We start from the raw sequence: 70,598 nt of genomic DNA on the forward strand, positions 1-70,598 counted from the left end.
TACACAAGCCCTCAAACCTAGAGCCTGTGCTCCGCTACAAGAGAAGTGAAGTGCAAGTCACTTAGTCATGTCCAAGTCTTTGTGACCCCAAGGACTGTAGCCTGCAGGCTCCTCTGTCCGTGGGTTCACCAGGCCAGAATACTGGAGTGGGTAACCATTCCCTTCTCCAGGGGATCTTCCCAATCCAGGGATCAAACCCAGGTCTCCCACACTGCAGGCGGATTCTTTATCATCTGGCTGCCAGGGAAGCCCACACAAGAGAAGCCACCCCAATGAGAAGCATGAGCAGTGCAATGAAGAGTAGCCCCCATTTGCTCCAACTAGAGAAAGCCCACACAAAGCAATGAAGACGCAGCGTAGCCAGAAATAATAAATAAATAAATAAATAATTTTAAAAAATTTCTAAAAAAAAAAAACTTGAGGATGTAAAGAAATTGGAACCCTTTTACATTGCTGGGGGATGTACCATGGTGCAGCCACTTTTGGAAGTAGCTTTGCAATCTGGTACTTCCACAAATGGAGAAGGCAGTGGCACCCCACTCCAGTACTCTTGCCTGGAAGATCACATGGACGGAGGAGCCTGGTAGGCTGCAGTCCATGGGGTCGTGAAGAGTCAGACACGACTGAGCGACTTCACTTTCACTTTTCACTTTCACGCATTGGAGAAGGAAATGGCAACCCACTCCAGTGTTCTTGCCTGGAGAATCCCAGGGATGGGGGAGCCTGGTGGGCTGCCGTCTATGGGGTCGCACAGAGTCGGACACGACTGAAGCGACTTAGCAGCAGCAGCAGCAGTTCCACAAATGGTTACACAGAGTCACTATCTGATACCCACTTATAAAAACATATGTCCACACAAAAACTTGTACATGATTGTTCAGAGCAACATCATTTATGATAGTGAAAAAGTGGAAGCAACCATATGTCCATATACGGATAAATAGATAAAAGGTATATCCATACTGTGGAATATTACTTAGCAATAAAAAGGAATGAAGTACTGACACATACTACTACATGAACCTTGAAAATATTATGCTAAGAGAAATCAGCCAGACACAAAAGACCACATATCGTATGATTCCATTTATATGAGTTGACCGGCATAGGCAAAGCTACAGAAATAGAAAGATTAATGATTACCTTGGACTGGGGAAGGGGTAGAAGAGGGGTTTGAGGAGTGATAACTCAGGTTACAGGGTTTCTACTTGAGGTGATGAAGGTGTTCTAAAATTGGTTGTCGTGATGATTACTCAGCTCTCTGAATACACTAAAAGTTGCTGAATTGTACAATTATAAATAGGTAAATTGTATGGTATGTGAATCATATCTCAATAAAGCTATTAGTAAGTAAAAACAACCCTGTGCCCTGTGGACACCCAAAAGCTTTCCCTAAAATGGCTATAAATTGTCCTGGGGATGGCAATTTTATTCTCAGGGCCTCCTTTGGTGTCAGCTCTTTTTTTTTGATGTGGATCATTTTTAAAGTCTTTTTTGAATTTGTTATGATATTGCTTCTGTTTTTTTTTTTTTTTTTTTTTTGGTGGAAAGGCATGCAGGATCTCAGCTTCATCCCCTGCATTGGAAGCCGAAGTCCTAAGCACTGGACTGCCAGGGAAGTCCCTGGTGTCAGCTCTTGATCCATGAATTCCGGCCTGGTTCCATAACACACTGACCCAGAAATGGGACACAGTCTTTTGCTGAAGATCTACCTTCCCAGCCTTCCCTGCCTTTTAGGAAGCATTCATGACTTCACCGTAGATGGGACAGAGGAGGCAGGAAGGGAGGGCATTACAGAAGAGTGGGCAGTTTTCAAAGGAACATCAGTATCCTGGTTTTTAGGATGCTCTTCACCCATTTCTTAACCGGGGGCACTTTTCTTCAGGCTATCTCCCCAGCAACTCCCCTAGAGTAAACCAAATTCCTTTCTGGCATATCTTAGGCAGCCATCTTTTGTGGCCTTGAGACTGTGCTTTCTATGGCCCTTGACCTCACATTCCTAAGATACCTATTAAGATACTTTTTAAGGAAGATAACTATTTCCCTAAGAAGAATTATGCTGTTATTGGTTAAGACACTAATGTGTTTTTTCTTTTTAAGGTAGAGAGAATAGTTTAATGAACCTCACGAATCCATCACCCTCAGCTCCAACAATCATCAATGTTTTACCAATCTTATTTTTACATGAGATGAATTCTTATGGGATGGGGGCTACTTTTAATATACAAATGCTCCTATCAGAACAAGACAGAGAATACAGGCTTAACCACCTTCTGGTTCTCAATTCGGGGAATCCAGGGAAAGGACTGGAATGTAGAAGTGGCCTCCTCTCTCCTCATAGCCCGTGGCGGGCTGAGGGTGGGCACGGAGTTGGTTAAAGTGTGTGGACCGTGAGGATGGGACGGACGAAGGCGGTCCCTGGACCCTGCTCCTGGGGCGGGCGGGGCTACAGCGCAGTGTCGGCTTCAGTGTCCTGTGGCGCCCCCTCGCGGGAAAAGAATTCATCGATGATGTTCTGCGGGATGCGCTTCAGCATTTCCTTGGGGAAGGTGCGCAGCAGCTTCCAGCCCAGGTCCAAAGACTCGAACACCGAGCGTTTCTCGTAGGGACCTACGGACAGAGCAGGAGTGTCAAGGGTGTGTGTGTGTGTGTGTGTGTCGGAGTAAGGCGGTTGCTGCCTGAATGCCCCCAACGCGCCTCACCCTGGTTGATGAACTTCTTCTCAAACTTCTGCAGGAATTCCAGGTAGAGCAGATCCTCGGAAGTGAGCGCCTCCTCTCCCACCACTGCCTTCATGGCCTGCACATCCTTCCCGATGGCGTAGCAGGCATACTGGGTGAAGGGGGCGGGGCGGGGGTGAGGGGATCAGCAGTCACGGCAGGCTTACCGCAGGAGTCCCGTGTTCCCCCATCTGACTGTGCGTCCGGGGACCCCAAAAGGGGAGGGATTGTTTGCCAGAAGAAAAGCTCGTGATCCAACTAAGGCTCCAGCCTCCAGCTTCTGAAACTAGCTTCCCTCCAGCCCTTGGGCTCACTCCTTACCAGCTGGTTGGAGACATCTCCATGGTCCTTTCTGGTCATCCCCTCCCCAATGGCGGACTTCATCAGCCGCGACAGGGAAGGGAGGACGTTGATGGGCGGGTAGATCTGGGGGGAGCCGAAACAGGGAGTGGCAGAAGGCAGGGTCCGAACTTTCCCCTCCTTCTCACCTCTATTTGTCTTCCCTCCCTCTGTGGTTCTCCTGAGACTGGTCCTTATTCATCCCACAGAAAGATGGGCTGGTCACACCCCTCCCCCTTTATCTCCCACAAATCCTGGGGCTTGGGTATACAGGCGTCTAGATGTGTGTGCCTAGATAGAATGGAAGGGGGAGTTCATGAAAGTCTAACTATTTCAAAACTTTTGATTATTATTGAGATGAAAACGAGTTGAAACTTAATAGCTCTTAGCTGCAAGGGAAGAAGCTGCCAAAGAGGAAACAGTCCTCTTTGGGACAGGCATATTGTTCACCACCTACTTGTCTCAGTTACCTATCGTTTTTGTTCAGTAAAGCAAACTACTGGAAAGAAAAGAGAATTGGCATTTATTTTGTATCTATGATCTGCTAGATGCTTTCTATATCTATGTATACTTTTATACTGTATACTTTTTTGTTTTGGATTTTTGGTTGGGGGGCTGTATTAGGTGACATGTAACCAGGTATTGAAGCTGTGCCCCCTAGCAATGGAAGCATGCAGTCCTAACCACTGGACCACCAGGAAATTCCCACCAATTTATTTTGTTCTCCACAATGCAACTGTGTGATATGTATTATCATTCCCATTTTACAGATGTGGAAACTGAGGATTAGAGAGATGAAATGATTTTCTAAAGATCCCACAGCCAAGGAGGCTGGACTCCACCCAGACTTGTCTTCTTTCTGGGGACCAAACTGTCTTCGTGGGGATTAGCTCCTGTTTGGGGTTAGCCTTGCCTGGCCCCTCCTCATTCACTAGAGGTAAAGTGCAGTGGGAAGCGGTATACTGGTTACTAGTCATTGTCTTTGGAGATGGTAGAGAGACTTGGAAGTGGGTAGAGAGGGGATGCTACCTGTCTGTTATGAAGCTGTCTGTCCACATAGATCTGTCCCTCTGTGATGAAGCCCGTCAGGTCTGGGATTGGGTGGGTGATATCTGCAAGGAGAAGCACTGGTGTCAGTAAAGATGGTGTTCAGGTCTCCACCCACGCAGGGCCATGTAGGTTCTATTCCCTCACAGGAGTGGGTGACAGGTGGAGGCAAGGAAGGGACAGTGCCTACCCTGCTGGAGGAGTGGAGCTACTGTGCATCCATGGAAAGAAGCATGGGTCCTGTCAGAGTCTGGGTGGGACGGGAGGGCATGGGACTGCAGGGGGCAGTGGGCAGGGAGGTGGCTCACCGTCATTGGGCATGGTGAGGATGGGGATCTGAGTGATGGATCCGCCCCGGCCCTCCACGCGGCCCGCCCGCTCGTAGATGGTGGCCAAGTCAGTGTACATGTACCCAGGGAAGCCTCGGCGCCCAGGCACTTCCTCTCTGGCAGCTGAGACCTGAAATACCCGTGGGCCTTGGGGTAAGGGGATGATACAAAGAAGGGGCATGGGGGGTTCAGTGACCACGAGGAATGGGATGGGGGTGGGCCTGCGTGGGCCAGCTCTGGGCTCATGACTAGGGGGCGCTGAGCCTGACTCTCCTCGCCAGCCAACTCACTTCCCGCAAGGCCTCCGCATAGGAACTCATGTCCGTCAGTATGACCAGCACGTGCTTCTCACACTGGTAGGCGAGGAACTCTGCCGTGGTCAGTGCCAGGCGCGGGGTGATGATCCGCTCGATCCTGCAGGTATGGCCAATGGTTAGAGCACCTGGAGGCCAGGCCTGTGCTCCCTTTAGCCCCCGTGCTGCATGGAGAGTGAACTTGGAAGCTGGTACAGTGCACAGCAGCAGAGGACTGGGGAAGATGAGCCCTAGCCCCGGCCCCCAGGTCCAGGCCATGGTTCCTGGGAGACTGGGCCCTCAACCACATCCTGCTGTTCAAGGTGGGAACAGGGACAGAGGCTGGGACAGGCAGGCAGGGAGCTGGGTGAGAGGGCCAGGGAGGGCCCGGAGGGCAGATGGCATGTCAGAGCTCAGCAGCTGGCGCTCTGCATATCCCTCCCCAAGGGCACCTGGGCTTGGGTCAGCCAGAAGGCTCCCACTCTCTGTGTCCTCAGAGTTCCCTCCTTCCTGTTCCCCTCTCCTTTCCTGAGCACACGTGCGGGCCATATACTTGCCTGCCTTGCAGCGCCTTCCACAGTGAGTGCTCCGGGGCCCTTCCTCCCGCTCCAGTCACTCAGACCCCAGGCCCTGTGCCCATGGCACTTTTCTTTAGGATACCATCTGGGCCTCCTGAGCTCTGCTCCCTAGTTTCTGGAGTACCTTCAGCTCCCAGGACAGTTTTTGGTTATTGGTTAGGTTATTAGTATTAGGTTATTATTAGTATTAGGTTTTTGGTTTTTGGTTTTCATCACCTGACCTACAGATTTAAATTCACATTTTCTCAACTTTTAAAATGGCAGTTTTTCTAAGCAAATGGTTTAGGGAAATACCTCTTTAGTGGTGACCTTGCGGAAGCAAGTCTAAGATGAGGAGCCCTGACTTAGGGCAGTGGCTGGATGCAGGTTGTAGGGAGGGTGGATGGGCTTCAGACGGCCAGCAGGCGGTGGTCTGGCTCTCGCTATCTCCTCCTGCACTGTCCCCACCTCTTCCCCAGCCTCAGTTTCCCCATCTGCACAATGAGGGGTTGCTCTCCCAGCTCTGGCGAAGCCCGAGACCTGGGCTCCGGGTCTTGGAAGGGGGCAGGGCCTGCTGCCTACAGGTAGCGTGGGTGCTCACGTGGGGTCGTTGGCCAAGTTCAGGAAGAGGCAGACGTTGCCCATGGTGCCATTCTGCTCGAAGTCAGACTTGAAGAACCTGGCTGTCTCCATGTTCACCTGGACACACGGCAGGGAGGGCTGGAGGTGGGGCCAGGCCCCTCCCATCTCTTCCAGCAAAGCCTATTACTATAGTATAGTATAGCTATTACCAGCTATCAGTCAGTGGGGTCTCATCAGAACCCCAGAGAGAGGTTCAGACGTCAGGCTGAGCTGCTCAGTGTCACCCTGCTCCTCACCTGACCTGCTAAACCTCTTGTTCCTCTGAGCGCCCCTGGGCTCTCTGTCCTGAAGCCATCTTTTCTCCCCTAATTTCCTCCTTTCCCAGCTGCCCCAGAATCCTCTTGGGGCTGCTGTGGGGGACACACTGCCCAGCCCTCATTCACACTCTTGCCTATCCCAACAGACAGGCCAGGTTCTTGGCTAGAAGGATTACGTCTCCCCCCTTAGATGGGGTATGCCTGGGGCCAAGGGGCCAAGGGCCCGCCCGCCACCTACAGAACTTGTCATCTGCCCAACCTCTCTTACCCCCATGGCTGCAAAGACGATGGCAAAGTTGTCATCATGATAGTCCAGCACGGCCTTGGACTTCTTCACCAGCCCAGCCTGGCGGCAGATCTGGGCGGCAATCTGGGGACAGATGGAAGGACATCAGAACTGGAGCCTGAGCCGGCGCCTCTGGGCACCACTGAGAAGTGTGGGCAGGGCGATGCTCTGTCCATCCTCCCGCTGAGGCCTTAGGTGGGAGGGACCCAAGGTCACACATGGAAGGGCTCCCCTGGGTCCTATCGCCGCTCCCAGGGGAAGGGCCGCCCCAGCCCAGGGTGCCTGTCGTGAAGAGCAGGGTGGAAAACCAGTTCCAAAGAACAACTACCCACCTCGAGTCTGGGGCAACTAGGTCCTTCAGAACCCCGTCCCCCGCCCCATGCTGGGGTGTCTCTGGGGCCGGTGGTGTGTGGGATTACCAGATCCAGGATGAGATGTGTGTAGGCAGGAGTCAGGGACACTTAGACCATCCAATCACTCCGGGCATTTTGAAGGTGAGCTGGGGTGCATCCAGGAGTCGTGGGGGTGGGTGGTCAGTGGGGACCATCTAGAAACCTTGTCACCCCAGCTGCTCTGGGAAGAACTGGGCTGTTTGCTCTTGGTGGTGGGGGTAGGGTAGGAAACTTTCCCAGAGAAGTTCCACACAGTTGTGGGGCTGGCATGAGGTGGGGTTTGCTCAGTGCAGGCAAGTAAAGAGCACCATGAGGACCAGCGGGTAGAGCTGTCTTCTCAGCTGAGCAGGACTTTCAACACTGAGGTTATGTGTGGGCTCTCTCGTGAGCCAGTGGGGGCCCCACTCACTCAGGAAGGAGGCTTGCAGATCTGTCTGGGGACACCACCGGGGGCCTGTGCAGCCCTGAGGCCCGGAGCTGCCACAAGACAGCTGCCGGTGGCCCTAGCTCCGCTGGCCCCTGCCCACTCGGCACAGGAGGCACCCTTGCTGGCCCACAGCTCTGGCCCCTGCTCCTTCCCTTCCCCTTGGTCGTGCCTGCAGGCCCCACACAGTCCTCACCTCATTGTGGGGGAGCCCAGCTGCTGAGAAGATGGGGATCTTCTGACCACGGGCAATGCTGTTCATGACGTCGATGGGCGAGATGCCTGTCTCGATCATCTCCTCGGGGTAGATGCGGTCGTGGGGGTTGATGGGCTGGCCTGGGAGATGGCAGTCACAGGCCCTGCAGGAGGGTTCAGGCCCTTCCCCGTGTACCGCCCCCAGCCCTGCCCCAGGAGCACTACAGGACAGAATTTTCTTCGATGATGGAGACGTGCTCTAACTGCGCTGCTCAGGATGCAGGCCTGGCCACCTGTAGCTACTGAGCACGTGCAGTGGGGTTGTGACATGAAATTTTATTTCATTTGAATTAGTTTGTATTTAAATAAAAACCATAGCCCACTGCTCTGTTCGATGGTACCATCTAGGCACATTAGAAGTCTTGGGCATGTGGGGAATTTGCATAATGATGATGGCATTTTATAGGAATGGGACGTGAAGTGCTGCTGGCCCCGGACAGGGAGGCCTTTGCTGCTGTGGTATCTCACCTGATCCACCTGTTGGTCTGACCAGTCCTGGGGGTGAACCCTGGGCAATGTCTGAGGCAGAACTTCCGAGTGTGAGGTGACACAGGCTGTGACTGGGGTGGGGAAAGGTGGTTGGAAGCTGGGTCCTGGGAGCTGTCCAAAGCCTCACTTACCGTTGATATCCAGGAAGTCCTCTGCCATGACCACTGGCCCCTTGTCAATGGGTTTGCCTGAGCCGTTGAAAACCCGACCTGGGGGTGGGTGAGGGGGCTTGGAGAATGCTCAGGACCAGCCCCGGGTCTCTCACTGCTGCTCACCCTCCACACCACCACCAGCTCCCACCTGTCCCTCCTGTCCCAAACGCCCCATGTCCCCCTGCCCTCAGCCCTCAGTGATCCCCAGGGGGCTGGCTACAGTGACTTTCCCCTTGGGGGCCTTCCCTCCTCTCCTGGAAACCTTTATAGGCAAGACCTTGGCCAGGACAATGACTCAAATAAGGGCTTTTTAGAGCTGGAGAGAGGAGAGAGCCAGGGATGGCAGATCTTGGGAGAGAACTAGGGGATGTGCAGTTCACTCCAGCTTGACCCCAAACGTCCTCGTCCTCTAGTTTACTGAAGTTGCCTTCTTCATGTACTGAACACCTGCTGTATGTCAGGCCCTGAGCGCAGGTTGGGGGTCAAAAGAAGGCACAACCTCTGACCTCAGAGGGCTCCCAAGGGAGGCAGACAGCTGGGGAGGCAACAACAGCATGGTCTGTTAAGCACTTGGTCAGGGATGCTGGACTGGACGGAGAGAGGGGCGCTCCACCCCCCAACCCTACCCCTCACCCAGCATGTCCTCTGACACTGGGGTCCGTAGGATGTCCCCCGTGAATTCGCAGGTGGTCTTCTGGGCATCAATCCCAGAGGTCCCTTCAAACACCTACAGGATAAGAGGTTAGTTACTTTAACAGGGGGTTTGCTGGGGAGAATGGGGCCTCCCATTCTAGGCTCCCTTTGTGTCCAGCTCTGGGCAAGGTGCTTTCAGGGAAAACAGGCCATTTTCTGCCTTTGGAGTTTATGAGAGTGTGGACACTTTGTGGGTTCATTCATTTATTCAACCAGAAACATCTTAGTGACACCACTTACCTGCACAATTGCCTTGGTCCCAGACACCTCGAGCACTTGCCCACTCCGCTGAGTCCCGTTGGGGAGGGTAAAGTTGACAATCTCAGCATACTGGGCAAACTGGTAGGAGGGGAGAGCAGCCCAGAGTGACAGTGAGGACAGACAGTGAGACAGAGAGACAGAGAGACACTCCTCCCTGTCTCCTCCCCAGCCTTCCCCGGTCTCAAGCTCCTTTCTCCCATCCTGTGCCCAGACACTCTTGGAAATGAACTTGAGAGACTGGTTAAGTGGAAAGTTTGAATTCTGTTTGCAAGGCAGTATACTTGGGTGGGTAGGATCACTGACTTTAGAGTTGGAAGACCAGGGTTAGAACTGAAACTCTGACACTTAGAAGCTGTGTGACCTTGTGGAAGTTACATGATGTCTCTGAGCCGTACTTTCCTCATCTTTAAAGTGGGTATAATACTAACCCCTATTTCATAGGGCTGCTGTGAGAAGGAATATATACTATATGGCAAGTCATTATCTGGGGCTGGGACCTTGTAACAGCTCAATAAAATGTAGTCGTTATTATGGCTGTGTAGGTCTCCTGACCATTGTTTCTGCCCCTGTGGATTAATGATGAACACACTGGCAAAGTGCTGTCCTTGGCTCCCACGTGTCCCCATCTACCAGTGGCAACCTTTCCCTGGTCACGGGGCTGGGATCAATTCATGTGTAGTCCTCACAGTCTTCAGGAATAAAAAGAATCAGGCAATCACTTCTCTTTTGGTTAAGATCAAGGGAGGTATTCATTCTTAGTGTTAGAATCAGGCCGATATCTGGAATATATAAAGAAATCTTACAACTCAACAGTAAAAAGACAAATACTGGACTTCCCTGGTGGTCCAGTGGTTAAGAATCCGCCTGCCAATGCAGGGGACACAGCTTTGATCCTTGGCCCAGGAGGATCTGCAAGCCATGGGGCAACTAAGCCCGTGAGCCACAACTCCTGAAGCCCGCGCACTACAGCCCGTGTTCTGCAACAAAGAAGCCAGCGCAACGGGAAGCCAGAGTACCGCAACCAGAAACCAGCCCCTGTTCACCACAACTGGAGACAGCCCGTGTGCAGCAAGACCCAGGGTGGCCAAAAGCTAATTTGTTAATTAAAAAAGATGAACGTGCTATTTTAAACTGGCAAAGGATCTAAATAAACATTTCTCCAAAGAAGATATACACATGCCCAACTAATTAGTTATTGAGCTCCCCTGGTATCTCAGCTGGTAAAGAATCTGCCTGCAATGCAGGAGACCTGGGTTCGATCCCTGGGGTGGGAAGATCCCCTGGAGGAGGGAATGGCAACCCACTCCAGTGTTCTTGCCTGGACACTCGCCATGGACAGACAAGCCTGGCTGGCTACAGTCCCTGGGGTCACAAAGAGTTGGACATGACTGAGCCACTAAGTAAATAGCACAAACTAATTAGTCATTAAAGAAATGGAAACACACAGTGAAATAGCACTTCACACTCATGACTCTAATAAAGACAGATAATAACACGTGTTAAGGTTGTGGAGGAACTGGAACGCTCAGACACTGATGGCGGGAAGGTAAAATTGTGTGGCCACTTTGGAAAATAGTCTAGCAGTTTCTGAAAAGGTTAAACATAGAGTTACAATGTGACCCAACAATTCCATTCCCAGGTGTATACCCAAGAGAAATGGGAACACATAGCCACATAAAAACTTGCATGTGAAGGTTCACAGCAGCATTATTTATAATAGGCAAAAAGTGAAACTAACCCCAAAGTCCACAAACTGATAACTGGATAAACAAAGGTGGGATATCCATGTAGTAGAATACAAGTCAGCTTTAAAAAGGCATGAAGTGCTGATACAGGCTACAACACGGATGAACCTTGAAAACATCATGCTATGTGAAAGAATCCAGACACAGCAAGCCACAGAGGACGTGGTCCCATTGATACGGAATGTCCAGACGGTCCAATCCACAAAGCAAAAAGATCAGTGATTGCTGGGGACTGGCGGAGAAACTAACAGGTGCAGGGCTTCTCGCAGGTGATGAGAATGTTCTGGAATCAAGTACTGCTGACAGTTGCACAAGTCTGTGTATAGACTAAAACTCACTGAACTATACACTTGAAAAGAGCAATGTTTATAGTGTATAAATTATAACTCAATTTAAAAAAACGATCAGTCTTTCCCTCCAGGATCACAGATGCGCAGGTGGAGGGCCGCCCAGTGGGAATCCCCAAGCTCTGCTGTCTGTGTGTGCTTCAGGAGCCGAGTTCTAGAGCAGGCTACGAGCTGAGCCACAGAAGCTGGGCTGAGGGGCAGCCCCTCCCGTCTAACCCTGGTCCTCAGCTCTGGTCAGCACCAGGAGAGCTAAGTCCTCCGCCTGCGCCTTCTTCCAGGGGAGGTACTGAAGAGAGTACAGAGCATTGCCCGGCATCCCTCAGCTTGCTGCCCATCTGTCTCGCTTCCTTGATTCACTTCAGGGAATAAGTCATAATCATAATCCAATAAAAATAAATGATGAAAAGATGGCGTCGCTTCATGCAGTGTTTCTAATATTCTGGGAAATTAAAGCACTCCTTTAAATTACTCCTTGGATATTAGAGGACATCAAAAGTAAAATGACAGGAGAAACAAAAAATAATAAAAAGGACAGCACTTCATGCCACAGCTGATAGCCAGCTGTACAATGTTTTCTGACCATAAGCAAAGTAAGGTAGAAGCCAGTAACAAAAAGACAGTGAGAAAAAACTTCTTATGTTTGGAAACTTTGAAACATTCTACATATCAGGTTAGAAAACATTTAGCACTAAACAAAAATGAAAAACTGTTTTTCAACGTATATGTGACACATTTAAAGTTTTAACAGCTTATATTAGAAAAGAGAAAAGGCGGAGGTAGTTTTGAACATATGCAACATTAAAAGTCAGAAAAAAGAACACCATTAACATTCCAAACAAAGTTGAAGAAATAATAAAAGGGCAGAGATCACTGAACAAGACACAGATACATAATAGTGAAGATCATCAAAGCCAAACTGGTTCTTTGAAAGCTTAATAAAACAGACAAATCTCTGGCACTGCTAAGAAAAAAGACATGAGTAAATAATTGTTGCAATAAAAAGTCAAAATTAGCTGTACTAATACTATTAAAAATAATTTTAAACTTAGGACTAACTTCATGCAGCATTTCAGATCTTAAATTAAATGAATACATTTCTTGAAGAATACAAATCAAATCCAATTAAAAACAAAATAGAAAGCCAGGATACACCTATAATCTTCAAGATAGCAGATAAATAACTTAAAATATTTCCATGAAGAAAACACTAGTCCCAGATAATTAGTGAGTTCTAACAATCAAGAAACAAATAATTTGAAACTTACTTAAGCTCTTCAAAACACTGAAAGAAAAACTCAAGTCTTAATTCATTTTATGAGTCAAGGATAATCTTGATACAAAATAAGATATTAATGGGAAAATTATAGGCAATCTCAACCATGAACATAGATGCAAAACTACTCAGCAGATATTAGCGAATGAAATCCAGCAACGTACCAAAAATACCATGTTACAAACAAACCAAGGAAACAAAGAAAAAATTTAAAAACAAAAAATGAAGATAAATGCACACTCACACAAAGAAAAATAAAAAAGAAAGCTAGGATTAATCCAGGAACTCAAAGTTAGTCTAATATTAGAAAATCTACTAATATGTTTACCTTATTAATGAATTACAAGATCAAAAAACACAGTATTTCAACGAGTTTTAGAAAAAGTTAAAACTACCCACGATTTCAAACAAAAACAAAAAGAACAGAATAAAAGGGGAATTCCTTAACCTTAAAAAGTAGCCTCAGAAAACCTGTAGAAAATAGTATAATGTTCAAAACATTCTCTTTAAAAATAGAAGCAGAACAACACTGCCTGCTATCATCGTTCCATTCAGCTTTATTGGAAGAACTAACCAAAGTAATAAGATGGAGAGAAGATAGAGATTAGAAGAAAGCAAAACTGTAAAATGAAAAACTCCCAAACCCCAAATCTAATGGATAGTATCCCCGAAGAAACTATAGACTAATTTCTCTTATAAACATAGAGGCAGAAATTATAAATAAACTATTGGTCAGTCAAATCAAATAGTATACTAAATAAATAAGCAAGTATGACCAAGTAGGGTTTATTCCAGCCACGCCAGCTTAGATCACCAACCTTTGGGAATCAGTCAACACCTCACAACATGGTTCATAATAATACGGAGTTTGTGAACCTAAAGGAAAAATCGCACGGGGTTATGTAAATAGAAGCCAAAAGGCTTTCGATATAATCCAGCAGTCATTTTCTAATATAGTTCTATGTAAAACAGGAATGGACGGGAACTCCTTGCATACTAGACTATTTACCAAAGCCAGCATCAATATCCTTATAAATGGTAAAATGCTAAACCCATTTCATTTCCAGTAAAATCAGTAATGCACAGAGAGAGATGCTTATATCACCACTGTTACATAATATTGCTTTGGAAATTTTAGTTTAATAGTAAGACAAAAAAAAAGTTGAAAAGTATACTAAACATAAATAATGTTCTGTTTTGTTTTTTTTTTAATTTCTTTTTTTAAAAAAATATTTATTTTTTAATTGAAGGATAATTGCTTTACATTTTTACTGTTTTCTGCCAAATAGCAACATGAATCAGCCAAAGACTGTTTTTTGAAAGGTTCAGAAATATTGAAGGCGGGCTGTGGAAACATTCCAGATTATAGAAGGCTAAACAGACATGATGATTAAATGTGATAGTCAGCCCTAGACTGAATCCTATTCCAGAGGGAGAAAAATGCTATAAAAGACTTAGTAGGTCATCTTATAAACTGGAATATGGATTGTAGATTAGATAAAAGTATCAGTGTCAATTTCATGTTGAAAGATACTGTGGTTATGTAAGAGTACATCCTTATTCTTCAGAAGTACACACTAGAGTTTTGGACATAAATTACCCTCAAAAGCTCTAAAGAAAATAAAAAGAAGAATACACACACACACACATTCACTCAGAGCAAATGCTAGAACAAATAGGTATATGGATGTTCCTTGTACTATTTTTATTTTTGCAACTTTTTATAAATTTGAAATTGTTTTAATGAGAACTAAAATTAAAGTATGCCAATGGAAAAAGAGACAGGATTCCCTTTGTTTGCAGGTGGTATTGTATACCTAAAAAAACCTTCAGAGGAGCTAGTTAAAAATGAAACCAAATAAAAACAACCCCACCCAGAATTAATAAGAAAACTTGGCTATATATAAGATAAATATATAACAATCAATCTCAAATTATTTTCCATTATATGTTATTATAAGATTTGAATATAGTTCCCTGTTATACAGTAATCTTTGTTGCTTAGCTATTTTAATTAGCTTGTACCTGTTAATCCCATTCTCATAATTTATCTCATAATCTGAAAAATAAAATAAAATGGAGTCACTCTTGGTTTGTGTTCTCTTCATTAAGTTTTATAGTCATGACTTTTCTTCTGTGTGTGTTTGCTATACCTCAATTAAACTTAAAACAAAACAAAACTGAATCACTTTGCTGTACATCCGAAACTAACACAATATTGTAAATCAACTATTCTTCAATTTAAAAAGAGTGTGTTTCTCCCCAAAAGAATCACAGAATGTTAAAAGGGATCATTCAACAAAATTTATGCAAAAAGCGAAAAAATCAATCTCTCTCTTTTCTATTCCAGCAATAAACAGAAGAGGAAATGGAGAGAAATATTTCATTCACAATAGGGTCAAAACCCATAAGATATCTGGAAATAAATTAAACAAGAAAAGTACAAGAAAATAATAAAATCTTACTAAAGGACAGAAAACAAGCCCTGAACAAATGGACAGCAATAGTGTTTTCCAAAACAGTATGACTTACTATCATAAAAATTCAAATCCTTTTCAAATGGATAGAAATTCAATGCTTCCCCAATGGATTGTTTCTCCTGGAACTTAAAAATGATCTTAAAATCATTTAAATGTCTGAGAATATCCAAAAGCAGTTATGGAAAAGATTAGGAGTGGAGGACTTGCCTTGTCAGATATTAAAACATGCTCTAAAGCTACTGAGGTCAAGTGGTCAGTGTTGGTGTGAGGAAAACAGAGATGGGGAAGGCTACAGTTCAGAAACAAAGCCCAGATTTTAGGAGATTATTAGAGAGCAAACGTGGCAGATGAGTTCACAGGAGAAAAGAATCTGTTGTACGAATGGTTCTAAGATAGCTGGGTATCTACTCCCATCATAAACACAAAACAGACTCCAGGCATATAAAATTTTAAATATAAAACTAAAACAAAACACCAGAAGAACTTTTCTTCTTTCTCTTCTTATGGAATAATCTAGCTAAAAGCTGGATAAGAGAGACATCTTTAAGCAAGATAAGAAATCCAGAAGCCACCAACAAAAAATAGAAATCTTTGATAACACAAACATGTGAAATTTCTGGATGACAAAGATACCATCAACAAAGGTGAACAATAAACAAAGCAAAATGTACAACTCAATACATTGGAAGAGTTCACAGAGAAGGAAGTGAGACGTCAACAGAGAAAGATACTCAACTCCCCCTAGTCATCAGCGAAACCCAACTAGAAGCAAGACAGAACTAGTCTTAGCTATTAGGCAAAATTACAGGTGACCACATATTCAGGGATGAAAAGATGCTAGGAAGTGGGTCCTCTCATGTATCACTGCCTTGCTGGACAAGCAATTTTGCTCCAAGTTGTCAATATCTATATAAAAAGAAATATACACTTTGAACCAGCAGTTCTATTTTGGGACAGTCTATCCTGCAGCAATAAAGGCATCCTACTATTTGTAACAGCAAAACCTGGAAACAGGCTGAATGTCTGTCAAAAAGGAAGTACATCACAGTACATTCACATTTACACAGTAAATCCAAACCACAGTCACTATCAAAAGGATAACTAAAATCTACCACATGGAGGAAATACTCCACACATTTTAAGAGACTAACAAACACCAACATTAATATCTGGCATGCTCATATTTGCCCACATATAGCAGGATCTTTACTTGGTTATCAAGAGGTTGGGAATAAAGAGGTCAGGAGCAAATGGTTAACTTTGTGTTTTTAATTTCACTAGTTGCAAAAAGCATGTTTTGTGTGTGCACGTAATTAAAATGTAAAAAAAAAAAAGTTGGGGGGACTTCCCTTCATTGCAGGAGGTGGGGGTTCCATCTCTAGCCGGGGAACTAAGATGTGGGAGGTGCCCCGTGAGGACAAAAAAAAGGAAACATATTCAAGCACAGTGATGTGGCTGTCACCATCATTACCATCGTTATACTCCCTGCTGTCCACAATCCAGTGACCTTAAGGGCCAGGGAAGAGGGGTGGACGGCTCAGTTCCCCAAAGGGGTGTGAGCAAGACGGGGTCCTCTTTCCCAGGGCACCCCTGCTGGGGTGGAACCTGAGACCGGAGGCTTCCCAGCTCTGACAATAGCTCTGGCTCGGGCCCCTCTTTGTCCTGTAAAGAGTATGCCAGGAAGGCGATTTTGTTCTCCCCTCAAGCACCCTCAGATCCCGCGGAGTGGGGACCCTGAGAGAGGGAGCTCGCTGCAAGAGGAGTGCTCTGAGGTCCGCTGAAGGGACCGGTTTTGGCTTCGCAACCACAAGAGGGAGCCCGAGAGCAAGGACTAGCCGGGTTGGGGCCGGGAAACCGGTGAAGTGCGAGTCCTGGCTCCTTCCCCTCTTCCTGCTCTCCGAGGGCCTGCGTGTCTCTCTCGGAAACGGCCACTGGCCTCGTTGTCTGTGGCGCAGATGGGGGGCTGCTGACCTCAGGAGGAAGATACTGGACAGAGCCCCGGCCCGAGTGGGCCCAAGAGAAGACAGGCAGCTGAGTGACAAAACCGATCTTTGTGTGTGTGTTGGGGGCGGGGGCGGGGGTTGGGGGTGAGGGAGAGGGGAGAGGAGCTGGCGCGCGGAGTGTCCCTGAAGGATTTGAAACGTCAGAGACAATGCACTTTAAACAACAGGAAGGTTACAGCCAGACAGAAGGAAGAACTGTCAGAAGCATGGGGCAGGCATGGAGAGTACTGTCCAGAATCCTTTAGGAAGAGAATGCGTTATTTATTTGCGGGGAGGGGTGGGCTTAGCCACTTCGAGCAGGGTGTGCAGCGAGAGAATTCCAGTGTGCAGCGATGAGCTTGGATTTCTACCCTGTTCCCCAGCCACAGGCCTGATTCTCTCAGTTCGTTACTAAGAGGATTGCAGGGAGTGTGGACAGTTCAGTGCAACCCTCCTCCTTCGCTGCAGATTCAACCCCGATCCCAGCCAGCCAGGGGGCCGACACAGGGGCCTGGAAAGTTCTTAGCAAGTCCAGCAGGATGTGTACAGGGTGTGCTGCCTCCCAGACCTCTGCCCCTGACAACACCCAGAGCAGTCTGGGGACTCCTCCTTGGAGACTGTTGTCTGAGTTGATACACACAAGCTTTTCCCCTGAAGTTTGGGAGCTACCACAGACATCTGGAAACAAGTCTGGTAGATAAGGTGAGTCTCAAATAAGGCAGTTGGAAACACAGAATATAGGCGCCAAAGATCCTCCAGAGCAGCGGTTCTGTGTGGTCTGGCCCTCCAGGCAGCAGTAGCCACTGGGAGCGTCTCAGGAATGCACATTCTTGGGTCTCAACCCAGGCTGCTGACTCAGAAACCACTGCTCTAGTGAAATCTCTCTAAAGTATTCCAGGCAGGTGGACGTGAGATATCCAGACTCCTGTTTAATGCTTGCAGAACCTGTGCACTTGTGTGTGAGGGTACGTGTGTGAGTGTATGAGTGTGCTTTTGTGAGATCAGGTCTTGGAGTGTGGCTATTCAAGAATCTAGAAGAATCCATTTTATACTTGACAAAGCAGAGATGTAGCATTTTCTGGGTCACAGACCCTAGAAAATCAGATTAAACTGTGGAAATTATGCCCCTCCCCTTCAGTGCACAGGCATATGACTACTTCCTTAAAAGGTTTGCATACAATCTCCAAGCCCTTAGTATCTGGCTAAGAACTTCACATTTATTTTTTGCCAAGTGGATTCTTAGTTCCCTGACCAAGGATCGAACCTGGATCCCTGCTGTGAAAGCACTGTATCCTAACCGCTGGACCACCAGGGAATTCCTAAGAACTTCTGACCTACACAATTCTTCTCACCAGCTATTTTTCCTTTTGAGGCAGATGGAAGCAGAAAGCGTTATTGCCTGTGTGATTCAATTTGGGCAGAAGGTGGCGCTATAGAGACAGAATTATGGCATTTTTGCCCAAGCGACTCTAGAACAAGGGATGTGAGACAGTGGAGAGAGATGCATAAAGGTGCCTTCTCCAACTCCTGCACTTATGAGGCTATCAACTGCTGGTTCCTTTCCTTCCCTCTGCAAGCCCGGGGTTCTCTGAGTCTCTCCATCACGCAGTTACTATGCAAGAGTTACAGATGCGCCCCGGAATCTCAGGAGCATAGCCTGGGATCTATCTCCAGTTTCACAGTCCAGCACCAATTTACAGTTGACAACTGGATGTCTGTATGGACACTGACTCTCCTTACCACGCAGCGTCATGTAGAGACTGACAGGTAGGGAGTGTGATGGAGGTGGGCAAGGGAGCAGGAGATTCACTGACTATTTAATCAGGCATATCAGCATATCCTAGCTCTTCTTGAGGAGGACTAATAACAATACATTCATCTGATTTGATCCCCACAACAGCCCTATTGTCAGTTAATAGATGAGGAAACGGGTTTACAATCCTAGACAGATGGTTCTCAAACTTCGGGGAACATCAGATCACCTGGATGGCAATGAAAAAAAGCTTCTGGGCCCCACCCTGAGTTTCTGTCAGTCTGGGGTAGGGCCCTAGAATCCGTATTTCTAACAAGGTCCCAGGTGGTGCTTATGCTGCTGATCTAGAATTGACAGGTAGTTAATAGAAAGGGTGGAATGATCTGGGATTAAAATTGAAGAAGTCTGAGTCACACTGTCTGACTCCATCACACTTCTTTCCAGGACATCCCCGACACTAATGGGCCCAACTGTGATGTCCATATGAGCTCGGAATCTGTTTTCCCGAAATGAGTGGGTCTGATCTTTTTAAGAGGGCCAGATTTTGACAGGCCCATAATCAGTCACACTCTTAAATTCATTCATTCATTCACTCACCCTTCCTTTGAACAAACTGAGCAAGCATGATGGGCTGGGTGTTCAGTAAAAGGGCAGTGTGCGGCTCTGGGAGCCTGGGGTTCATAAACATCATCCAGGTCCAATTGTGGGGGTTAGGGAGAAGATTTGGTCACTACATGTGACCAGTTGCTGACCAAATGCCTTGATGGACGCTGCTGGCAAGACAGCACACAAAGTCAAGAGCAGGGACAAGCTCACTGTCCAGAAGGCTAAGAGAGGCTTCCAGGAGAAGGTGAGTCAGAAGAAGCGATGAGGAAAAGGTCATTGGGAAGGCAGAGTATGTGCAAAGGCCTGGAGACATCAATGGGAGCTCCACACAGAGACAGTGTGGGTTTCTAGGTGGGGAAGGGAGAGTGATGGGACGTGGAGAGGTGTGCAGGACCCCACCAGATGGAGGGTCTGTGTGGGGAAGGCATGGGGAGCCCTGGTGAATTAGGAGGAGGGGAGGGAAGGGGTTGGGACTGCATGGCAGAGGATGAGAGGGCGCCAGGCTGGGGACCCAGAAGCCATGGCCCTGAGAAGGGAGCAGTGGGTGGGAGAATGCTGACAGAGCATGAGTGCTGACAGACGGGGGCCCAGGAAGGGAGGAATCAAGGATGGCACCCAGGTCCAGTTAGGGTGTGGGTGGTGTGGGGCGGGAGACAGGAGTGGAACCAACAGTGGCGGGACGCAGAGTGACCTGGGAGCTTTGCAGGGCTCTTTGTGTCTCGAGAATCCCCAGCCTCGAACTCAGAATACTCCCAGTGTCTGCCATGGTCCTGCAGTTCCCAGGGACACCAAGTCGCCCACACCCTCCGCTATGAGGCATTCTTCACTTCCCACTCCAGCTGCTGGCTCCCAGGCTGAGGTATTCCGAAGACCTTTGAAAACCTCCAGGTCTGGAGAAAAGTTAGCTGCTATCCCTCTGCCTGCCACCTCCTCCTCTTCCCTTTAAAAAACATCCCTGAGCGACTGGTGGGAGATTCCTGCCCTGGGAGAAGTTAGATACAGCCATTCTACTGATGAAGAAAGAGGCGTGATAGCCCAGTAGGCCCTGCTGATGGCTGGTAGGAGCAGGTCTCTTAAAGGCCAGGGTGGGGTCCACAGAAAAGGTGGGAGGAGGAAACCCTGGGTGACTGAGGGTGGGAGGGTTAGGAAGAATGAGGTGGGCGCCTGGGAGACCCCTAAGGGCAGGGCAATTTAGAAGAAATCAGCACAGGGGCAGTGAGCACTGAGATTTAATTGTCCCTGGGAAGAGGTGGAAATCTTACCTTGACCTGATCCAGCACCACCAGGGGCCCATTGACGCTGCACACGGTCCTGTAGGCTGGGGGAAGGGTGGAGGCGGGTGAGGGTCTCATACTGACAGACAGACAGACAGACTCACACACACACAGAATCATCCTCTGCCCTCCCTCCCTCTAAGCACCACCCCCACCCCTCTTGGGACCCAGGCCATCAGGATCATTAGCTGTGACAGGGCCAGCCACCATTGCTGTAAGGGTCATGCCCCTGTCCGCAGGGCCCCCGCTGTCTCGGACACCTGCAGGAGGCTGGGGGAGGGCCAGGGCCAGGGCAGAGGCCTCCTCTCCCCTCCGCAGTCAGCCAGAGGTCTTTTTTATCCCTGAGGCCGCTCTGGCCTCAGCCCCCACTCACCCACTCCCTCCTCTCTGACCCACAGCATTTCCAAAAGCTGGAGATTCGATAAGAGCTGCCCTCTCTACCCCTCACCCCACCCCTGGCAGGACCACACTCCTCTCCATCACCCACACTGACTGGGCAGTCTGTGTGTGAGTGGGGTGGGGGTCCAGGCATCAGGGAGAAAGGCCAGCAGGGCCCTGCTCCTCCATGAAGCTGGGTTCATCGGGTGCCTGTGGGGGAGGGGAGAGAGTCGAGCGTGGACTGGCAGGCAGGAAGCTTGCTTGGTTCTGTGAGGGGCTAGCTGAGGGCCCCTGAGCCCCTCCCTTGCCTGTAACCTGGAGACATGGTATCCCTTCCCCAGGCTCCTTTCAAAGTGCCAACGAGACAACCGGGAGGAAGGAGGCTGGCAGGGCGGATGGTTGGGGGTGTCTTCGAGGTCGCTAGGTCACTTCCAGGCTGGAAGGGCCTCAGGTGGGAGAGGGGTCCAGCCCTTTTCTCAACAGGCCAGAAGGATGGGGCCCAGAGGAGTGGAAGCCTACCCAGGGTCACAGACTTTTGTGGCAGAGCAGGGGCTGGGGCCCCCCTACCTCGTGCTTCCCATCAGACCACATGGCTCCCAGCTACCTGCTCTCATGGTTCCAGCAAGCTGGCTGCCCAGCTGCCCAGCCAGGTGAAGCTAAATGCCCCAGCCCATGCCCTCCCTGGTCTAAGGCTCAGTGGTCAACCCCTTATTTTTGTGAGATCTAAGTTCCTTTCCCAGGGACTTGGGCTTGGAAGACCAAGCGTGCCAGGGGATCTTTGCACAGATGTTTGCCTAGTTATCCTGAGCAATTAGGAAAACTCAAGAAAGAGAAGTTCTTCTTGGACTTGGGCCCTGAGCCAGGGCCCTCCCTCACCTTCCTGCCCTCAAACCACCACCCACCTGAACCATCCTCTTCTCCTTTTCCCATCTTCCGTCTTAGCCAGGCCCACCCCGGTGGCACCGGGAACCAGGCTCTAGAGAGGGCTGCACCCTGGGGTCCCCAGCCAGCGCTCCCTCTCTCTATGGCCTTCCCATCAAGGAAGCTCTGGTATCTTCCCTCTTAAAACCATGCCCTCCGCCCCAATCCTTGTCCAGCAGCGATGATCACAGCCCAGCCTCCCACAAGCCTGGCTCCATTGCCCTCTCTTCCTGCCATCAGGAGGACGAATGGGGTGTGGCTTCGTGGAGGCACGAAGGAGGCTCCAGGTGGAGCCACACCTCACGCTCCAGTGTGGCTCTGCCCTGGGAAGGGATGACAGCCTGGACGTGTTCCCCTCTGCAGCTCCCTGAAGGCCCTGCCCTAATCGCCCCCCTCAGACCTCCTCGGACCCCCTCCAGCTACTCCTTCATACCTTTGGATGCTGAGACCTCAAGATGGTTACCTGGCTCCGACCTCTCACATCTGCCCTCCAAGCTCCGCTTCCCTCCCTCTCTCCCTTCAAGCCTGACCATTAGAGGCCTTCTCAGTACCAGGCTATGCAAATAAAGGAGGCAAATAAAACATGGAGCCTACAATTTAAAAGGGGCTAAAGTGGCTCAGATGGTAAAGAATCCCCCTGCAATACAGAAAACCTGAGTTCGATCCCTGAGTTGGGGGTCTTCCCCAAGTGGGTATGGCAACCCACTCCAGTGTTCTTGCCTGGAGAATCCCATGGACAGAGGAGCCTGACGGGCTAGAGTCCATGGAGTTGCAAAGAGTCCGACATGACTCAGAACTAAGCACAACACAAAGAGGAAATAATTGCCAATAATTGCTGCAGATGGAAAGAGCAGGGTGGGTGGGAATGGGCTGAAGGAGGCAGCTTGCAGGAAGAGCCATTTGAGCTGAGGCTCCAAGGTCAAATGGGGTCATCCAGGCAGCCCCCAGAGAGCTGGACGAAGGGCACGGCTGGCCCAGGTGAGGAGGTCCTGAGGCCTGGAGAAGGGCATCATGGCTGCCGGGCACAGGCTCACTTTCCCTGTGAAAGAGGGTGTGCCTGCCAAGGCACAGGAAGGCCCGGCCTCTGGAGGGGGAGGACAGAGGCTGTGGCATCAGCCTCCCCACCAAGAAAATCACCCAACAGCCACACATGCCCTTCCTGGCCAGGTGGCATTTTGCCCACATCCTCTGAATTACCAGGACTGTGTGGAGTGGAGAGGGCTGAGGAGTCCAGCAGAGGGAAGGTGGGGGACTGCGAGGACAGGGGATGGAGCATGGGGCAGGGAGACCCTGCATTTCCAGGGAAGTGCTGGCATCTTACCCGCCTGTGGAGAAAATACCAAGACCAGCCTGAAGAAAGATCAAGTGGGGGTGCGGCGTGCAGGGAGGTGGGGGTGCAGGAGAGGAAGAGTGCCCCCCACCAGATCCAGAAATCCCCAGGGAAACATTTCTAACTCCACCGGGGGGTGACGAGTCTTTCAACTTCCTCCCTTTGTTCACAGCTGGCTCCCCCCAGTTTCACATCTTGGTGATACCCAACAACTCTACCTGCGGAGGGGAGGAGTGGTGATGGTCACAAAGAAGGGAGTGATCTGGGTGTGGGTCTGGGGGAGCCAGGAAACGTGTTTGCCTGCAGTGGAGCTGGGAGCTCCATCCGCACTTCTCAATTTCACACAGTTATGTCTCGAAGTTCCAGCTCATCATAGCCCATTCCCAGGCTTCTGGCAGGCCTGGAGCTGGGCTCTCATTGCTGACTGAATACAGCACTGGGGGCATCCCTAGTAGCTCAGCTAGTAAAGAATTTGCTTGCAATGCAGGAGACCCTGGTTCAATTCCTGGGTCGGGAAGAGCCCCTGGAGAAGGGATAGGCTACGCACTCCAGTATTCTTGGGCTTCCCTGGTAGCTCAGTTGGTAAAGAATCTGCTTGCAATGTGGGAGACCTGGGTTCGATTCCTGGGTTGGGAAGATCCCCTGGAGAAGGGAACAGCTACCTACTCCAGCATTCTGGCCTGGAGAATTCCATGGGGGTCACAAAGAGTCAGACAGGACTGAGTGACTTTCATATGGCATAGCCTGGACTATTCATTGCAGATAATCCAGTTATATGGCCATTTCCATCCAGCCTCTGGTGACTGGCTGCCTTCAAGGCCTCGCCCTTGACTGACCAGGTCCTTTCCCTCTGAAACCCCACAGCTGGTACCCAGGAGAGAGTCCTGCTTTCCAATTTGTCTGTTACTCAAGGCAGATTGTGTCTCTCCCCTCAAACTAGGGGTGTCTCCTCTGTCGGACTAGACAGTGTTTTTTCTTAGAGCCTTTCTGGTTTGGACACAGCCAAGGTAGTGGCTGTGCAACAAAGGTGTCCTTGATCGGAAGCCAGGCCTTTTGTCTGCACCCACGCCCAACTCCGACTGTGTCCATCGCATGCAGTGGCAAACCGAGGCCCAGGAAGTCAGCTGACTTCTCCGAGGGCCCACCACAAATCAAGACAGTGTCTGGTGATGCTCAGGCCTTAGAGCCCCTACCCCAGCCCCGGGGCATGCCCCTGACCCCGGAGATGCTGCTGGAGGCAGGGCTTGAACCAGAAGACCCCTGAGGGGCACAGGCCTCCAGAGACTTTGCAGACACTCCCTTCAGCTGCTCTGCCTACCCCCTCTCCATTGTCCTAGCTGACACTTTGGGTTGTTCTCTGGACTGCGGGCCCCTGCCTGCCCCCACCTCCCCACCGCCTTCCCCGTCAAAGGCTCAGCGGGGCTCCGCTAATTAGGGCTGGCCCGCCACACCTGCAGCGTCCTGGGAGCGGACTCAGGCAGGCGCCCATGCGTGAGGCCAAGGGGGGGGCAAGCCCGGGGCAGCAGGTCCTGCACCTCCTCCCTGATCCCTGCTGGAGGGATTAGGGGAGGGCGGGCAGGGGTTAGGAGGGTTTTTAGAATCAACCCAAGACCCTGAATGGTGGAACTCTCTCCGTCACCTCCCCAGCCCTTGGTCGGGGAAACCAAGGCGGCCAGTGGTTTGGCACTCAAGTCCCTAGGCGATCTGACCTGGCTCCAGCCCTCCTGCCAGCCGGTTCGTCCTAACCTTTGCCCTGGTTGTGTGCCCCGACCTGTCACCCTACTATCTTCTGCCCCACACAGTCAGCTAAAGCCCCAGGTCACCTCCTCTTGGTGCAGAACAGCTCTAGCTCCGAGGAAGGCAAAGTGGTCCTTTCCTTCCCAGGGTGGATACTGCCGAGTCACTCCCCATCCTGATTCCACCCCACTCTCCTTTCTGACCCAGTCCCCTCCCTCAGCCACTGCAGAGAAATCACTTTTGATGCCTCAGGCCTGTTTAGTCCACCTCCTCCTTCAGGAAGTCTTCCCCTGGACTCATCATCCCCACCCATGGCCAAGTGAGCTGGGGGGGCAGGGAACCAGCTGCCCCACCCCCGTCCCCTGGCTCTCTGGTCCCTCAGCTCTCCTCCTGGGCTCTTTCTGCCTCTACATGAAGTTCTCTTGCCTGGAAGTGCTTAGAGTCCCTGGTAGCGAGTGGAGGGCAGAGAGAGACACAGGAGTCCAAACCCCCAGGGAGAAATAAACCCTCCAGGCTTCCGAGGAGGAGGGGGAGTTGGAGGAAACTCCAGAAGCAAGCTGAGGAATCCAGCCTCCCTCAGGTGGGCTGCTGGCCGGCCCGGGCCCCTGGGTGGGTGCTGGGAGGACACTGGTGTGCGGCAGAGGCACAGGAGTGGCCTTTGTCATCGCAATAACATCTTTAACGCAGGCGTGGAGCGAGGGGCTCACCCCGCGCTGACCCGTGACTCTGGGTCGGCTGTTGGGTGTGAACACAGTCACCTGGGTAGGGGCCCCATGGGGTGGACCAGGGGGACACTGCTTCCCAGGCTTCCAGACCCGGGTCAAACCTCCTGGGTGTTGCACGTTGTGCCAGGGCTTGTCGACTATAAATAAGCCTGCTGGGAGGGGACTGGCGGGAGGGGATCCTGGGGTAAGGTTGCACCCTGGGAGGGCACATTCCAGGAAGGAGGAAAGGGAGCCAGACCTCAGACCCAGCCCTATTCAGCACCCAGGCAGCTCTCCCACTCTCACAGGGGGAGGGGGAGGCCATCACAGGGCCTGGACAAAGGTCAACCAACTCTGCTCAGGTCTCCAGGTCTGGGCTCGGACTCAAGGGGGGCCCAGTCACTGCACATTTCTGGGCCTTGGTGACCCCAGCTTTGCCCTAGGGGAGAGTCTGGACCTTCATCTTCCCCGGTCCCCATGGCACCTCCGTGATAAATCTGACCCCACTCAGCTTCTCCTTGGCTGGGGTTTTCCACGCCCCTCAGTGCCCCCACCCAGAGCTGCTCCCCGAGCCCTGGGCCTGGTCATTCTGCTCCGCTCTCCGCTCTCCATGGTGTGGGCGTGCTGCACCCCAAACCCTCAGCTGCCCCCGTGGGGCTGGCCGGCTGCAGACGGAGGGGTGGCTGTGTTAGGCCAGAGTCCCCCCATACGCACCCTCTTGGGAGCCTCTGGCTCTGCTTAGCTGGTGCCGGCCAGGCCAGTTTACTCCAGTGAGCTGGGTGTCTGAGAATCCAGTAATTTGCCATACCAGACCAGGGAATGTGACCTTGGACAAGGAGAGATGATGGGCGGGGGTAGTACAGGCTTTGGCCCTGGGGCCTTACCAGGTTTTTGGCCCCAGACATCTGGACTTGGCCCACGCCTGCAGGACAGGCACTCGAGCAACCCCCAACGCCCCTTAGAAGCTCACAAGGGTCTATCCAGCCCCTACAGCCCGCACACCTGACACCTGGGTGCCAGGCACTTGCCCTTCTCCCAGCTGCTCACACACAGACGTGTGACGCCATCTGACCACAGTCATCCATGTTCTCCCTGTGAGCCCACATGCTGGCACACACACCCCCTCACCCAAGTGTACAAGCATGCACACAGTCTCACATATTTCCTTTCTGATGGTACACACTCTCAAGTTGTCACAATCGTATTCACACACATATATATCATCACCCAAGTGGAGATGGGAGCACACACACCCCCCAGGCACAGCCCTTCCCCAGAATGCACACACCACGAGAGGTCACACAAGGGGTCACACGTTCCCCTCCCTGAGAATGCACACAACTCCTCATGCTGAGTATCCTGGGGTGCATATGAACACACCCCAAACACATCCACACAGGGGCACACACACACACACACACGCATGCTCTTGGGGGCAGTTGGGAGCTCTCTGTGGACTCGGGGTCTCAGTGCAGGGTCACTGATCACAGGAAGGTTCCTGCAGCTACTCCGCTGCCGCTCCTCTGGGGTACCCTGGGCTGGGGACCTCTGTCCCCCCCGTCTTGGCCACTCCGCAGCGCGGAAGGCCCCTAAGGTTTCCCCAGGTCTGGGTCCTCCTCTGACCCTGAGGCTGAGGAGCAGGGCCTGAGGACGCAGCAGTCCACCCGACCACACCGGCTGGGGGTCATACTCACTGATGCGGGGGTGGGTGATGTAGTTTCGGGTGACCGCCTGCACGTGTTCTCGGGCGGCGCCCAAGCTCGCGCCTCCGCCGGGGAGACCCCTGGGCCTACTGTCTACTTCCGCGGCCATGGCGTGTCGGGCTGGGAGCGGGTTCCTGAGCCTCCCACAACTCAGCCGAGCTGGAGCTGGAGAGAGCCGGCCGGCCTCCTCGGGCAACCACCCCTCCTTCCACCCTCCTCTCCTCTCCCAGGGTTGACTGTAAACACGGAAACATGGCCCTTTGGCTCGGAGCCCTTCCAGATCTGGGAGGTGCCCTGGGCCACCTGGGAGTGGGAGGCTGGGGGAGGGGCAGGGGCGGGCTTCTCCCACCTCTGTCTGTCGGTTCCAAGCTCCTGACCCAGCCCTGCAGCTGGTTTGAACTCAACCCCTTCCCCTGGAACCTCAGGCGCTGCTACAGCCTAAGCCCCTCACATCTCCTCCTGGGCTCACCCCCACCCCGGCCCCCACCCTCCAGAGCCCATTTCCAGCAGCCTGCCATCTCCTCAGGTCTTCTGTCTTCCCAAAATGCCCTCTCCCCGCCCCATGCCCCCTTGCCCTGACTATTTCTGGGTACCTCTTCCTCCTGCAAAATTCCATGATCATCTTTGAACATCTATAGAGGATCATTCTTGGGCCAGCTTCAGGGCCACCTCCTACAGGAAGCCTTCCCTGGATCCCCCAGCACCGTGGATTCACCACACATCTGATCTCTTTCCTCTGTCATGCCGTTTTGAGGAGTTGTCTCATTGCCACCTGGGGCTGTGAGCCCCTAGGAGCTCAGCCTGTGTTGCTCATCAGACTTGTGTCCTCATAAGCCTTTCTGTCTCATAATACTGAGGGGTTCCCTGAGGACCAGCTCACCTCTCCCTCTGATCGCACTGTCTCACCTTATATTTCACCTCCAGGGCCCCAGGCAGCAGGTCTGCCCTGACTTTTTCAGCCCAAGGCAGAAAGTACAAATGAAAGGTCCCTCTTCATGCCTGCTGGCTAAAGAAATTCTCCCCTGGGATGGGAAGTGGTGGGGAATGAGCACAGGTCTGCTGGGCAAGGCAGCACTGGCACTAGGGGGAGGCTGCTCCAGTGACCCTCACGTCTCCTTCCAGACTCAGGATTTCCTGGCATCTCTAAGCACCTTCCCAAACTACACTGCCCCGCCGAGGGAATGGGGAAGCAGAGCTAGGGCTCCTGTCTCCCAGCATCCCTCTCTGGGTGACTCAGGGCAGTCAGCCTGAAACCAAATACACTTCCCAGAGAGACTGGAGCTGACCGCGCTTGCCTTTTCTTCCTCAGAGGCAAAATCTCACCCTGCATCCTAGGACTGGAGAACCCACTGCAGGTTCCTGGTCCCTCTCACAATTCCTAGATTTTCAAAGAACTCTCGGTTGGGGTGGGGAGTGGGTGTGACTTTGACAGGCAGCACTGGGGTGGATCTCTGAGGTGGTCAACAGCTCTGTATCATATTTGTGGTGGTAGTTTCATGAATCTTACACGGATGATAAAGTGACATGGAACTACACGCACACACACACAATCAATGCCAATTTCCCAGTTTTGATACTAAACTGCAGTAATGGAAGATGGAACCATTGGGAGAAACTGGCTGTAGGGTAAGTAGACTTCTCTGGACTATCTTTGCAACTCCCTGTAAGTCTACAATTACTGCAAAATTTAAAAGGTTAAACAAAAGTGTCTTATTTAACCAAGAAAAAATTTTTGAAGTACTTCAAGTTGGGATGTTTGTGATGGGCAGGTCCTTTAAAGCATGTGGGATCCTGCCTGGGTTTACCTGTGATGCCCTCTCTCTGGCTTTCTGGATCCTCGTCTCATCTTTCATTGGTCACCCTCTCCAAGGACTTGACATTCCGCCTCTAGAGTACACGTGTGAAAGAGAAGCTTGCAAAGGGCAACACTTACCAACAGAAGCATGGATGGTGCTACCATGGGAGTTGAAACACCTGGGTGGGAGCTTGAATTGGGAGCAGGAGTCAGTGGGCATCAGATTCCCCAGCTGTGAACAGGGCCCCAGCTCCTGCCTCTCCCATCAGGGAGACCAGTAGCCTGATTACCTCCCCTGGAGGAGCAAGAGGGGATTGAGGCAGTGGCGTGCTGTGGGGACTCCATTTCCCTTCTTGTCATCGTTTTCCTTTTATTTCAGTGAGAGGCACACACACACACACACTGCACTCACACACACGCAACGCTGTCCACTGGAGAGTCTCTGAGCTGGGGGGGGATGGGGCAGGGCGTGTGGCTGCCCCTTCTGTCTCTGGGCCCAGGAGGCAGGGGCGGTGCTGTGCCTGGGGACTCAGTGTCACGCAGGGGATGGAGACTTAAGCGCTGGCCTTCTTGCTACTGCCGCCGGGGCTGCCCACTCTCCGATCCAGCCGGCTATAGGGCTCGAAGGCCGAGGAGCCCAGTTCGTAGCCAGCAGGCAGGTCCAGGAGTGGGGCGGTGGAAAAGCAGAGCGCCGGCGGAGGGGGCGGCAGTGGGGGCGATGCCGAGGTCAGCGGGTTGAGGTGTGGGGAGGAGTTCCTGGGGTCACCCAAGGAGGTGCCCCTGTGGCCGGCAGGCAGGCCTGGTGGGCCGGGGGTCAGCGCCAGGAGGCTGGGGGCCCTGGGCACGGACAGCAGCCGGCCGTGCTCCAGCAGCCGCAGGATGTTGGAGGTGGCGAAGGCCTTGGACGCCGAGGAGGATGCCCGCTTCTCCAGGTCTCTGCTCTGGTCTTTCTTCTGCTTGGTGCGGCGGTTCTGGAACCAGACCTTCACCTTGGGGCGGAGCGAGGCGAGGGGAGTCCGCGAGGGAGGGGGACAGGCGAGCAAAGTGGGGACAGGGAGTGGGGGGAGCAGGGGTGCAGTGAGAGAGGGAAGAAGAGCAGTCAGGTTGTCGCCAGCATCTTCCCGCCATCAGCCTGGCTAGGGAGCAAGAGACCCTGGCCCCCCAAATCATGGGCACCCCTCCACGGCTAGCCACCCTGACCCCTGGATGGAGGGAGGGTGCAGGTGAGGTTCGCCTCTTGGCCCACATGCCTTTCAGTCTTAGCCACCCCCACTTCCTCCTGTCTCACCTGCCCCCCACCCCTAGCCCACCTCTGAAGGGAGCTCCCTAGCCCATCTGGCCATCCCGGCAGCCCCTCCCACCCCATCACCTATAAGCACCTCTCAACATAACACCAAGTATAAGAGGACATGTCAGGATGGTGAGGGACACTTCCAATGGCCACACTCCCCAAACCGGGGACAGAGCAGTGCCAAGTACCCCACATCCTAAATGGAGCCACCAAAGAGCAGAGACCTTTCTCAAGGCTGATGAGAGGAGAACTTGCCCTCTGCCAGCACCAGGCACCTGGCACGTAGCACTCCAACCCCCTCCTCATCTGCAGAAGGAAAGGAAGGCTGGGGGGCAGGCGAGCTCAGTGGTCAGTTCTGCGGGCCCCTCACGGTGATGGGACTTTTCTCTCCTCTCTGGGGAAGGACAGGGTGCTCCCCTAAGGAGGCAGGTTGGGAGTCCTGAGGAGGAGGGACCGACAGTTACTCCCCAGTTGGCAAGCCTGGGGAGTACCCAGATCCATGTCCCCAGGAGCAGAGAGGCTCCCTTGCTCCTGGCTGGGAGGTTCCGGAAGGCTGGCAGTTGGCTGGGCAGTGTGCCAGCAGGGGACCATGGAATGGGGGGCTGGGAAGGAGAGGCATGGAGAGACCCGCTGGTGTCCTCCAGCCTGGGAGGACAGACGGGATGCTGTAACTTGAAGGAGAGGTGGCGGGAGAGGAGCAGGGCCGGGAGGCTGGCCCGGCACAGGATTAGGGCAGAGCTGAGGCTGCTTGGGACGATGCCTACCAGGCCCCTGTGGGAGCAACCGACCCTCCAGACAAGGCCTCTGGCCATAAGGCTCCTCAGGCCCTAAGCGGCCACCCTCCCTGCCCTCCTGGCCCCAGTGGGGGAGGGGTAGCACACTCCCCCCTCCCTTCTACAGACTTTCTAGAGGGCTCTTCCCCTGCACGTCCCTCCAGCAGTGGGTCATGCCTGCTCTGAGTGGAGGAATGGGGAGAAGAAAAGATCTGAAATACATATGAGTTGGATGTTTTCAACAGGATTGGACTGCTTTTCGATAAACGAAAGTGACCAGGGAGCTAGGGGATCTACCTGAGGTTGATTCCTGCATTCACTCACTCACTCATGCATTCAGCAGATGTGGACTGAGCATCCAATCCCTGGGTTGGAAAGAGTCCCTGGAGGAGGGCATGGCAACCCACTCCAGTGTTCTTGCCTGGAGAATTCCATGGACACAGAAGCCTGGTGGACTACAGTCCATGGGGTTGCAAAGAGTCGGACACGACTGAAGCTACTTAGCGCGCACAGCACATGTGCCAGGCACTGTTCTAGGCTGCAGGATCCTTGCTATGTAGGGTGGGCAGGGTCGAGGGGGAGACAGATGATAAAAAACAAATACAAGCAAACAGGTGTGGCTGTCGGTGGCAGTGAGTGCTTTGAGCAGCATCTCAAATGATTCGTGGTGCGGAGTCACTTTTTAATGTTTCCAATGTGTTGTGGACGAATACTTTCGTAAAATACAATTAAAGTGAGTCATCAGAAAAACTGCTCTGTATGTTTCTAAACACGTACGCTCCATTTCTGCATTAACTTGGTATGCACAGACAACAGCTGTGGATTGGCACTTTGGCCACTCCAATGGAGAGAAAGGGGGCACCATAAAGAGAGGAGAGGCGGGGAGGCAGTGTGTTATCAGTGGGGTGGCAAACACGGCCCCTCTAAAGAGGTGACATTTGAAGCTGATATCAATGAAGGGCAGTCAAGGAAATAGGACGACTCGGCCAAGTCTGGCTGAAGGATGTGACTGTTGGTCACACTGGAATTTGACTGCTCCAGAAAGAGGTCCTGCCAGATTCTTGGGGACGTGGCTCTGTGTGTCACTGTAATCCTTTCCCCTGCTGGGAAGTCTTCTGGGTTCTCAGCCAGGCACCACCTCCAGGGACCCTTGAGTTTCAGTTCTCATCTTTAAGATAAGGACAAAAATACCTGGGTTGTGGCAGAGATCAAACATGAAATCCCTGGGGCCCACACTCGTGTGAGGTGTACTGCTCACCTTCCCTGTTCCTACCTCTGACCTGGAGGGGGAGGACAGACTCAGAGGCCATGGTTCCTTCCCTCGGGACCCTGAAGATGCAGCAGGAGAGAGATTGACCACTCTCCGCAAACACAGGGCAAGTAGGCACGAAGGGAGCGGCAGCAACAGGGCGTCAGCCACCACGGGGAGCTTTCACAGGGGCTCCTGTCCTATCCTGTCCTGGGTGTAACAGGCAGGGGAGGGCCTGCCTAGAACAGCACCTGGTACGCAGCAGGCAGGCAGTGATATATTTGCCCAAAAGTATCCACCTGCCAATGCAAGAGACCTAGGAGACTCGGCTTTGAGGCCTGGTTGGGAAGATCCCCTGGAGGAGGAAGTGGCAACCTGCTCCAGTATTCTTGCCAGGAAAATCCCATGGGCAGAGGAACCTGGCGGGCTACAGTACATGGGGGCACAAACAGTTGGAAACGGCTGAGTGACTGAGCATGCACGCACATGCATGGGAGAACATGCTGAGAATTCCAGCCATATAAACCTGGTAAGTTAATTAGTCTCTCTGAGTTCAACTTTCTGAAATGGGAATAATACTACTCATAAAGTCATCTTTTTTTTTTTTTTTAGTGTTTTGACTGCGTCGTGTGGCCTATGGGAACTTAGTTCCCTAAGCAAGGATCAAACCCACGCCCCCTACAGTGGAAGCCTGGAGTCTTAACCATTGGACCACCAGGGAAGTCCTGAAATTCAGCTAACTTTTTATTAAAATTAGATGAATTAATGAATATGCCTGTTTTACATTTTGAGCATGTAATTTAATTTCTGTGTGCCTCCATTTCCTTCTCTTTAATATAAAAATAATAAAGAGCCATTCTGTTGTACTAAAAAAAAAGTACACTTAGTTTTTGTCCCTGGTTCTTGGTCCAGAGCCTTTTGAGGTTCATAACCAGCCCTCTCTGAGTGCACCTGAGTTTATGCTAATGAGGTGACTCAGGGTGGACCCCTCGTTTTAGAATGGGGGTTGGTCGCAGAAAGACAAGACCTGTAATCAGAGGGTTGGAACTTTCATTCCCTTCCCTCCAGAAAGCACAGTGAGGCTGGAGACTGGGTTGTAAAGACTCTTGAACGATGACGTTTCCTCCATGTATTCTCCCCTTTATACCTGGTTCTACGCATCTCTTCTGTATGCCTATTTCTGAGTTGTATCCTTTATGATGGGGTTTCCCTGATGGCTCAGTGGGTAAAGAATCCACCTAGCCAATGCAGGAGATGCAAGAGACGTGGGTTCTTCCCATGGAGCAGGAAATGGCAATCCACTCTAGTACTCTTGCCTGAAAAATCCCAATGGACAGAAAAGCCTGTTGGGCTCTAGTCCAAAGTGGTCACAGGGAGTCGGAGATGACCTAGCACAGCATATATGCATGCATCCTTTGTAATAAATACCTGTGTAGAAGTAAATAGAGTGTAAAGAGTTTTCCTGAGTTCTGTGAGTCATTCTAGCAATTTATCAAATCTAAGGAGAGGGTGTGGGAACCCGCGTTGTATAGCTGGTCATAACCTATAGCGTGGGTGTTACCTCCAGGAGTTAAGGTCAGACCTGAATTGAGTTGTATTGTCGGACTCCCAGCTGGTATTGGAGAACTGGCTGCTGTTGGTGTGGGAACATACCACATAGTGTCAGAAGTGGTGTCAGAAGAAAAACCTCACACCTGTTCTACGAGCTTATGGTGAGGACTAAACGAGTTAGAACACATCGAGCACTTAGAACAATGCCTGGCACACAGGAAACTCTCAGTGTTAGTAATACTGTACATTGTCTGCCGAACTCCAGGACCAGGGGAAGAGGCAGGAGGCTGGTGAGGACAATCAGCTGGTTGAGGGTTCTCTGCGGGTCCACGGTGTGCCCAGTTGTGTGCTGGGCTCCCCAAGGAGGCCTGAGGAGCAGACATGCCCTTCAAATACATTCTTGTTTTGGGGAAATGCATACAGGTAGGTGCCCACCACACCACACCACACTACACCACACACACACACACACACACACACACACCACACTTTACAGGTCAAGCCATGTAGAACAGGTCTTGCAGTGATGTCAAGAAGCCTGAGGAAGGCTTCCTGGAAGAGAAGGGACTTGGCTTTGACCTTAAAGAACAGATAAAGGTGGCCTGTACTGGCAGGGCAGGGAAGGATGAGGACTGAGGAGGAGTTGCTGGCCTGGCATCTGAGGTGCCCTTGCGAAGAAAGTTTCAGAGGGGGAGTTGGGGGGTAAACTACGTGAGGCAAAGGGAAAGTAGGCTAAACAGGAGGAGGACCCCATGCCTACACCTCAGACCCTGGTCTGGGGGGTCTCCTTGACTTCCTCTACGAGCTCTGTCCCGCCTGGCCACTGCAGGCCTCCTGGACAAAGCCTGGCTGTCCAGCCCAGCTGAGCTCAGCTGGAGGGAGGGCCCAGCCGCCCCAGGCCACCTGCTGGGCCATTTGGGACTCTACAGGGGCGGCTTTCAAGACAGCAGCCCTCCCAGCCGCAATCCTGACCTCACTGCCGGGTGGGGTGGGGGTGCCAAGGCCAGGGCAGCAGCGGGCAGTGTGAGGAGAGCCTCCCCCATCCTCCCCAGACCCATCTGCTTCCTTCTCCTCTCCTTCCTCTCCTCTTCCCTTCGTGTGCCCTGGTTTGGCCCTTTTGATACATTTATTGGTACTTCAAGCTCTTTACCTGTAGCTAGACTTAGAGTCTCTGAGTCTTTTTTTGACAAGCTCCAGCATGGTTGCCCAGTATACAGGCAGCATAAAGGGGCCAGATTGCTTGTCCTAATCCTAGTTCTGGAACTTATTCGTTGTATGACCTTGGGCATAATAACCTCTCCTGGGTAAAATGGGATATTCCTGGTTGCTACAATCACAGGGTTGTAGGGGTTAGCAAACTAACATAACTAACTTGGAACAATGCCTTGGCACAATAAGTACTGGGGAAGTCTTATTATTATTACTACCACTTTTTTGTACCACCAGCACTGCACTGCACACCCTTACAGGATTTTAATTCCCAGACCAGGGATTGAACCCAGGTCACGGCAATGAAAGTATGGAGTCCTAACCACTGACCCCCAGGGAATTTCCCACTACTACTATCATCATTATTTAGATCTATTAGTTTGAATAATACCACTCCAATACTTTGGCCACCTGATGCAAAGAGTCGACTCACTGGAAAAGACCCTGATGCTGGGGAAGATTGAGGGCAGGAGAAGGGGGTGACAGAAGATGAGATGGTTAAAGAGCATCGCTGACTCGATGGATGTGAGTCTGAGCAAACTCTGGGAGACAGCGGAGGACAGGGAAGCCTGGCATGCTGTAGTGCATAGGGTCACAAAGAGTCAGACACAACTGAGTGACTGAACAACCACCACCACCAGTCTGAAATGCCTCCATTCACACAGAGTAGGTGCTCAGTTTACAAAAGTCTTTCCTTTGGGTTGGGCAGACCACTGCTAAGTGCTAAGCCCTACCTGGGTGAAGGGGGAGTTCAGACCTTTTCTCTCCAACAGGAGGTTCTAAGGCTCACTGGGATGAAGGGAGGATGGGAAAAGGCCCAGAATGTGGAAACAAGAGGTCCCCAACCCCCATTTGTAATGCCTCATCTCTTTCCTGAACCTGTGCTCCCAGCAAGCCAGCCCTGCCCCATGCCTTTCTGCAGGCTCCCTCCTGCACTGGCAAACACCCTCTTAAGCCACTCCCTGCATCTTGAATGTCTCTCTGTCCTATCTCTCTGGCCTTTCCCTAAATTCCATCCAAAGGGCCTGATGGATCCAGAAGTGCCCCACTACCCCACCCCCACTGGCAAATGCCAACTTTCTCTTGTCAGCACTGTGTTTATTTGCTGTGGTTTACCAGTAACTTTAAACCTTTCCCTAATAGATGTCTGAACTCCAAAGCTGGGTTTCCGGGCAGCAGCCCATGGGCCTCATACCCCAGGGCGCTCCTGGACTGCCAGGGTAGCGGTGGAGCAAGCTGGCCCTGCCCTTTTACCTGGGTCTCGGAGAGGTTCAGCTGGCGGGCCAGCTCAGTGCGCTCACGGCCCACCACGTACTGGCAGCGCTGGAACTCCATCTCCAGGCGGTAGAGCTGCTCGGCCGTGAAGGATGTGCGGGTCCGTTTGGGCCGGTCCAGGTCCAGGCCCTTGGGCAGGACAATTTCTCGGATGGTTCCTTTGGCATCTGCAGGGGTCATGAAAGGAGGCAAATTAGTTCACTAGTTAAGGATGTAACCCACCAATGAACATCTTAATTAGAGGCTGTGTGGGACTTCCCTGGTGGTGCAGTGGTTAAGAATCTGCCTGCCAATGTGGGGGACACAGATTTGATCCCTGGTTCACAAAGATTCCATATGCCTCAGAGCAACTAAACCTGTGGGCCACAGCTACTGAAGCCTGGGCACCCTAGAGCCTGTGCCCCACAACACGAGAAGCCATCACAATGAGAGCCTGAGCATTGCTACTAGAGAGCAGCCTCCTGCACATAGCAACAAAGACCCAGTGCAGCCAAAATACAATAAATAAATAAATTAAAAAAGAGGTAGCATGATCAGATGGGAAGCTCCTCAGTTCTGGGCCGGGCCGTGTGACCTCTGACAAGTTGCTTACCCTCTCTGGGGCTAGCCTCCTCAATCACCCAATGCAGTACGTTGTATCTAATGGGTATATGTATGTGAATGGGCCTCAGTACAAACGTCAGGTTTATTATCCAGCCTGGGCAGAAGGGACTCACTCTGTCTCAGCCAGGGTTCTCTTCCTTGGCAGAATAAGAAACAAATGTAAAGAGAAAATACCAAGTCCTCAAGAGCAGAGGAAAGGATGGTTTAGAATTGGATATGATCAATCAGATAAGGCTTACTGGAGGAGATGTCCAGAGCCAGGTCTTAAGCCCTGTGGGTGTGTGTGTGGTATGGATGGGTGCTCTCTCTATCCACAGACTCTCCTGGGGTCCCTGAAGAGGCTCGCTGTTGTAGGGTGGAGCTGGGATCCCCAGGAGGAGCCTGAGGACCACTGCCACCACATCAAGCTGCTGGGGTGCCTTCCAGAGGGGGAGTTTCTGCCATCCCCTGTGTGCTGAGTCCTGAACAGCAGGGCCACCATCCTGGTCCCTGGACCAATGTCATCCATGCATGGCATCTCCAATATTTTGAAGCCTATTTAAGAGGTTGAAAACATGCAGCTAACATTTGCCAGATAGTTCCACTTAAAAAAACTCAGCTAAAGCAAAATTTCCTGGAGGTGGGAGGGAGGATTTTAAATATATATATCAGCCTTAAGTACAGAGGCAAAGATGATCCATGTTTGAATCACACACACTGATGGCTTCAAATCTAGTTATTAGAAAAGTTTATGTCAAAAATTAGAGTGTGGAAATATGCACCATCAAATTCCACATGTGTGCTCACGTCCGACTCTTTGCAACCACATGGACCAAAGCCCACCAGATTCCTCTCTCCATGGGATTCTCCAGGAAAGAACACCGGAGTTGGGTGTCATTTCCTACTCCAGGAGATCTTCCCAACCCAGGGATCCAACCCGCATCTCCTGTGTTTCCTGCCTTGGCAGGCGGATTTTTTTTTACCACTGTGCCACCTGGGATTTACCAAACCCGTCCCCCGCCCCCACGCATGCTGTTGATAATAATAAAGCTAAACTCACAGTAATTTGCCATTACAAAGGAAGATCAGGCACAGGTAACAGGGTTGTAGGAACTCCACCCCTCTCCAGAGGGCATACACAGTGAGAGTTTGCAATATGGTCAGAAGCTTTAGCAGCCTTGGCCGCTCATAGTAATAGCTGACGCCTCTGCAATGCATGCTCTGGGCCAGGCACCGTTTTAAGTGCTTAAAGCTTCCCCATGTCTCAGTGAAGTTGGAATTGTGATTATCCCCATTTTAGAGATGGGGAAATGGAGGTACACATTTTAAGTATCTACCTAAGATCATACTGAGTGTTTAAAAAACTCTAGAAACACCTTCATTTTACTTGATGAATACCCTCTTTTAGTAATTCTTAGTGATTCAATTAATAGGTTATAGTGAAGAGATAGGTTATAGACGTCATGGGTAGAAAATGGAATCCTCTGACTGGCTCATCATTGCCCTGGAAGATGTAGGAAAGGAATTGCATTTGGCAGGTGCTGTCATGAGGCTCCTTGTGAGCCATAAGACTGCAGAACCTAGTTTTAGAATCCCTGTTCTAAAGGGTGAAACTGAGATCTCTCCCTCCAAGTCCTGTAGTATATTTTATGAGACTGGTTCTGCCTACCTCCTACTAGGGCCAGTTAATGTTCCCTCCTCCAGGATGTACTTTATTTGGTTGCATTGGGTCTTAGCTGTGGTGTGTGGGATCTTAGTTCCCCGACCAGGGACTGAACCCGAGTCTCCTTCATTGCAGGGTGAGTTTTTATGCACTGGATCACACAGGGCAGTCCCACTCCAGGGCGCACTTTGGCTCTTCATAGGCTCCTGGCTCGGCTCACAGGTCATACCCCCGATCTCAGAGGTTCAAACACCTTCGTGTTCTCAGTCAACCATCAGGGAGAAGGTGAGCCTGGGGATGCAGTCATGGCCCAGAGGCTGTCCTCCCCCAGCACTGGGCTGGCCTTTCCAGGGCACTGGGCAGGACGCAGCACAGGGATGGGAGCCTTGCTCTCGGCGGGTTGGTAGAATCCAGCTTTTTGGGACAACTCAAGCTTCCCCCCTCCAATCCTTTCTACATTCAAAATGGGGGGTTAATATTTGTGGCCCCATTGTGACTGGGTCCCCTTTGCTCAGGTTCTAGTGTTTCCAATTGTGAGATCAGGCTCAGAACTTTCCTCACAACACCCAATGAACCCATCTCCAAAGGCACTGATTTTTATTACAAGTATCTTGGGGGGTGTGAAGAGGAGAAAGGGTGATGGATGTCATATATGGTGCTGGAAGCTTCACATCCTCTTCCGGGTGAGCCTCTTGGAGCCCACCTGAAGCCCTGAGCTTGCTCCTGACCACTGATGTCAAACCATACAGCCCTTCTCCTCATTTCCTCCTTGTAGGGGAGCTAAAAGGGGCATTCCTGCCTCAGGAAGCAGCCGAGGGCAGCCCTCCTCCACAGGGCCAGGACAGGCAGCAGCATGGAATAAGCACCTTAGACTTGTCCCCAGATATCCCCAAAGTGAAAGTCGCTCAGTCATGTCGGACTCTTTGCGACCCCTTGGACTGTAGCCCGCCAGGCTCCTCTGTCCATGGAATTCTCCAGGCCACATACGGGAGTGGGTAGCAGTTTCCTTCTCCAGAGGATCTTCCTAACCCAGGGATCAAACCCAGGTCTCCCGCATTGTGGACAGATTCTTTACCTTCTGAGCCACCAGGGAAGCCCAAAGGGCCGTACAAATGAGCACGTGAAGAGAGGTTCAACACCACTCGCCAGCAGGAGAAAACAAATGAAAACCAGGAGAAAAATGATTAGAGGAACGAAAATGAAAGAGTGAGAGTGCCAAAGGCTGGTGAGGATGCCAAGAAACTAGATGCCGCGTTCATCGCTGCTGGGAATGGAACATGGTGCAGCCACTCTGGAAACTGACTTTTAGGAAAGTTTCCTAAAAGGGTAAACCTATATTAACCATGGAACCCCGTAATCTCATTCCTGGGCATTTAACTCAGAGAGATGAAATCTTAGGTTCACATCACACCTACAGGGGGATATTCACAGCAGCTTTACTTGTAAGAGCTCCCAAATGGGAACAATCCAGGTGTTCCTCAATGGGTGAATGGATAAACAAACCGTGGTACAGCAATGCCTATAGACAGACACAACAATTTGGATACATCTTCAATTAAATTACACTGAGTGAAAAAACCCAAGGCAGCGCTTCAGATTATGTACGGTATGATTCCATTTATATTACATTATCAAAATGACAAAGTTGTAGAGGTGGCTAACAGATGTGCTGCCAGGGGTTAGGGAAGGGAGACTGTGACCACAAAGGATGATGTTTCTTGGTGGCGTCAAAACAGTTCTGAATCTTGATTGCCGTGGTGGTTATATGGATCTGTAAGTGTAATAAAATGTCACAGTACTATATATAAAGAAAAACGTGTATGCAAAAAATGGGTGAAATCTGAGGAAGGTCATGAACCTGGTTAATTATATTGAATTAATGTCAATTTCTGGATGTTGATCATGTATTATAGTTAAATAAGATGTCACCATTGTGAGAAGCTAGGTTGTGTTGCAGGTATATAGGGCTTTTCTACCATTTTTGCAACTTCTTGTGATTCTCTTACTATTTCAAAATAAGACATTAACAACAACAACAACAAAACATGCCCAGAGGTTAGAATGATGTTTCGTCACAGAAACTGACAAATCTGTTTGTGAAAAGAATACAATAGCAGCTCCTCAAGTGCCTCTGCATTTCACTCATAGTTTGTAAGATGATTTAGAATGATACATAAACAAATCTTTGTCATTTCAAAAGTTATGCAGTTATTTTAGTGTTTACTAGAACAAATTTAAATCTACGATTTTACATACTGAGCATGAAGCCAAAAGTAGACATTTCATTTGAAAATATAAAATATTCTTTCCACAAACAGATTTGTCAGTTTCTGTGACAAAACATCATTCTAACCTCTTGGCATGTTTTGTTGTTGTTGTTTGCTAAAATATTAAATAAATGAAACATGCATATAATAGAAATGGTAATGGTGGGATTCAAATTACTGAATATTGGGAAAAAATGAAATAAGGAGTATACAACTAGAGCCATGTATACAGAGTGACAGAGTTTATGATAAAGGGAACGTTCTATATGTCTAGTCTCTCAATGCATTTAACTAGATTGAGGACCATAAATTATCCATTTGGAATAAAATTAGGTTAAATTCGTGTCTCACACCATAAAGAACAATGTTTCAAATGGAATAGAGAGCAAATTGTAGACTATAAAATGATGAAGGCATTACAAGAAAATATAAAAAGCAGTTTTTTAATCCTAAGCTTGGGAAGAGTTTTCCAAGCAAGATGCAAACTGGGACTGTAAAGGAAAAACAAAGGATGTTATTCAACTATATTAAATCTAAAACCTTTATACGATAAAAGCATCAAAACCAAGATAAAATACAAAATACACAATTGAAAATCTTTTTTAAAAGGCAAACAAATAATATTCAGAATATATAAAATACAATTAAAAGTAATTATTTTTAAAAGGGCAATAGTCTAATAGAAAAAATGGTCAAGTAATTTTTGTGAGCTATTCACAGAAAAGATATCCAAATGGCCAATAAATATGTGAAAAGATGAACATAGCTTCACAGTAATCAGGATAATGCAAGTCCAAGCAACAATGGATAATTTTTTATCTCCCATAAGATCGGAGAGACATTAATAGAAGATTAATAAAGCAAAGATGCACTGTTGGTGATTCTACACTCCTGTGAACTGCTGGTAGGACCATAAATTGTCACAATCTTTCAAGGCTGCAATTGTCAAGTTTATAGAAGCACATAACTATTGCCCGAGCAATTTTATTTTAAGCATAGATTCATGTGCTCCAAGGTATACATCAGGATATTTGCTGCGGCATTGTTCAAAATGTTGAAAATCTGAAAGCATCCTGAGTGTTCCCCGTAAGGGATACAGATGAACACATGATGATACATTCATGCCATTCATATTTTATAAAATACCATGTAGCTAAAAGAATGAGACAGTATCCATATAAACTGACATTAAGTGAAAGAAAGTAAGTAGTACTATCCCATTTCTGTAAATAAAACAACTATGTATATTCAACCACTCAACATAAATGTAAAAAATGTTGGTTGCTCAGTCGGTCCGACTCTGCAACCGCATGGACTGTAGCCTGCCAGGCTCCTCTGTCCGTGGGATCCTCCAGGCAAGAATACTGGAGTGGGTTGCCATTCCCTTCTCCAGGGGATCTTCCTGACCCAGGGATTAAACCTGGGTCTCTTGCATTGCAGATAGATTATTTACTGTCTGAATCACCAGGAAAGCTGTAATAAATGCCTACTATGTGCCAAATAGTATTCTTGTGTTTGAGGATATAGAAATGAGCAAATTTGACAAGGTCCCTGTTCCTGTAGACCTTGTACTGGGGAGAGAGACAGATAATAAATTAAAAAATGAATATGTAGAGACTTCCCTGGTGGTCCAGTGGCTAAGAATCCTGCCTTCCTGTGCAGGGGATGTGGGTTGGATCCCTGGTCGGGGAACTAAGATCTCATGTGCCGAATAGCAACTAAGCCTGAGTACTGCAACTACAGAAGCCCACACACCCCAAGGAAGACCCAGTGCAGATAAAACCAAACCAAAACCAAACCAAAAAATCTAATACGTAACGTAATGATAAATACTGTGAAGAAAATAAAACAACGGGATGTTTCTGACCTTCTCCAAATAGCTAACATCCAATAGTCAGTGTTTCTGTGCTTGCTGTTTTAGCTAGGACCAGCAGAGGAGACCGCTCATCAAAGTCAAGCTAATGGATAAACCAAGGATGCTGCTTGCCAGTGTTTCCAGTTCTTTCCAAGCACACGGTAGGATTGCATTTATTTTCTGCCCTTTGAAATCAGATATGGCCACACGATTTGTTTTAGTCAAGAGGAAGGGATGCAGTCACTTTCAGGGAACATGTCAAAAGCCAGGTCTTGATGTCCCACCTCCCCTTCTCTCTACTGGGATGGTCACAGAGGCAGAAGCCAAGCTGGAGCTTCATCAGCCTGGGTTTCTGAGTACCAAGACAAGCCCCTGCCCACTTGTGATGGACTTATCAAGTGACTTAGAAATATATTTCTTTGTTAAACCTCTGAGATTTGAGGTTGTCCGTTCAGCAAAATCTAGTCCCTCCTACTGACAGAGCCCTCTTCCCTGAATTGTTGCTTTTCTAGGTGGAGTTGTGTGTGTTGGGGGCACCAGGAAGGAGGGACAGCTTAATTCCAGGGCCTCTAGGTGGGTAGGGTCTTGTTAGGGTGAAATGCATGAGTCTAAGCGGAATGAAGGCTGAGTTTTGCTCTCCTTCAGGTCTCCTCAAAGAGGGGTGAGCCTCAGGGGTACCAGGGAGAGTGAATTCCACCCAAAGATCCTTTGCCATGGGAGAGGTGGTGACTCCTGCCTGATTACAGATAGCTAATGCTCTTGACCTCCAGCACTAAAAATGACCCTCTCCCACTACCTTTCCCAGTAAACCCCCTCAAAGTCCTACCCAGACTTCATCCAGGTAGCACCCAGGTAGTTCCTTTACATGATAAGCTGTTAACACATTGATTTTTAAATGTAAAAATGTCCTTTCTGCCTTAATCTACAAATGAAATCTAATCACTATGAAAATTCCTTATAAAAAAACCTCATTCTCCAGTTTACTGGAAACATTGAAATGGAAGAAGAGGTGAGGAAAAACGTGCAAGAATAAGGATAGAATTCTTGCATTACTGTCACTGCAACATATATTATAAATCTACAGCAACTAAACTGGTGATGCTGGCACATGAGTTATGAAGCAAATCCACACCTATATGAGGAACTGCGATATTATCAAGATGAAATTTCAGATTAGCTGGAGGAAAGACAAGATTACTCAAGACCTGGCTTTTGGACAGTTAGTGCATCATCTGGAATAAAGACATTTATCTCACACTGCATGCAAAAATATATATAAGATGGATTAGAACTTTAGATTTAATAAATAAATCTCTGAAAGTGGAATAAAAACACTGACGAGTTTTAAAAAATAAATAACAGATTTGAGTACCTAGAGAAAGAAACTGCGGCAGGATGAGAGACAGTTAAAACAAAAGTAACAGATTGGGAGAATATTAATAATACATGCAAAACAGCCTAATGTCTAGTTCACACACAGCCTTTATGGTCTAACGAATAAAGTCAAGCAGTCCAGTAGGAAACTGAACAAATTATATGAAAGGGTTACTAAGAGAAGAAGAAATCCTAGTGGCTAATAAATATGGAAAAATACGCTCAGAGGGACTTAGAGAAAATGAAAGTTAGAATAGAAAAGAGATAAATTTTTTTTCAGATACTTTATCAGACTGGGAAAATTGTACTGGCAAAGGTGAACGAAAATAGGTTTTCTCAAGCTCCATTGGTGAGAATACAGGTTAATAGAGGAAAAGTTTTTCTTGAAGGACAATTTCACAATGCCTAGCTAAATTTAAAAATGTATAGTTCTTTTGTTTCAGAAAATTTACAGAGGTTTCTAGGCCAGAGAAATATTGTGTATTTCATAAAGAGCCACTGTTCGTAGCAGTTTGTAGGAAGGGGTGGGAGAGAGGAAAAGCTGAGTGTTTATCAATAGCAACGCTGCTGATGAAGCCACAGTAGAGGCATGCCTTTGGCTGTTATGTAGGCATGAACAAGAATGAGGTGCATCTTCATATACTGACCTGAATGGGTGTCCATCATATACTGCTACGTGAAAACACGTTCGTGTGTACAAGCCCAGTGCTATAAAGAACAAAGGTAAAAGCTAACTGTGTGTGTGTGCATACGTGCTTATACCTATACAGAATTAAACCTGGCAGGATGGACACCTCTCTCTTCTGTTTACTCTGTGGAGTGGAAGCTGGTCAGGAAGCAAAGAGTTCCCCCATCTTACTTCATGTACTTCTTTATTATTTGGTTTTGCAAAGACTGTCACAGTCTCTGCAGACTATTTTAGCAGTGTGCAAAAAATCCCACTTTCGTAATATATAACTTACATATTTATGTTTTCAATTACTAAAGTAAGTCTAGGAGGTTATATCTTGGGAGTGAAGTACCTTGGGTGGGGTAAATGAAGAGTTTTCAACTTTCACTTCATTTCAGCCTGAATTGGTTTTATAATTAAAAGAATATTTTATACTTCAGAAATAAAAAGACATGAGAACAAAAAATAAAAGACAAATTATAAACTCAAAAATTGTAACATACACTGAATTTTTGTAACATAAAATTAAAGAGTATTCTAAATATACATAACATGTAATATATGTAATATTGTTACCTTTGGTTGGAGAAGAACTTCCTAGTTGAGACCTAAAACATACAAGCCCAAAAAATTTGAGTCAAAAAAAAAAAAAAAACCCAATTCACAGCAAGGTTAAAAAAAGAAAAAGAAGAAAAAAGAATGAAAAAGATCTGGGGATGTTTGCAACACATGTCACAGAAAAAGGGATCATTTTCTTTCTATATACTAAAATATGTGTATATTTGTATGTTTACATATGTTACATATATGTTATATATTTATGTAGTCTATAAATAGTTGACAACTATAAAAAACAATGAGTAAGTCAGTAGAGAAATGGCTAAGCATATGAATGAAAAATTCACAGAAGAGGAAATAAACATGAAAAATAAGTATATAAAAATACACTTAACCTGACTAGTAATCAAAAACACCAATAAAACAAGATTTTTTTTCACTTAAAAGATTTTGCTCTAAAAGACTAAGTACATCCTGGGTTGGGAGGATATGGGGGAGAAATGGTATGTTTATACACAATCTCCAGGAATATAAATTAGTACATTTTGGTGTTTAGAAATATCAATCACAATTTTAAGTGTATATACTTGGATTTTAAAATTTCACTTCTAGGAACTTACCCTGTAATTATATGCATACCAGATATATGTGGAATGATGTTTATTATTTTAAAATTTTTATCATAAGAAATTTCAAACATACAAAATAAGAGAGAAAAGAGAAAAAGAGAGAGAGAGAAAGTATAATGAATTGTGATATGCCTATCCTCCAGCTTCAACAATTATAAACTCAGTAACAATCCTAGCTCTTCTATCTCCCTATAATCTTAAGCAAATCCCAGTCACCATATCTAGAAACATTTTTATCCAGAAAGATTTTTATAAATGTTTTTAATAAATCCTTTTATAAGTATCTTTAGAAAACAATCCCAATACTACTGTCACAATTAGAAACATTAACAACCATTCCTTAATATAATAAAATGTCTCACTTATTTTCATATTTTTCGTATTGTCTCATGAGACTTTTTAATAAATCTGTTCAAATTAGGATACAAAGCATTGAAGCATTGTTTGTAATTGTGAAAAAGTAGAACCATCCTAAATACCCATCACCAAGGGACTGGTTAAATAAATATTATTGTATCTGCATAATATAGTATTATGCAACTGTTAAAAATAATAAGGCAGTTCTAGATTGAAAGGTATCTATTAAATGAAGAAAAGAAGTTTGCAAAAAAACCCTCTTGCAATCTATAACTTATTTATGTTTTTCAATGTCTAGGGAAAGTTTGGGAGATTGCATCTTGGGAGTAGAAGTGTATTATGTGGGGGAAATGAAGAACTTGCAACTTTTACATGATATAGCAAAATGGCACGGATTGATTTTGTAATTAGAAAGAGATTTTATAGTTCAGAAAACAAAAGACATCAGAAAAAAATTAAAGGACAATTTATAACCCCCCAAATTGCAACATATATTGAAAGCAATGAGCCACTGTCCACAATACAGAATTTCTACAAATCAATAAGAAAAGGAATATTTGAAAATTAAAATGGTCACATGAAATGAATTAATAGATAGCAGAAGAAATGCAACTGGCCAATAAACATGAAAAGATGCTCAACTTCACTGATAATCAAAAAAATAAAAATTAAAATGCCACTGAGGAACTTCTGAGCAAAGATGTGTAAGATATATAATCTCTAATATGGGGAGAGGACAAAGGTGGGGGTCTAAATTGCTAAACTTTTCTTCCCCTGAAAGAACAATTTAACATCTATCAAGATAAAAAGTGTGAACTGTGAAAGCAAGACTTGGGGCTACAAGCACTTTCAGGCATTGCTAAGGGGAGCAGGTACCATCTTATTGAGGACCGTTGGGCATTATCTTGCAAATTACAAACACAGGTACTCTTTGACCCAATAACCTATTTTCAGGAACTTCTCTGACAGGTAAGACCCACACATGTGGAAATGACCAAGGAACAAGCATATTTAATGTAGCATTGTATATAATAACAGAAGATAAGAGAAAAGCTAAATGTCTACCATTAAGGCACAGGTAGTATAACATACATTCTGGTCTACCCAGTCTCTAGAAATGGAATACTATGCATTTGTAAAAAACTAACAGAAGTTCTTTATACCCTAAGATACATTGGTAAGTGAAATTAGCAAGGTGCAGGAAAATATATATAGATACCACCATATGCATAACAAGCAAAAGGAAAAAAAAATAATGTACTGGCTTACAGAAGCATAGACATGATTTGGAATAACATATTGGAAGGCAGTAAATAATGGCTGCCTTTGAGCCCAGTGGGAATTGGAGGATGGGGAAGAAGGATGGGAAAGAGATTTCTCATGTGTACTTAAAACAACTTTTTGATGTTTGAATCAAATGAATCACTATTTTAAAATTAAAGGAAACACATTGAAAATTTGTAGAGTGTACCTCTTTTTTTCCACATGAGTTTTCAATCAAGCTTTTAATGAAAAGATCATAAAATAACAATATCTCATCACTGTACATTAAGACTGCAGGCTCTGAATGGAGAGATCAGTGACCAACTTTACTATGACACTGGAGGGCTGTCCACCTGCAGCTCTGACCTGAAGCAGCAATTCCACTTCTAGGAATTTATCTTTAGGAAACACTCAAGGGCTCAAGACGTGGGCATTGGGAGTTCATTTCTCAAGCTCTCAAACTTTCCCCAGTAACTGAAAAAAATTAATATGTAAGTTACATATTACAAAAGTAAGATTTTCTGCAAATTGCTGTTTTTCATTTGATAAAATTTATTCAATAAATATCTTTCCATCTAGAAGTGCTTCATTATTTTTAACAACTGCATTATGCAGCTATAATTATGCAGCTATAATAAAATTTTATTTAACCAGTCCCTTGTTGTTGGATATTTAGATTGGTTTTACTTTTTCACAATTACAAAGCTTCGATGTACCAGAGGAGAACAACAGGAACATCCTTCTAGAGGATACGAAAATCTGCTTTCCTCCTCCAGAGGAGTACTGAGCAGAAAGGGAACAGTGTGAAATGGCTGAGCGGAAAAGATGACCTGGGGGTGGGGGTTGAAATTTTTTTTTTTTTAATGGTAAGTTGCAAGACAGCTTATGTAATGTGTATATAAGAGGGGAGAAATCTACTGAAGCACACCTGAAACTAGGAATGGTGGCTATTTCCGGGAGGTTTCTGCCGCCCCCACTTTTTTTAAACCTGGAGACCGTATTCCTTTTTTTTTTTCTTAATTTTTTTTTTCCATGTGGACCATTTTAAAAGTCTGTTGAATTTGTTACAATAATATTTCTGTAAACGTTTTGGTTTGTTTTTTTCGCAGGCCACCAGGCATGTGAGATCTTAGCTACTCCACCAGGGATGGAACCCGTATCCCCCCTGCATTAACCACTGGACCACCAGGGAAGTCCCCATACTGCTTTTTGAATTTAAATGCTCTACCTGTTTTGTTCCCATCTATTTTGTGAGCGTGGTCTTACGTTCTTCGCTGGGTGTCTTTCACCCGTCGAGCCCTGGCTGCCAGCGCTCTGCGGTGGGCGGTGGGGCAAACAGAACATAACAAACCTAACTTTAATTACCCCGTTGTTTCAAGCTCCAACCAAGGAATTGGGGCCTGTGAATTGGGCGGGGAGAAGGGGCGCAGATTTACCTAGTTATTAATATTTCCCTGGTTGGCTCTGCAGCGGAACCTCCCCCAAGCAGCTGAGGAGAACCGGGAGGCTCACTACCGCCCTCCGGGCCCTGCTCTTGCCCGGCCTCCTCGTCCAGACGCTGCCTGCCTCCAGACTGCCTCCGCGGCCCTGGGGACCCAAAGAACGAGTAAAAAGAAGAACGAGTAAAAAGAACCACATTTGAGCTTTTTCGGGTTTTATATTTCCGTGGCCCCCGAAGTTGACGATTGCACAAAATTCCAAAAATAGGGCGCCGTCAACTTTCTATTTTAACAATTATTCTGTGCTCTGGCATCATCACCATTTCATGTAAGGAACGCCTTTGTAACGTCCAAGAATGAGGTCGCTGCAGCCCAGACGTTCTTCCCCGGGAGGGGCGTTGCGGCCTCCTACCTAGTGAAACACGAGGTTGGTTTTGCTTCCTCTAATTCATTCGGCAGATATTTACTGAGTGCCTACTGTATGCACACGGAATCGTCTGGAGAGATCGCTAGGGTTTGGCGGGTGCGGTGTCTACCTCCTACGTGGTGCCTGCGCGGCGTCTAGGGGACCCGGCTCCAGTACCCTCCTTCCTTGAGTTATTCGCCTACGTCGCTCCCTCGCCACTCAGGCCCTGCCGCCACCCCGGCGGGCCAGGAACCTCGCATGTCCCCGCTTTCCAAATGGTCTCTCGGTTGGCTGTCAGCGCCAGCAGCCCTACCATGTTGGTCTGGCACGTAGTTGCTCAATCGCTCAGTCGTGTCCGACTCTCTGTGGCCCACCAGGCTCCTCTGTCCATGGGGTTTTCCAGATAAGAATGCTGGAGTGGGGTGCCATTTCCTACTCCATTGGCACATAGTAGGTACTCGTTAATGTTTGTGGAATCAATCAACTAGCAAGCGAAGGGCAAGATGATGGGAAAACGTGGGTGAGTTGGGTCAGGGGATTGTACTGGGGTTGGGGGTGGCAGTAGCGTCTCACAGTCGCGCCCCCTCCCCGCCCCATCCTTGACCCGCCGCGCTCGCAGCCCTGGCTTTTCCAGGTTCGCCCACTCTTCGGCTTTGTAGGCCAGATTGCGTCCTGGCGCCACCTCTTCACTGCCACCTTGGCACCCCTAGCTGAGACCCTCCAACCTCCCCCCTCCTGGAAGCAGACGGAGCGGGGCAAAACAGGCGCGCAGACCACCCGGGTCCCGGGGATCCTGGGTCGGCCCACTCGCCCCGGCGTCTTCTGTCAGAGGTTTTCACACTGGGGTACGCAACTCCGCGGGCTGAACTGCCGGGAACCGCTACCCACTTTCCGAGGAGGGTCAGGCCGATCTTTAGTTTATACTAAGCAAACAGGAAATAAAGACAAAATTCATATGCTTCCTATACCGTGTCCCACTTCGCCGTCCATTTAAAATACAAATCAAAGAGCGAACTGAGAGGGAGCTTGGGTTGGTTACTTTGGCCCCAGACTTGAGTCGGGGTAATTGAGGAAATGGCGTCGAGCCAACGCGAGCCTTAGAAGCCCTGTCTCGCTACGGGGGTGCGCAGTTTGTGTGGAGACTCAACGTATTTGGTGCGGCCGAACAAAAGTCCAGGGATGCATGCTGCAGCAGTCCGCTTCCCTCCTCTCCAGATCCCAGTACCCACCCACTGTCCCAGCCTCCCTGCCCGGCTGGGTCACCCGGGGGCCACCGAGAAGCTCTGACCTTTCAGGCGCGCGCACGCGCGCTCGTGTGTCTGCTGCGCGCGGGATGCTGGCCACGGGTCCACAGGCGCCCGAGTTCAAGAGACCACCCCGGGCGGCAGCACTGGCTGAGAACCCGAGGAGCCCCGGAAGGCCCTTCACAGATCCCAGAAAATGAAAGTGTGCCCGCAAGACACACCAACAAGACAACGAATTTGTCTGCAGGTCTGCTTCTGCGTGTGTGTGTGTGTGTGTGTGTGTGTGTGGGCCGGGGGTGGGGTGGGGTGGGAGCATGAATAACAAGTAAAAAGTAAAGACCCAAAATGATAGGGTCCACAGACCGGCCTTGAGAATGTGCGTCCTTCGGCCAAAAACAAAGCAAAATGAAAAACATGACAAACATAAAACGAAAACAATCCTAGGAAAATAAAAAAGAAACCTAATACTCCCCACAAGCTCCCAAAATAAAACTAAAACCAAAACCCCCAAAGCACAATCTCCTGCGTGAATCATTTAAAGCTTTCAACCACTGCCTGGGAGGAATGGTCCCAGTTTTCTCTTAACAGACTTAGGTTGAGGCTCCAGTCCCAAGGTCTGGTGCCCGGAGGGCCCAGACACAGGAACTTGCCATCCAGCGGCTCCTTCCAATAAACACTCTGGGTCACCGACTCCATTGCCAAGACACCCCATCTGGGGTGGGGGGATGGGGTGGCAGGTGTGCCCTCGTGGAGCTGCCATGCCTTGGGTGGGGGGTGAGGACGCTTGGTCCAGGTCGAGTCATCCTGGGTCCAGGGACTGCTGTAAATCCAACTGGAAAGCAGGTGATTCTGGTCAACGCTGAGCCCAGACCTGGCTGCAGAAGGGGTTTGTCTGTTCCCTGGGTTGCTACTAGCTCAAGCCCCCAAAAGGCTTGGCCCCTTGCCCAGCATTTTCAAACATGTCCGCAGCGTCCACGGCTCTGCCTGGTGTATGCCATTGTGCTATTTCCACCAATACATTTCTGCAGCACGGGTCCAGTACTGCCCTCAATTCTCAGGGGGCTAGACACCGCTAAATTCAATCACCCCTTGCACCAAACTCACACCCACAGAGGGAATTGTTCAGCCACAGCCAGAGGCCCTGGGCACATCCATCAGGATCCCAGGTGAAAACATTTCTGCTAGTGGGTATTGGTGCTGCAGGGGTGAGGGGGGTAGTCATTCACTCAGTCCGAGGATTCCCACAGCTTTCCTGTCCGCCTGTTACCAGAGGAGGGGTGCTGAGTCAGGCCCAGGGTGTCACAGGTCTCAAGGTGCAGGACTGTACTGGGGGCACCTCTGAACTCTGCCTGACTCAGGCCTAGGTGGCAGTGCAGAGTTGAGGAGGCCCGACTGGGGTTTTGAGACTGGCAGGTCAGAGGGACGCTTTGGGTGAGCTGGGACCAGCGCTAGGCATTGTTCATAACATCTGCTGGGTGGGTGAGGCTGGTGGATGGCCATTCCGGGATCTGTCCAGAAGCGTTGCTGAATTGACTCCGGGTCCATGTGAGAATCATCTAAGTGCATGTGAGTGTGCAGATATGAGCATGGATTGTGAGGTTTGGGAGTTTGGGGTGAGACGTGTCCCCGCTGTTTTGATTGCAGGGATCCCGGCTCAACCGAAAAGGCAGTACCACTCAGGCTGCAGCGAACTTGGAGCTGCGGCTCTCTTTCTACCTGCTTCCTCCCCGTGGCTTGTCTTTTCCGAATGTTAATATAAAACAAAAGGGTTTCCCACCCCTTTCCCTCACTAGTCAACGGGCTGTGCATGCAGAGGTATGGGGCAGCCAAAGTGGCTTTAGGGCCCCTGTGGACGCCTAGCTGTGTCCTCAGTGGAGTGTCTGGTGTGCCTGTTGTGCACACCCGTTATCTCGGTGCCTTGCTTGTGCCCGTGTGTGGCATGAAGCGGCCTCCATTTTGAGGCAGGGGATGTAGCAGGTCGGCCTCCCTGGCTCCCTGACCCACATTTTGCAGAGGCAGGGAAACTTCGGTGATTGGTTGTGTGAGGGTTCCTCGAAGGGGATTGGGGAAGGCCGTACTGTGTGGTCTGCAAGGTGGCACTGGGCCTCCTTTCGTCAGCCAGTCCTCGTCCCCTTGGCTGCTCACCTCTGAATGCTTTACACAGCCTTTGGGGCCAGGGGTTGCGGTGGGGGAGGCCTCTGAGGAACAAGGCCCACGGCCTGAAGCAGTTTTAGTCTCCTTGGAGCTCCCACCCCTCTCATTCCACAGAATATTTATGGAGATCCCGCTGCTTGTTTGGAGTTTTATAGACAACATCTCTGACCCTGAGCACGGCACTCAAGGGAAGAGCTACGCTTTCTTCGTAAAGATGAGGAAACTGGGTCACAGAGAGGCAAAGAAACTAGTTCAAGTTCAAAGGGCTGTAAGACTTGTATTCCAAATCAACTTCACGTAATTCCAGCACCAAGCCTTTCTCTTATTCCTCTGCATCTTGGGACTCCCTCAACAGGTCTGTTACTTTGGGGTGGAGCCCTCAAGGGAGCAAGGGCAGAGTGGGAAGGAGGCAGAAAAAAAGACTCAGAGAAAGAAGGGCTGTTTCTCAGAATCTTCACCCAGCCAGCAACTTAACAATGGACATGCTAACTGCCTACTCTCCCCCATTTTATGGTTTCCTCCACGGGTACTTTGGGAGGATAGATCCTCGGAGGTCAAGGGCAAAATGTACTGTCTGTTTAGAGCACACTGGAGGGACATTCAGCGAGGGACCAGGGTGCCCTGAACTTCCTTTCGCCAGTGCAGGGCCTTTCATCTGACAGAGCCTCCGCCCTGGGCCCAGTGGGGCCCGGAGTGACGCAGGTGACTCTGGCTAGGAGGGATTAGCGGTAAAATGATGTCCCTGATATCTGAGGCCTGTAATAACCTCCTTGTCGTTAAATGGAAAAGGACAGAGAGATTTATGTAGGCCCTGCATTTACCTTTTATTTCTTTTAAGAGAATAAGTACCTCCTCTGTGCTCTCTTTTCATTATGTTGTCTCAGTATAACGGTGCTGCAGTATTGCCCACATGAATTTGGAAAACTGCAGATAACAGTGCACACTAGCTGCCCTGCATCCAGCAGGGGGTCCATGGATTGCTCCTGGAGTGGGTGGGCTCTTGGAGGGTATCATTTTTGATCCTACCTTCTATGACTCAACATCTGGGAGTTATCTGTCATCGCATGCAGACACAAAATCTATTCCATCTGCCTGGAGTTAGAGCAGAAGGAATGGTAGGTGGGCACAGAACCACAACTGTTCAGGCAGAAGGAAATGAAAAACCCACAGATGGAGTGTGAGGTGGTGAGTGTCCTTAACCTGGGAATGTGGGTTTAGGAGGCTGATTTTTCTGTTTCTGGAAGTCTTGCAGATTTCCTTAAGGGAACTCCAAACTGGCTGCTAATGCCTTGTACACAGGACACCCCACAGTCTATGGAATGGATCTAATTTAATCCCAAGTGCCCAAGAGGGCCACACACCTGTTGGAATCCCTGTTGGTTGGGGACCACCTCCCCATGCTCTGTCCTTTGACCCCCAGAGCCTGACCCAGAACGGCACTGAGTGACTATACCTGGCCTGGAGCTTCCTGTGTTTCCTGAAGACCAGGGTCCCCAAGTCTGTGTCCAGGATGGCCACCAGGCAACTTCACACTGGGCTGCCTCCATGCTGTGCCTTTAGCCCCCATTCCCAGAGTCACCCAGACTCAGCAGCTGTGGGGAAGCTGTGAGCGACCAGGCCAAGATGTTTCTGTCTGTGTGTGGGTAGCTCACACACAGCCCAGTCCAGATCAAACTCGGGGGTCCTAGTGCTGGTTTCCCTTCCCTAGGCGGTGGCCGAGGAAATCAGCTCCGACTGATTTCTTTCTAGGCCTTCAAGCTCGAAAGAGAAGCGATCAAAAAGAAAGGGCAAGAAAAAGGCAGCGGGATTAACCGGGGGCAGCTGTTACCCTCGAATGGCCTCTTTCCGCTGGGTCTCCCAGTCCGGGACTCTGGGACGGTGGGGGAAACAGACCTCCGGTTTCGCCGCGGCCTAGGGACAGGCTTAAGGCAAGACCTCGGAATCCCCTTTCTTCTCCTATCTCGCTGGGCGAGGCCCGGATCCGGCGAAAGGCGAGCTGGGCGTCAGGCTGGCTTTAGGGGCCGGGGAAGCCGCAGCCTCGCAGCGAGGAAGCCAGGAAGAGCCGGGCACTCGGATTCTTGCAGGAAGGGAAGGAGGGGAAGGCGAGCTCGGCGGAGGGAAATGGCCGGGAAAGAAGAGAGGAGGGCGAAGGGCGAGGGATAATCGGTGAGACGCGAGAAGCCAGGCCGTGAGAAGGCCGCGCCGAGAGCCGGCTGGGCCCAGGCGCCGCGAGGAAGTGGGAACCGCGAGAGCGAAGCCCCGGCGGGCGAGCGCGGCGCACGCCGCCCTCTGCGTTCCGGTGCCGTCTCCCGGGAGCAGCCCATGCGCCTGCGAGGCCGGGACCGGGAAGCGGGGCTGGGAGGCGCCCGGCAGCTGAGCGGAGCCGGGCCTTCTCCTCCCGCGGTTCCGGGCGCTGGTCCCTCCTCGCCCTGACCCCGCGGAGCGCTCGTGACGCTTTTCTCCGCACCCGCCGCGAGGGTCGCGGGGCGGGGACTCGGCTCTCCGTATCCCGCACTCGCATCGCGGCCCCCGCCACGGTAACCCGCCCGGGTGAGACTGGAGAGCTGAGCATCTCAAGGCAGTGAAACGGGGATCTCTTCCGTACCGCTCGCCGCTTTGTCCCCTGCACTCAGCTCAATGTCCAGCACACAATGGACGCTCAAAATAATGTTTGCTGAATGAATGACTGGACGACGATCGTCTGAATGAATATAGGACTTGGGAGGTGGAGGCTGCAGGGAGCTCGGAGGCCCCGGTGAGGGAAGGGAGGGGAGTCCAGTGGACCAGGGCTTCGAGCCGTCCCCTTACCTCGCACCAGGATGCGGCGGCAGTGGTCTGCCTCGCCGAGCCCCGGCTGCCCGTCGCGGTCGGCGCCGCTCTCCCTGGAGCCCGCAGGGCTGGAGTCGGAGGTCCCGGCAATCTCCCTGGGGCTGCGGCCGCCCGCATCAGCGGTCGAGTCTTCTGCTCCGCCGCCGTCCCCGCCGCGCCCGCTCTGCGACTCCCGGCGTGCGGGGCCGCGGTCGCGCTCGGTGCCCCCATCGCCCATGCCGGCCGCCACCGCCGCCTCCGGCACCGCCTGGCCAGCCTGGGCTGGCCAAGCCCGCGCCTCCCCGCCCCTCGCGCCCCCCGCGCCCCCCGCTCCCCCCTCCCGACTCCTCGCTCCCCGGCCCCGCCCCCGCCCGGCCGCCCCACCCCTCCCTGCTGATTGGGCCCGAGTCGGGGTTCTCCGACTCCCAGCGGCGCTAGGGAGCTGCGCTGAGGGTGGGGGGTCGTCGGGCCTCCTCTTCCACCCCTAGTCTAGCCGCACGCCGAGCCTGGCAGAGGGAGGCCGAGGAGGCCCTAGGGTACCGAGGAACGCCCTGCATCCCTCCTAAAGTTTATCAACTCCCTCCCGTAACCGCCAGCCTGCTCTCCTCCCCACTCCCTTCGTCCCCTGGGAAGCGCAGTCTTCGCACTCCGGCTCTTTCAGCGGAATCAATAACCAAAGTGTTCCAGGAAGGCGACCCCGGCGAGACCGAGCAGAAAACAGGAGGTTGGCCTTGCTCGAGTACTTGGCGGGGTAGGGGGCTGGGGCTGGGGGCTGAGACCTGGGATTCAGTGGCCCCCACCCCCCAGATTCACCCACACTCAGGAACATAGCCCCTCCCAGCGCTCCTGGCGGAGCAAGACCAAGAGTGTGGTAAAAGAACCCGAGACAGCGAAGCCAGGGGACAAGGGGACGGTCTGCACTCTCCGGGGAGAAAAGACTGATTGCAGACCCATAGCCGGGTTCAGGAGCCGGGAGAGTCGAGTGAGGCTGAGAGTGAGGGTTGAGTGAGGTAGGCTGCAAAGGCCCGGGGCCCCTGCGGCTCAGAGGCCTTCAGAAGCGGGATCGCACCCCTAGACTGGGACAGAAGGTGAAAAATCTCCCTAGCCCTCCATTACCCCACTCTCGGCCCCGCGGAGGTCTCCCCTCCTCAGTCCCGAGTCCTGGCCTGTCTCGCCAGGCCGGGGAGAGGGGAAAAGAGGAGGTGAGCGCGGCTGGAAGCCGGGCTGGGCTTCAGGCGGAGCAGTGGGGTCCTTGGACCTTCCGAGTCCCAATCGCTTTGTGAGATTCCCAGGTTTCTCCTGAGTCCATCTTCTCTTTTGACAGCGCCAGGAGAGGCCAGGCCGGATTTCCCTTCCTTTGACTCAGAAAGGGGCTTGAAAGAAAGATTGAGAGACCGCAGCGAAGATATGTGTGCAAAAGTGTATGTGCGCGGGGGAGGGCCCTGACCCCCTCCCCTAAAACGCTAGAACAGCAGCCGGCTTCCCCTTTGTGCGCCGCGTGCAACTGTGAGCAAGGGTGCGTCGGTGTCTCCGGGGGTCCGATCAAGAGCGTCTGGGGGCAGCGCCCGTGGATGTGCCTGGTGCCAGTGGCTGTGGGGCGGCCGAGTGCGTTGCTCGCGCAGCCTGCAGGACTCCCGGAGCCGGAGGAGCGGGTGAATGAGTGAGCGTGTGAGTTAGTGCCTTAGTGGATGTCAAGTGTGCATGTGAGCGGTTGAGTGTGTGTCTGTGTCCAATCTCCAAAGTCCCCAACGGAAAGCGAAGTGGGCGGGCGCACCAATTATTTAATTGGGTGACTAATGGCGCTTCCCGGCAGGGTTTGGGACAGGAAAAAAGGAGGTTTGTAAAGGGGGCGGGCAGGGGAAAAGGCCTGCTGCTCCTTACTAACGGAAAGGAGGGACGGAAGGAAGGAAGGAAATTCTGCTACAAGGTAGTTTGGGTGGGGGAGGGGAGCTGCGGCTGGAGCCCAGGGTGTAGGGCAGGGTGGGCAGAGCGAGAGCAGCACGCACCCGCTGCTAGGCCGAGAATTTGTGGTGCCCTGACTCTCAGAGTGGGAGAAAGGAGGATTAGAGTTACAGAAGCGCTCTGGGGAGTGTAACCCAGCGGCACCCAAACCCGCTGGAAGGACGCACGCCGCGTGGTACCGGGAGCCCTGCACGTGCATTTGGTCCCCTGGAGCCTGGTGTCTATGGGAGATGCCAAGCTCCCCTCCCCTCCCGTCCCCACGATGGGCCAGGGCGCCTCCCTCCCCAGCCCCGGATCACGCTGGTCGCTTGATCCGGTCCGTCATCTTCACTCTGCACGTCAGTCTTTCTCCTCCGTGATTCCCTCGTTTATTTTTATTATTCAAGTAAGATGTGTCCGGTGTAGAAAAATTCTAAGCAGAAAGCAAACATTCGGTGGGAATTTTCCCGGCCCCCAAATCCCTTCTGTTCCCTCGGGCCTCATGGGAAGAGGCCCGGGTTTCTGTTGTAAGAAAAATGGGACAGCCACCTGCTGAACCCTGCGGGTTTTGTCTGTCTTCACTCCTCTAAATTGCATTTCATGAATGGTGGCTTTCTGTGCCAGTAATTCGGGTCTCCGTTCCGGTGTCCTCTTCCAAAGTCTGTAGATGGGTTTTCGGGAGTGCGCTCACTCACGGGGGAGCCGGGTCCTTCTCCCGCAGATGCCGGTGGCTTCCCGAAGGGTCCCATGGACCGTGTCCAGGGAAGTCGGGCCGCCTCCCCTTTCCTGTCTGCGGGGAGAGCCCGGCAAGGAGCATGGGAGGGGGCTACAGGCCAGCTCCAGTCGACTCTTGGGAGTTCGCAGTCTTCCCCTCCCGCTCTTTCTTCTTTCTTCTCCTTCCCTCTTGGCAGTCTGAGGTCTGGCGTCCCGGAGGAGTCCCGGCCCTCTCTACCCTGCAGGCCTTGGAAGTGGGGTCCTGGCCTCCGTGATTATGTGCGCGGGGATCCAGAGAGGAACGTAGAGTTTTGCGCGCTGAGGCACAGTTTGTGTTGTGTGTGTGTGTGTGTGTGTGTCGGGGCGGGGTGGGGGTGGGGTGGGTGTGGGGTGAGGGTGGACTGGATCTCCTCACCAGCCCCCTCTCCAGACCAACAGAGACCTTGGCCGAGCCGAGCCGGGAGCCTGGGCGGCCCTTAAACCCAGGCTCTTGAACCGGGGGCTACCTAGCGCCTCCAGCTGCCCGCCCAGAAAGCGAGTCCTGCGGGGCCACCGGGCTCCTACCCGTGCCCTGCCGGACTGCCTGCCTCGAATCCCAGCGGAAGAAGGCTGGGAGCTCCAGTGCTCCGCATGGGAGATGTGGACCACGAAGTAGGATCCTATACAGGAAGATCGGCCTTGCTGGGTGTGTGTGTATATGTGTATGTGTGTGCACAGGCACATGCCTGCAGGCAGGTTGAAACACTGGCTCTGCTGGGACCCTCCTGCAGGCTAAATGGGATGCAGAGCTCCAGAAGTTCTGAGTCCGCCTTGTGGGAATTTTCAAGGATCCCGGATTCCTCACCTGACAAAGGGGACCAGGGGGGGCATTGTCCTGTGCCTGCTGCCTTCACCCTCACCGCTAGTTTCCAGCCACCCTCTGAACATTTCGTCCTGGCCAAGACACTAGGAACCCTGAAAATTTCCTCCGCCTCTCTGCCCCAACCTCCACCCTTTTTGTAAAGTGATCAGAGAACCTTAGCTTGGGAGACGTGGGATGAGCTCAGAAGATAGAGGGCAGGGCGATGACCTAAACTGCTTTTTCAAGAGCTCTGGTCCCGCCATGGCTGAACGCAGACAAACCCCAGGTACTGATCCAGCCCTTCCTGAGATCTAAAAGGCCCCCACAGCTCAAGGCCCAGCTCAGTTCACGCTGTCAGTCTCCCCTCGGCCTCAGCAGGTCTGGGGAATTAGTGACCTCGGGTGTTAGGGGATGTGCAGGTCTGGGCACAAACTGCTGAATCCTGGGCTGGAGACAGGAGACACTTTGCCACTGGGAGTTCCTGGAGAAGGTGGTGGTTCAGGTTCTCCACTCACAGATGAAGGAGTGTGGAGAGGATCCTCAGGAAGGGGCCACCAACCCTAGCTCCCCTCAGATACTCTTTAGGACTAGGTTTTCAGAAAGTTTCTTCAAGGAACCCCCTGTGTTGGGAAAAGAACCCCCTTGCCTGGCTCAGTACCACAAGTCTCCAGTTCCTTCCCACTCCTCACTCTGTGTCAGGGAGTGAGCCCGTTCTACTCTTTCTCTAGGAACATTTCAGTCCCTCCCCATCCATCTTCTCCTTGCCTTTTGGTGTCTCAGTGGGTGAGACTGACTTCCGGAGCCTCTGTGCTGAGAGAGCTGGGGCCCAGTCACCTGTGGGTAAATAGCGGCTTTCCCACCAGCAGCTAAAGAATCTACCTGCAATGCAGGAGACACAGGAGATGCAGATTTGATCCCTGGTCAGGAAGATCCCTGGAGAAGGAAAATGGCAACTCACTTCAGTATTCTTGCCTGAAAAACCCCATGGCTAGAGGAGCCGGGTGGACTACAGTCCAAGGGGTCTCAAAAAGTCAGACACCACTGAGTGACTATGTACACATGCATGCACCCACGCTCAGCATCAAGCCTTTCTAGATCAGAAGTAGGGTTCTAGGGGAGACAAGACGTGTATGTAGGGGGGAGTCAGCGCTTGGGTTCCCCCAGGAGCACCTATACCTATCTGCCCATGTCCCTGGTCCTCCAATGCCAGTTGGCCTGCAGCTCTGGTCTCTGGCAGGAGCATTCAACATCCTCTTCTGGTGCTCAGAGCCTGGAACCTCACAGGTTTGGTCCTGAGTCTGGTTGTTCCTCCATCTTTCATATCCCTTGTGTGCTCTGGCAGCTGTACAGGCCAGGTCTCCAGGCCTGAACCTCTGGTCCCAGCTCATCCCACTCCCTATGGCCTTGCCCTTGCTGAGGCTGGGGTCAGGCCACTCCCCCAGGACTGCTGGGGAGCCTCGGTTGAGCTTGCAGCCAATTCACGTGACTTCCCCAGCTGGCTTTCTTTCCCATCTCTACCAAGCCACTTCCCTCTCTCAGCCTGTGCATCCCTCCAGCACATTCCCCAGTGCCTATAGGCTCAAGGGGTCTGGCTTCGTCTGCCCTGTCTGGATCTCCTGTCCACCTACCTCCTGGTTTTGGGACCCTACCCAAAGGTCTGTGGGAGATCCTGGGCAGCACTTGCTCTGCCCCTAGGGAATCCAGTCACCCAGGTGATCGAATCTACTCAGCCATCACTGCTGGAACAGGGGTTCCCCTATAGCTGAAGGGCACTGGGGATCTGAGGTGAACAGGGAGGAGCATTTTGCTTGCACATTCAGCTGGGGAGCACAAGACCCAGCTTGTAGAAAAAACCCATTTGTCGCTTCCTTCCCTGAACCCACCTGTACCCCACCCTACATACCTGGGAGCCAGACCTCTACCCCTGCACATGAAGGAGGGACTCACTGTCCACCCTCAGGTAGGAAGGGATTGACATTTTAAAACGAGAGAGATGGGATATTCTTGTTTGTTTTTTTTAATAATGAGATTATTATTTTTGTAACACAATCAAGTGTATCTTTTCTGAGATCAGCAGTGCTCAAACCCAAGGAGGGCAGTTCTAATGATAAGATGCTGGGACAGAATCCCACTGCTGGGCATACACACTGAGGAAACCAGAATTGAAAGAGACATGTGTACCCCAATGTTCATCACAGCACTGTTTATAATAGTCAGGGCATGGAAGCAACCTAGATGTCCATCAGCAAATGAATGGAAAAGAAAGCTGTGGTACATATATACAATGGAGTATTACTCAGCCATTAAAAAGAATACACTTGAATCAGTTCTAATGAGGTGGATGAAACTGGAGCCTATTATACAGAGTGAAGTAAGCCTGAAAGAAAAACACCAATACAGTATACTAATGCATATATATGGAATTTAGAAAGATGTTAACGATAACCCTGTATGTGAGACAGCAAAAGAGACACAGATGTATAGAACAGTCTTTTGGACTCTGTGGGAGAGGGCAAGGGTGGGATGATTTGGGAGGATGGCATTGAAACATGTATAATATCATATGTGAAACGAATCGCCAGTCCAGATTCAATGCATGATACAGGATGCTCGGGGCTGGTGCACTGAGATGACCCAGAGGGATGGTATGGGGAGGAGGTGGGAGGGGGATTCAGGATGGGGAACACGTGTACACCTGTGGCGGATTCATGTTGATGTATGGCAAAACCAATACAATATTGTAAAGTAATTAGCCTCCAATTAAAATAAATAAATTTATATTAAAAAAAAGATGCTGGGACAGGCACTGGGGGCAAAGTGAGACTCTTCATATTCCAGTGCTTAGGCCCCTTGTAGATCAGTAGACACCTGCAGGCTCAGTCACTGCAGTGTCATTGACTTATTCCAGGCAATGCAAGATGACTGAGGCTTGTCTGCGCTAGATGCACTCTGAGTACTGTGCAGGGAGCAGGACCCTCAGGGTGCTAGAGGCGCCCTTCGAGGGGTGGAGGCCACCCGGTATGGAGAAGAGGGACCCCAGTGGGCTGGGCCGGGGCTGAAGCCCAGGCGGGTGGGGGAGACACCCACTGCTGCACCACCTCTGGGGGCGCCTGTCCAGCCAACTGGCACTTTTCTCCCTGGCACCACGTTGTTGCCAGGTCCAGGCCACTTGGGTGGCTGCTGAATCCTTTTCCCCACCCCTGCCTCATCCAGTTTGGGGTCCTGGGGTATGGCCTGGACTCCTGAAAGCACTTCCTAGGCACAGCCTGGACACTCCGCGCGCCGCCCCCAACAAGACAGCACTCTCCTACTCTGCTCTGTCCTCTCCTCTGCTCGGGCAGGGATCCCAGCCAGGCTGCTGAGCTCCAGGGCCATCAAGATCTTCCACCCACCCCAGTCCTGGTATATCTCACTGATGCCCTTCCCAAGCCTATGAGTCCAGGGTTCTATCTGGGAGAGCTGCTTAAGGGGAGCTGTGGGTTTGGCCAGAATGGCCCCCTGGAGTGACCCTCATCAGATACCTACCACAAAGGGCAGTTTGGTGCCAGCAGGGAGCTCCTCCCTTGAAGCAGGCCTTGGCCTAGGGACAAGGAAGCTTAGGGGAGAAGGCAGAGGAGTTCTAAACATCTGCCCTGTATTAAATTACCTGGAAAACTTAGGCAAACTTGTGCTTGGCCACAGATCACATGGCTTAAAATCTGGTTCCTTGAGGGCTCCCTATATTTGAAAGTCTTCGAGGTGAAGCCTTCTTGTAAACCACTGAACTGGGCCAAGAGTGGGGGAAGCAGGTGTTACCCGGCTGAGAGAAAGGCAGGAGGAAAGGTCTGGATTGGTCTTTATGTTGCAGATCTGTGCCATGCTTAGTCGCTCAGTTGCGTCTGACCCCCATGGTCGCAAAGGCTCTTCTGTCCATGGGGATTCTCCAGGCAAGAATACTGGAGTGGGTTGCCATGCCCTCCTCCAGGGGATCTTCCTGACCCCGTGATCGAACCCAGGTCTCCCGCGTTGCAGGCGGATTCTTTACCATCTGAGCCAATGGGTAAGCCCTAGTAGCAGGTCAGGGAATAGAACTGTTTTTTCTGCCAAGACCTCTGGTGAAGTTGGGGGAGGGGAGTTAGCAGTGCTGGGCAGTTTTGTGGAGGGGATCAGAGAGGGTGAACAGGCCTGGACAGGACACAACTGGACCCAGCCTGAAGTGTCCAACTTGATCTGAAAACTCCCCCACCAGTTCAGACCCAGGATTCTTTCGGGTAAGGCCACCCAGGGGTGAGGGAGGGGGCTTGGTAGGACTGGATGGGTGTCTCGAGGTTCTAGGATAGGAAATTGGACTTGGGATTCGAGGGTCTTCTCTTCCCATCTGCTTTCTTCTGGACAGATTCCACCAAGAATGGTTACTTGACGTCCTGCATCTCTTCCCCAGGTAGTTCTCTGTGACTCTTCCTTGCTCTCCGCCCCCCACCTGAAGGTTTTGCAGCCTTTTCCTTCTTCATTTGCTTCTTTTCTCCTTCAGGTTCTCCAGCATTCTTCCCTCTCTGGGTCATCACTCCTTGCACTGCTCTCCTCCCCACCAGGCCAGCCTCTGGACCACAGCAGTCTCCCTCCATCCCCTCTTCATCCTCCAGCCCACCTGCTCTCCCTCTCCAGAGCCCTTATGTTCCCTCTTCTCTTCAGTCCCCCCCCCCCTGCTGCAGGGGGAGCACCCTCTTCTACTTGTCTGTTTTTGGAAATTAGGATCCTGACATGCTCTCGGAGTTAAAATCAATGAAAAGACACCAGAGACTTGAGAGAGTCTTTAAAAAAAAAAAAAACACACACAAAAACCAAACTCCTTTCCTAAAAAATCCCTTCACTCCCTCTACTGCATCCTGATTTTATATGGGTCATCCCCTAAGACGAGCACCTTTATTGGTTTTGCAGCAAGGGGCATGTGGCTAGCCTTCTGAAGGTGTGCTAGGTTCATACTTTCATGAAATAGTCACAACTCGTAGCGTGGTGACTCGGATGCTCCATTTTGAAGAGAAGGAAACGGAGACCAGGATCAAACAGTGGATTCAAACCTGGGTGCTGGATCTTGGGGCTCTTCCAAAGCAAAAATCTCTTCTCTTCACTCTTACTTCACACTGAGAACCGGGCTCCCCTCTAAACATAGATAAGTACTCTCTGGGCCAGAGTTTCAAGGTTTCCGTCCCCAGCACAGCAGCTGCGGAGGCGCTTTTGGATTTCGAGGCAAAGCACCCTCGCAGGAAGCCTTAGCCTCTGTGGAGACTGGAGGAAATCTAGACTTGGAGGATGCAGGCTTTGGAAGAGCAGAGCCTCAACTGATGTGGACAGTGGACTTACCGCCCAGAACCCTGTATATGTTATTTTGTTTTTGCTGTTTCTATAATCAATATATCATCAATATATTTACAATTCAATGGTTTTTGTATATTCACAGGTATACCAAAATACATAGGTTAGGCACAGCTATACAATGTAGCCATCATCACAGTAGATTTTAGAATATTTTTACCAACTCAGAAAGGAACTTGCTGGTGATTATAATTAATAATGTACTTAGTTGTGTCCGACTGTTTGCAACCCTGTGGACTATGGATTGTAGCCTGCCAGGTTCCTCTGTCCGTGGGATTTCCTGGCAAGAATACTGGAGTGGATTGCCATTTCCTCCTCCAGCGGATCTTAGCAACTTTCAAATATACAATACAGTTTTATTAATTATATATAAGGGCTTCCCTGGTGGCTCAGTGGTAAAGAATCTGCCTGTGATGCAGGAGATGCATTCTGTCCCTGGATTGGGAGGCTAGAATTCTCCATCACCTGATTCAGGGCCAGGACATCTGAAGGGAAGGGCAAGGAACTGCCTGGCAGTGGGTGTTGGACTTTTGGAGCTCTGGGGGGAATGCTGGCAATGTCCTGACTACTCGCTAAGATCCTCTCGTGATCCGGTGATTGTCCCTTAGGGAGGAGCCTGTTCCTCTACTCCCAGATGTCAGGAATTTATACTTACTAAGAACAGTTTCCCAGGAGCTGTTGTCACACTCTTTGGAGTATCTTTCATTCAACAACTATTTACTGAGCTACTACTATATGCTGGTATGGTGCAAGGTATTGGCGGACAGTTGTGACGCAAACAGAGCCAAGTCCCTGAACTCAAGGCAGGGGACCTTGGAGTTTGATCTTGCAGGGCCAGCCCACCTGGTGGTTCCCAGAGATGGGTATGCCAGCGGGCGACTAAGCACAGATTTGTTTTCCTGGCTAGAGAACCGTCTCTGAAAATAACTCTCCTTAAAGAGACTCCTTAGCGCAGCCTCAGCAGCCCAACTACAATAAACGAAGGGCCAAAAAGGGAACGCATTGCCCCCTGTTAGGTTCAGTTGGCTGACAAAACAAAACCAACAAGCAAGCAAACAAAAACCCCCAAACATGCGGACCACACCTTGGTGTAGTGCCTGTGGGCTTGTGTTTGTAAACACATACGATGTGCACTAATTTCATTAACTCTCTAAACAATTAGTTTTATATTTTTTTCTCCAAAAAGGGAAACATGAATCTAGGGGAAAAAATTCAAAACAGCACAAAAGATTATAAAGTGACAAGCAGGTGTCTTCCAGACCCTACCGTTCGAAGCCCCAAGTTGTAGCCCGGTATCGGACAAATATCAACCCTTCCTTCCTTCCCCTTAAAATAGGAATGAAGTCACTCTGTCCTCTCTTCTAGGTCCTGCCTTTTCTGCTTTCTCCCATGCCTTGGCGCTGACTCCTGGCAGCCTGGTCCGCCTTACGCTTTCCGTGTCCTCGCTGCTTGCCAGCTTCCTGTGCAAGTGCCGGCTTCCCCACAGCGTCGCCAGTATGGGGTGTTACCTGAGATTTTGATTCTTGTGGGTCTGATAGATTTCTTTTAAAAACGAATTAATTTAAGAGGAGACAAGGGAAAGCAAGAGAAGGAAAAAATATGCTCGCGACACCGGGCCGTGGCGTTCAGAGGACGCGTAAGCGTGGGTGCCAGCGATGCGGGGCGGTGGTGGCTCGCGCATTACCGCCCCAGACGACCCAAGGCGCGCAGCCCTTGGCGCGCTTCAAAGCCGGGCGAACAGAGAGTGACGGCTGGGCGGCTGGGTCAGCGGGAATTAGCGCGTCGGGGCCGGGGCGAGGGATCGCCGCTGGGCGAGAGTTCAGGACAGGATTAACGGGTTCAAAAGCAGGTCAGAGAGAGCTAAGTGAGGCGACGAGGTCCGTGGGAGGTCAAGGTCCTCGGCAGAGGCGCGCTCCGGGCCGGGCGCGGGAACTGCGCACGCGGGCCGACTAGACCGGGAAGCTGAGGTCGGAGCGCGGAGAGGCTGGACAGCCTTCCGCGGACTGGCCTCGTCTTAGGGCGGCCGCTGGACTAGCACCCCACCCCACCCCCACCCCCAACCCCGAGTGTGCTGCCGGCCCTCGGGGAATGGGCGGGCGGAGAGGTGAAGGCGGGGAGGTGAACCCAGACACCCGCCAGAGACAATGTCAATGACCACAGAGCAAATGTATCAGAGCTCTCTATGCGCGCCGTGTCTGCGGAACAGGATTAGCCTACTTTTATCTTAGATCAGTTCTTTTAAATTTTAATCCCATTTCTTTCCCTTAATTTTTTCAAAAAAAATATTTATTTATTTTTGGCTGTGCTGGGTCTTCCTTGCTGCTCAGGCTTTTCTCTAGTAGCAGGGAGTGGGGGCTACTCTCTAGCTGTGGTGCTCGGGCTTCTGCTCGCGGTGACTTCTCTTGTTGGGGGAGCACAGGCTTTAGGGAACACAAGCTTCACTTGTGACAGGTGGGCTCGGTAGTTGCGGCTCCAGGGCTCTAGAGCACTAGTTGTTGTTGCACACGGACTTAGTTGCTCTACGGCATGTGGGGTCTTCCGGGATCAGGGATCCAACCGGTGTCTTATGCATTGGCAGGCAGATTCTTTACAACTGAGCCACGGGGGACGTCCTTTGCTTTAATTAAAAAAACAAAACAAAACAAAACAAAAACCTTTCTTTTTTCCCCCCTTTCTGGCAAGGGAAGAAAATCTCTTAAGCCAACAGTTCGACAAACTGTGCGGAACTGTGCTTAGAAATTTTTGCTGGTCTCTCTCCTTCCCCGCGGAAGATTTCCGTCGCCTCTGCTGCGAGACAATTGCGGAGTGTCATGCCAAGTGTGCAGAGATAGACACCACGTACAGCCCACACTTCTGTGAAGCCTGAAATGTATTAAGGGAGTACTGGAGGGACAGCGCTGTCCCGAAAGAAGTGAGTGTGGTGGGGGTGTGTGTCCTGTGAGCCTCTGACTTGAAGTGGTTTTTTTTGTGTTTTTTTTTTTTTTTTTTTTAAGGAGGATGAGAATATGTTCATATACTACTTCGCTCTCCTGAAAGAGCTCCTCGATACTGATGGAGAATAAACGTGGGAATATCGCAAGGTGCGGAGTGGGTGCTCCACTCGGGAATTCTGGCGTTGGTAGATAAGCAGACCACGGATGGCTCTGAGTCACTTGGTGGAGGTGACCCCGCCCGGTAGCCATCTCCAGTGTCCCCATCCACGGTCACTCCTTCCCCAGGGTCCTGCTTTTCCCTTCCCCAGCCTCGGCCTTTCTTCTGCCCTCTCCCAAGGGCGAGGCAGACTCGGTCCGGAGCGCGGGAGCCAAGATGCTCAGGCGTCCGTCTTGATCTCCACGAAAGCAGCCAGCCTCTCTGGACTGGGCCCCGCTGCTTTTCCGCGGGGAACTCTCCTGAACAGTCCGCTTCTCGGGGCAAATTTGGCCAGTCCTTGGGGTGATGGTGGTGGTGAAGGTCGTGGTGGTCGTGGTGGAGGCGGGTCGGGGGGTCGTGGTGATGGGGGGCGGGGGGCAAGAGTGAAGGTGGCAGAAAGGCAAAGAGCAGAACGGGGACTGAACCGGTGGGAAGGGAGAGAAGAGGAGAAAACTGGGTTCGCGGAGCCCGGGAGCAGGAGCCGGAGTCGCGGAGAAGGGGAAGGGGCGGGGCCGGAAACCCGGAGGCCGCCCGAACAAAGCGCAGCCGGCTCTCGGCTGGCAGTGGTGCGGGTTTCCCTGGTTTCTCCTGAGTCTTTAGATCGGGTCGGCAGATCTGCTGGTCCAGGTGGGGCCGTGTAGGCTGGGGAAACCGGTCTAAAGGGACCGATCCCCGGAGAAGTCCCTGTCACTCGGCCAGCCGGCATTCAGCTCCGCCCAGGCGGGATCGGTGGGCAGCGGGCGAGGGGTCCCTTTCCCACTCCTCGGTCCAGGTTTCCTCGACGCCTCTGGCTTTGTTCCGAAAGACCCCGGGAGCCTCATCTCCCGCCCCCTGGCCCCTACTCAACCGTCGAGATGCAAAATACGTCCCTCCTGCTGAAAATACCTCTGGTTTGAAATCGTATAAACAATGCTGAGAGTCTTCTCAATGCGACTTCCAACCTCTGCACCCTGTTCAAAGGGTTAGAGCAACGATAATAAATTGAAAGAACGGAAAAAATATCCCAGTGCTCAAACCTAAAATCATCACCCTCGTTCCTTGCAAAAAGGGGAGAAAGTTTTTTTTTTCCACTGCACGTTTAATTTACATTTTAGTCATGGTGAATGAATGTGTAATTTTGTGTTCAGCCTTTGCTACTTCAGGTGTCTCCTACATTATTTGTCAGATGCTATAGTCCACATAATATGCTTTTCAATAGCCGAGTAATATTATGTTGTGTTACTGTGTAAAATAATCATTCAATTGCTAGCTATTTCAGCGTGCCTAGTTTTGTAGCATTAAAAAAATGCTCAAACCAGAACGACCAAATATATGGCTTCCTGTTTCCGGGAGGATTCTTTTTTCAGGATCCTTACTGGTTCAACCGGAGAAGGCAATGGCACCCCACTCCAGTATTCTTGCGTGGAAAATCCCATGGACCGAGGAGCCTGTTAGGCTGCAGTCCATGGGGTCGCTGGGAGTCGAACACGACTGAGCGACTTCACTTTCACTTTTCACTTTCATGCATTGGAGAAGGAAATGGCAACCCACTCCAGTGTTCTTGCCTGGAGAATCCCAGGGACTGGGGAGCCTGGTGGGCTGCTGTCTATGGGGTCACACAGAGTCGGACACGACTGAAGTGACTTAGCATAGCATAGCACTGGGTCAACAGGATAGGGACATTTTCATTGCTCTTAATATATTGCCGAATCGCTTTCCAAAGCAATTTGTACTGGCATTTATTTTCGGGTCATTATGGGCCGGGCGTGGTGCTGGCGGTCAGGCCTTAGATCTCCCCCCGCCCCCCGTGAGGAATGGGAGCGCTGGGTTAGGGAGAAGACCGCGGTTCCTTCCTTTGCCTGGAAGAAGCCAGATAAGGCCTCACAGTGGAGGTGAGGGCCGATAGTCTCAGATAGGGCTTACCAAGTAGAAATTGAGGGAAGGACAGAGTTTTACTGGGAGTGTCGAGCGTGGGTGGGAGAGTCCGGCAAGGTGCAACTCACTACCCCTCCAACGGAATCGGAAACCCTCATCGCTGGGCATTTGCACTATTTTAAAGGGTTGCCGTATTAAGAGAGGCATACTTACATAACCATTATATTTAGATATTGCCTGTTTTGAACGGAGTTCACATTTCCTTATTTTAAAATACCAATTATCCTTTAAGAAACAATTCCTTCTCTTAGCCACAGTAATATGTATCTTAAAAGCAATAAATATCTTACTTGACTTTTTCCATAATAAGAATATTACATGTATTACATGGTTAATTAAAAATAATAAGTTAACACAAAATTATTGTAAAATAAACAGATTGAAGTGTATACAAATTCCTCTCCTTAATCCTCCCTCAGAAGTAGTATGGCTGAGAGTTACAGTGTTGCATATGCAAACTCTAAGTTTTTTGTGGCAATATTCATATTATCCCTGCTACTCTACAAACTGCCCTTAAAAAGAATTATCAATAGGCCATGGCATTCTTATATGTCAGTGGACCTTAGCTCTATCTCATTTTTAATAGCTGTTCACCATTTTTCTCTGCTTAGAAACTTACATAAATAATACATGAATGTCTTTTATATCATAAAACAAATCAAACAATGCCAGGATATAAAGATAAAACAAGAAACAATGTGGCTTTTTTCTGATGTTTCCCTTCTTCATACTTGCCTATCCAACTCCATTCCTCAGAAGTGTAGAGTTTTTACATTATTTTCTAAAACTTTATTTTAAAATAATTTCAAATTTATGGAAAAGTTGCAAGAACAGTACAAAGAGCTTCAGCATACTCATTTCTTAGCTGCATTTGCTTTATTATTCTCTTTTCCTATGTACTTATAAAAATATTGTTGAAGCATCTG

At 50.2% G+C, this 70,598-nt stretch overlaps 2 protein-coding genes and 1 long non-coding RNA gene across 4 annotated transcripts; 1 reads left to right on the forward strand and 2 right to left on the reverse strand.

The window, feature by feature from the left end:
• Positions 1–1,528: 1,528 nt before the first annotated feature.
• Positions 1,529–27,596, reverse strand: ATP6V1B1 (ATPase H+ transporting V1 subunit B1). Its single transcript, NM_176654.2, is given in 14 exon segments — positions 1,529–2,610; positions 2,703–2,832; positions 3,042–3,146; positions 4,089–4,171; positions 4,415–4,565; positions 4,726–4,849; positions 5,887–5,984; positions 6,453–6,554; positions 7,483–7,622; positions 8,162–8,239; positions 8,816–8,909; positions 9,116–9,214; positions 20,585–20,640; positions 27,361–27,596. Coding segments are annotated over 14 exon segments (1,542 nt in total). The 5' UTR covers positions 27,479–27,596; the 3' UTR covers positions 1,529–2,446.
• A 1,912-nt stretch (positions 27,597–29,508) lies between these two features.
• VAX2 (ventral anterior homeobox 2) lies at positions 29,509–56,019 on the reverse strand. Of its 2 annotated transcripts, none has more exons than XM_059891415.1 (3): positions 54,427–54,615; positions 36,492–36,679; positions 29,509–30,153 (listed from the first exon to the last, which is right to left on the reverse strand). In XM_059891415.1, exons 1-3 carry the CDS (start codon positions 54,518–54,520, stop codon positions 29,719–29,721), a joined length of 717 nt encoding a protein of 238 aa, XP_059747398.1. In that variant the 5' UTR covers positions 54,521–54,615; the 3' UTR covers positions 29,509–29,718. The 2 variants fall into 2 exon arrangements, with proteins under 2 accessions (XP_059747398.1, NP_001179242.1); NM_001192313.2 differs by lacking the exon at positions 54,427–54,615 and adding an exon at positions 55,782–56,019 and having other exon boundaries at positions 29,719–30,153.
• On the forward strand, positions 39,235–49,377 carry LOC112448754 (uncharacterized). The gene is made up of 3 exons (XR_003037113.2): positions 39,235–39,440; positions 42,946–43,040; positions 48,840–49,377. It is a non-coding gene; the product is annotated as an uncharacterized lncRNA (long non-coding RNA).
• Positions 56,020–70,598: the final 14,579 nt, after the last annotated feature.

This window comes from Bos taurus, chromosome 11 (genome assembly GCF_002263795.3).
Source record: "Bos taurus isolate L1 Dominette 01449 registration number 42190680 breed Hereford chromosome 11, ARS-UCD2.0, whole genome shotgun sequence".
In the NCBI taxonomy this organism is placed as follows: Eukaryota; Metazoa; Chordata; class Mammalia; order Artiodactyla; family Bovidae; genus Bos; species Bos taurus.

Bases quoted from the DNA above. Each gene is read 5' to 3' on its own strand.
- VAX2 (NM_001192313.2), bottom strand. From the start codon at position 56,019: ATGGGCGATGGGGGCACCGAGCGCGACCGCGGCCCCGCACGCCGGGAG. The intron at 36,680-55,781 runs GTAAGGGGACGG...TGACCCCTGCAG, and splicing joins CCGCCGCATCCTGGTGCGAG to ATGCCAAAGGAACCATCCGA. The intron at 30,154-36,491 runs GTAAAAGGGCAG...CTCCGCCCCAAG, and splicing joins TGAACCTCTCCGAGACCCAG to GTGAAGGTCTGGTTCCAGAA.